At 39.0% G+C, this 72,089-nt stretch overlaps 1 long non-coding RNA gene across 1 annotated transcript; it reads right to left on the bottom strand.

Annotated features, from left to right (window-relative positions):
- Positions 1-16,277: 16,277 nt before the first annotated feature.
- Positions 16,278-61,447, bottom strand: LOC149121812 (uncharacterized). Its single transcript, XR_016222699.1, has 3 exons — positions 60,980-61,447; positions 18,426-18,486; positions 16,278-16,408 (listed from the first exon to the last, which is right to left on the bottom strand). It is a non-coding gene; the product is annotated as an uncharacterized LOC149121812 (long non-coding RNA).
- Positions 61,448-72,089: the final 10,642 nt, after the last annotated feature.

Below are 72,089 nucleotides of genomic sequence, written 5' to 3'. Positions count from 1 at the left end.
CCTCTCAGTAGACTCAAAAGTATTGAGCAACAACAAGCTAAGATTAAATTCTGACAAAGACTTATAGTGCATTCACTCTAAATGTTCATTTAAGTGTCAAGTTAAGTTTTAACAATTAGTCAACGTGGGGCTAGACGTGGCTTCTTAGGGCAATCAGAGCATTTAACATTTGAAGAGATAAACCAAGCATCATATCCATATCCAGAAATATCTTAAGAAGTGTGGATAAATAGGTGGATAGACAGATAAATGGATAGATATATAGAACTCTGCTCCAAAAGAAAGGTCAATCTAATTTTAACCTGGAGAGTAATTTAGGTAGCTACCTGAATCTACTTCTCAACCAATCACTTTAATGTTTTGTTCAAGTAAAACACCAATAGCTTCAAGAAAAACACTTCCTATTAAACACCCAATAAGTTTATTTTAAAATACCTAAATATAAAATTAATACTTATAAAACAATTTTATAATTATTATTTGTAAAATACTTAGAATGCTTGTCATTGAGGACAACTTTGGTTTTAAAGTTAAATCTACAAGCCTTCTCTTCCAGGATTAGATAGCAGAACTTGGTTAAGGTCATTTCAAAGAATACAATGCTAAAATCCTATCACCTTTATTATGAGAAAATGCCAGTCTAACTTTTCGTTTTTGAAAATGAGAATGGTTCTAGGTCATTTGAACATGGAATGAGACTGTTATTAAACAGATGGGACAGGGAACCAAAATGCATATCATTTTTCATAGTTTTGATAAATATTGTCTAAAGCATCAAGAAACCATTTTGTTCACATTTTCTTGGCACAAATCCAACCTAATATTATACAAAAAGTAAAACATATCAAGTGCCTTAGAACAAAAGACCATGCAAATAAGAAATATTTTATATTATAACTGGAATTTTATATAAAACAGTATAAATTTACTTATGGAACTATTAAGTCTAATTTCATGGGATATTCTTCATCAACCACTGAACTATGTAAAACTTTTAAACTATCAAACATAAAAGTAGCATGTTTTAATAGAAGAACCTGAACATCAATGTTCTTATAATTTAAAGAAAATGAAGGATTGCTTTGGGCCCAATGAGGCAGCATAACACCCATAAAACTGGTAAAGGTAAATAAATTAACAAGGTTAGAACTCAGCATTTTTAGTGGTCTTTAAATACGCATAAAGCAGGAAGTCTTTTCCTTGGTGGCATTTAGCTATTGATGATACACTTCACCATCATGCTGCTTATTTCTAAACATATTAATTTCAGCTTGACATTTGCTTTATGAACATTTGATTCTCAGAGTTAAGAAAACAGCTTAAGTAGGAGAACAGATATGCAAAACTAAAGGTTATTTATATAATCACTAGCAGTGATGTTTAAGACTCTTCAAACTGCTGTAAAACTTTAAGGTTATATATCATGCCATATGCTTTGAAAAATTAATTTGAATTAGTTTGGAAATGAGCACTTTTATAATCACTGGAAATTTCACTAATACTAGAAACATGGGATTATACTCAAAGAAATGGTAGAACACTAGAAAAATATCTACAGAGGTTAAAATTGCATCTGTTTATCTCTTCATTAAAGATCTAAAAGCAATAATGAGCAGATTATTCAAATTTACAAATATTAAAAATACTAATAAAGCCATTAGAAAATATAGATACTTAAAGTAAATATCAAAATTAGTTTTAAAAGGCAAAAATCTGGAAAATAGATACTAAAAAATGAAGAGGATAAATGAATTAGAAAGTGATAGTGGGAATAAATCAATCTACTATGTGAAAAATCTCAATATTATCTGAAAAGTTGCTGTGTTACAGCAGCAAAATTTGGTGCTTGCAACATCTAAGAAGGCCTCAGCTCTCTTAAATTCTAGACATTGCCCCTTATAATCACTGATGATTGTTTCATAATTATAGATGCAGATAGTATAAGGCAACTACAAACCACACATTTCTTCTTTGATTCTATGGTATAAAAACTAGTGCACATGATTTTTTAAGTCAGGTAAAATAAGAACCCAATCTAGCAAATAGGAGTCAACACTCCTGGACAAATTACAGGTAATGAACCTCCTATTCCATATGTTACACACAACCTATGATTAATTCTGATTACAGTCACCCATGTGTGTATTCGCAAGGTCTCTATGGAAAACCAGACTATAATATTTTCTCTTCCTCATCTTCCAGCTAATAATAGTAGCTAAATCAGAGCTCAAGCCACAGAACCCTAACACATTCCCTCAAAATGGCATACAGTATGTTTGTTTACAGTATCAGCCAGAGTCAACATATATGCCAGAGACAAAAGAAAACACGGCAAACTCTGGTTCTGAACTAAATATAACTCCGTAACATTGGCCACCACAGTTCCAGAGCCTGTTCTTAGCAGAGTATTGTAGTACCTAAAGCTATAATCGCTTATCACAGTGTTGAACTTACCAAAACTGTCTAGAATGGCACAAAAATCCACACATGTAATATGATTTCTCTTAAAAGATTCTTAAAAGACGTAAGATTTCTCTTAAAAGACTCTGAAGAAATGTCTCTGGAATAGCATTTTTAAAATTAAAAAGTGATGGTAAATTTCAAAATATGTTAATGAATGGTCTTTTCTTTGAAACTAAATAGAAGCAATTAAGCAATGATGCATCTATCAGCGGGGCTGGCGACTTTCTGATCTTTTGTACCCAAGAGACAGAAAGAGGAGCACCAGCAACCTCAGCCTACAGACGCCCATCTGAAAGATAATCAGACCCTGTCTCAACCATTAATATAGGTAAGAGTCAAGGGTGATAAGGGCAAAAGAGCAATACTGCAATTCTGCTGAATAAACCCACTTCCAGCTCTTCCAAATATCAGGGACAGACAGTCTAAAAAGGTTAATGCTAACGACACTGACCATTGAAAAACGAGTTTAGATGCTCTCTCTGCCCACGCTCTTTCCTTTGGTATAATTATAATAAATAGCTTGTCCCTGTTGTTAAGTAATTGGAAATTAATAAAAGAATCTGCACTAATCAGATATTTATAATATAGAAACTCAAAAAAATGAACTGACATTTCAAAGGCATCCTACAGGATGAATCTTGCAGTTTTCAAGTTGAAAGGTGTTTTGGCACAACAAACTAGAACTGCAAAGACAATCCAATCCAAGGTGCCATCTTTCTTCAAAAGTCATCTCTGGGTAAAACTTCCTACTTTTAAAATTTTCATTAACACATTTTTAGATTAATATTTTAATATGTAATATTTCCAAGTGTTAGTGCTAAGTGAGTCATCAATTAGATACTCTTCAATAAAATACCAGGAAAATAAGGCTGCAAATAGTAATCTTTCAAAGATCTACATAAAAGTTGAGATGCTTCTATTATCACTCAGGAAATTGTTTTTCTAGGACTTTATGTAACATCCATATTCTGTTTCTCTGTATACTTTTCCTTTCATTGTTGTCTCTTCTAGCCGATTGTTGTAATTTCTTTGTAATAGGTTTTCTTGCATTCTCAGTTCTGTTAGATTACCAGGAATACTGCAGATTCTAAAAAATGTTTTCTAAATCAAAAACTGGAACAGCCTTGCACAATGGACCAGATCTCTCCCATTCTCTCTAGGACTTTCACTTCTATTTTCATCCTCTTCTCTTTCTGGATTTTTCAATTTATTTGTCTTCATTGGATTGAATTTTCAATGTTTCCAAATTTTCCAAATCCTTTCTTGACCCCACGTATCATTCCAGCCATTGTCCCACATCTCTACTTTTTGTTACATCAAAACATTTCAAAGAAAATTTATTACCAGTTCCTGTCAACACTTCAACACTTCCCATTTATCTTTCCATCTACTCCAATCTGACTTTCTACCCCTCCTTGACAAAGACAATCATCAAGGGTTTTTTGTTGTTGTTGTTAAAGGTTTATTTATTTATTTGAAAGTCATAGTTACAGGAAAAGGAGAGATAGATTTTTCCATCCACTAGTTCACTTCCCAAATGGCCTAACATCTGGGGCCGGGCCAAGTCCAAACCAGGAACTAGGAGTTTCATCCAGGTCTCCCACATGGATGACATAGGCCCAAGTACTTGGGCCATCTGCTGCTGCTTTTCCAAGGCTATTAGCAGGGAGCTGGATCAGAAATGGACATAAACTGGCACCGCTATGGGATACCAGAATTGCAGGGGGCAGCTTTACCTGCCACACCACAATGCTGGTCCCTCACCATTAGTTTCTAGTGATTTCTATATTGTAAACCCAATGTTAATACTATTTATTTTGTTTTTACTCAAATTTTCATATGAATTTTAGACAATCATTCTCCCTTTCTTGAATCATATTTCTCTTTCAGAATTCATCCCTCAATAGTATCTTTTTATCTATACTATATCTTTCCCTAAATAATGTCATTTATTTCCAAGGCTTAAAATACTATACACATGCTGATAACATTCAAATTTCTGTTTCCAGTCCTGTGCTCTTTCTGAGCTCCTTAATCACATAGCCAAGGGTTTACACATCTATACTTGGAGAAATACATTTGATGTATTCATAAGTAGCCCTTGATTCCTTCAACCCGGTTTCCCAGACAATCATTTCCATTTCAGTAAATGATACCACTATTCACTCAATAGCTCAAGCCGAAAACCATAGAAATTAACTTCCATTCATTCTTTTCCCCAATCTACCACCCGTAAAATCCATACACAAATTGTCAGTTCTACTAGCAAATTAAACCCAAATCTTGTCACTTCACTCTGTCTCCACTGTCATCCCCCTAGCCCAAATCACCATTGGTGAAATGATTTTCTACAATGGTTTCCTAAATTCAGTGATTGCCCTACTTCTGTTGTTTTTTTCTATACCCAATTATTCTCTATCAATCAGCCAATATGATCTTTTAAAGTTAAGTCAAAGTATATTATTTCCCTACCTAAAAGTCTCAAAGCTTCCTCCAAAGTAGCTTGAAAAAAAAATCCATTTCAAGGTTTAGAAGGTCCAGCCATGATGTGGCCCTTGTCTGCCTTCCAATTTCACCTTCTACTCTCCAACCTCCAAAGCCTACTTTCTTTCCTTGAAAACAGTGATATCTTTCCAAGCAAAGAGCTGTTGAATTTGTTCCTGTTGCACGATGTGTTCTTCCTAGGACTTTCTGTGACTAGCTTCTTCTAATCCTTGAAGATTTACTACACACAGCAGCTCCTCCAAGAGCTTCTTCCTAAGAACCCTATCTGTAGCAGTACTACCCAACCTCCAAACCAGCTATTCTGTTTATTCATGCATCCAGATCATTTCCTGTAGACATTTACTGCAATACGGAATAATTTTGTTTGGTTATAGTCTGTTCCAACTAAAATATTGATTCTACTCAAATGCTGTATTTTTAAAGCACAGAATACTGTCTGGCATACAATAAATATCTAATTCAAGTGTTAAAGAAATAATTAGAATGAATTTATGGATACATGAGAGGTGGAGCACTTTAAGAGTCAGATGCCCTTAAAAACCTCACTGCTACATGAAACCCTAATCACTGTAGAAAGATTCCTTTCTTCAACAGGAGCTAACGAGAAAAGCATAAAGTACATAAATTAGTTCATCAAACACTTTTGACTGGAAGTTTTTTTTTTTTTATTGTAGAGAATTGCGCTATTGTTCTAGCCCACCTGTCTCATAGCTGCAACTTTAAGGCAGATCTAACACATCTATCAGTCAAAAATCTTCTCATTGTGTTCAGCTCTGATTCCGTCTCCATCTACCCCAAATATCTCTCTTCAGAATGAACGAGCTATGGACTGACACTTAGACTGTCTTCAGATATCATTGAATTTCACTTTTTCCATTCGCTCCTTTCTTTCCAAACCATCTTAGGCAGAATGCCTCAAGTTATGACATGTAACTCCACTTTAAGTAGGGTGTGCCATGATAAAGATCAGCCCAATGTTCCTTCTGTTATATGCAACAGGATGGTAGAGAGAGAGAAGGAGGGAGGGAGAGACAGAGAGACATTGAGTGATTCTATCCACTGCTTTATGCTGCAAAGGCCGGGGCTGGGCCAGGCCAACGCCAGGAGTTTCTTCAAGGTCTCCCATGTGAGTGTCAAGTCCCAAGCACTTAGGCTATCCTCTGTTGCTTTCCAGGTACAGTAGCAGGGAGCTGGATAAGAAATGGGCCTGTTCTTTCTGCTACACAGGACTTCATAAGAAAGGATGTATCTGGCCAGCGCTGCAGCTCACTAGGCTAATCCTTCGCCTGTGGCGCCGGCACACCGGGTTCTAGTCCCGGTTGGGGCGCTGGATTCTGTCCCGGTTGCTCCTCTTCCAGTCCAGCTCTCTGCTGTGGCCCGGGAGGGCAGTGGAGGATGGCCCAAGTGCTTGGCCCCTGCACCCACATGAGAGACCAGCAGGAAGCACCTGGCTCCTGGCTTTGGATCTGCGCAGCACGCCAGCCATAGCGGCCATTTGGGGGGTGAACCAACAGAAAAAGGAAGACCTTTCTCTCTCTCTCTCTCTCTCTCACTGTCTAACTCTGCCTGTCAAAAAAATTAAATTAAAAAATTTTTTTAAAAATTAAAGAAAAAAAGAAACGATGTATCTGAAACTGTTAGCCACCTTGACTTCCTGAAGGTAAGCACCACAGTATGGAACCCCTTCCAACAACAAGGGCTGATGCCTCTGGTGAGGCTGGCAGGGTCCTGTTTGTATCCCTCAGTCCTCAATGCTTCCAGCTTTCCCTCAGCTCTCCCCGTCTGCCTCTCCCATTCATACCCTTCTGCAGGTCTCTGAAACTGGCCAGGCCTTGAAGGTCAAGCCAAGTAGAAGGCTATTTGACGTCGCTGGCTCTCTCCGCCAGTAGATTTTTTGATCCTGAAGGATTCCATCCTCAGTATTCAGCAGCAGAAGTGAGAGGACCTATTCTGAGGACGAGTCCATATTTATGCAGTTCCATTTCAAAGTCTAGTTATCACCAAGTCTTCATTCAATCAACCCCATGGAGGTTACATAAAAGTCTTACTGAAAACCAAGAATTCATCAGTGCTCAGACCAAGCCTGGGGCCATTTGAAGATACAAGATTAAATTATGACTTGTTATTAAAATGTAGTTTCTCTACTTTTTCTGCATGTTTAATATCTGAAATTACCCCAGTTAATTGCTAAATTGTAGATGCCTTACTGTGTCGCTCCCCGTCTTCATGGGGGAACGACACAGAACCATGCATAGAATAAGTCTTAATTCCAGTAACTCAGTCTAGTCCGGTTGCTCCCCACAGATCCCCCTTTCTTTTTATTTTTTGGCGTTGATACGCGCCTGTCTTCGGTGTCCCGCGGCACACACTCTGCTCTACTTGCTAGAGTTGCCACAGGCTCTTACAAGTCCTATCAATCAGGCAAACCGAATCCGGGTCCTCTCTTCGCCATGTTGTGAGGAGGTTTTTAGGCGCTGATGCGTGCCTGTGTTCGGTGCCCTGCAGCGCATGCTCTGGTCGAGCCTGCAGGGGCTTACAAGCCCTATCAGGCAAACCGAATCCAAGCCTTCTCATTGCCTTTTTGTGGGGAGGCCTTACTGATGTTAATTCATGCCTGTCTTCAGTGACCTGCGGCGCATAAGCTGCTAGCCGCCGCAGGTGCTCATCGTGCTCATCGCCTCACTTAATCAGGCAGACCGAATCCAAGCTCTCACATTGCAGTGTTGTAGGGAGGCCTTTCTATTTCTCTATTTCTCTATCTCCGGGCATTCCCATTTCTCCCATTTTACTTCTATCTTCCAGCATTCCTATTTCTCTTTTACTTCTAAACTTCTGTTTCTCTTATCCCCGCAGCTTCCCGCTGCCAGCCCCGAGGCTGCTTCTCGGCGGCTTCCCGGCTGAGCCGCTTCAGCCCGCGCCTCTCTCATCTGCGCAGCTTCCCGGCTTTGCGCGGCTTGGCTTCGCGCGCTCCGCGGTCTCCACGCCCTTCGCGTCTGCACCACGGCCTCACGCCAGCCCCGTTCCCTATCTATTCACGCCCCGTGCTCTCTCTGCACGCGGCGGCTTCTGCGAGTCACACAGCGTAGCTTACGTGTCCGCCACTAGCATTCAATCTAAGTTCCCCGGGCTAGCCTGGCGAATTCAACCCAGCTCACGTTTCCGCCCCACGGTTTGGCTTCCCATCCTTTGCTCCCCGGGCTCATCAGACGGATCCCAATCTGGCTTACGTTTCCGCTTCTGGTTTCAACTTTTCGCCCCCTATTCCCGGGCTAACTTGAGAATCCCAAAGTGGCTTTTGTGTCCGCCTTGGCCTGCCCCCCACGGCTTCAATTTCCCTAACATTTTTCTCTACCCGGTATGTTTCCCCAAGCTTTCCTCCAACAATATTCCTCCCTCATTTCTCCTGGCCTCTCCCCACAGTCCGTATCCGAGTCTGTTTGTTCTAGCTTTCACTTTCGCTTTCGACCTTAGAGATTTCTCCCAGCTTCCCCCCGTAGTCCGTATCTGAGTCTATGCCTAGGCTTTCAATAGCTTCTTCCGGCACCTTTTTCGTCCGGCTTTTCCCTAGGCTGTTTGCTAGTCTCTCTCTCCGGTAATTTTCCCATTTCTTCCCGTTTCTTCCCTCCTGAGTTTCATATCCGTCCTAAGTTTCCTATCCGTTCTAGGTTTCCTATCCGTCCTGGGTTTCCTATCCGAGTCACGGCACCATTATGTCGCTCCCCGTCTTCATGGGGGAACGACACAGAACCATGCATAGAATAAGTCTTAATTCCAGTAACTCAGTCTAGTCCGGTTGCTCCCCACATTACTGGAAAAAAAAGGTAAAAAAGTAATTAAACACCAATTGTGTTCATTCGCTCAGTAAAAATTTGAGTTCAGTAACGATTATAGTTTGGATACTGCACAAGGCCATTAGCAATATTATTAAAAAGGATATAAGTTGTTAATGACCTAATGGTTAATCTATTAGTTATGTATAAATGGTACTTTCCAAGTATTTGATATCTCTAGAAAATATTATAATCTATTTAAATCACTCGGTGTTCAAACACCAGCAATCAGGGAAATATTTTTTCTTTAGATGAACAGGTAACAGTCTTCAAGTTGTTTATTAATTGATGAGAGACGGAAGCATTAAAAAATCACAGTGAACCTGGGAGGGGTATGGAGAACCATGTATCATGGAGTATAAACTTTGTCAAGGTTTTGTTAAGTGTAGGATCTAGTCAAAGATTCACATAGTATACAAATACATTGGGTCCAGCATTGTGGCACAGCAGGTTAAACTCCCACTGTGATGTTGGAATCCTATATCAGAGCACCAGTTCTAGTCCCAGCCCCAGCCATTGCACCCATTTGAGGAATGAGTCAGCTAATTTAAGATCTTTCTGTGTCTGTCTTTCCCATTTCACTCTGTCAAATACATACATGCATATTTACATACATAAATCTTGAAAAAAGCAATCTATATTTTTCACTTCCCTTATTGCACTGCACAGAATTTTGCACAAAATTTTCAATAAGGAGATCATTTATTCCTCACTATTGAGGATTCACATGTGAACTAGATGATGAAGTCCATGTCTTCCAATAACTTCCATTCAGTGCTTCTGTGCTGTCCTCCATGGTACCCGACAGAGGCTGTGTGTTTATTCAAGTATATAATGGAGTGCAACTCACCAAAATGATACAGTGTTCTTTCCCAGTATAATGAAGTGATTCCCATAAAATGGTAGGATCAGTAAATGTTTCTTGGATAAATTACATAATTGAAGCATCAAAACAGCCATGATACTTAGGTTTTCTATTTAAAATTAATATTCAAAAATACAACTCAAAAATGAAGTCTCAGATGCTTAAACTCTCGACCATGATTACACATTTGCTGTAGAATTTATCTTACCATTTTGTGGAATGGATAACAAAAGATACTGAGAGTTCAAGTGCTCTATAAACGATAGAGCTAATAGGGCAACCCAGTAAGCACTCACAGGAAACACCAACAGCAGCTTTCAGCGCTCATAGCTGTCATCTGCTTATCCAAATAAACCCTGCAAGATGTTAACGTCGATGTCTATCATACTGAATTCATCTGAGGCATTTGAATTATGTGTGACTTGGGGGCCAGCGCTGTGGCATAGTAGGTAAAGCTGCTGCCATCGCATATGGGTGCCAGTTCAAGTCCTGGCTGCTCTACTTCCAATCCAGCTCTCTGCTATAGCCTGGGAAAGCAGTAGAAGATGGCCCAAGTCTTCGGGCCCCTGCACCCATGTGGGAGATCTGGAGGAAGCTCCTGGATCCTGGCTTTGGATCGGCGCAGCTCTGGCTAATGCTGCCATCTGGGGAGTGAACCAGCAGATGGAAGACTCTGTCTGCCTCTCTGTCTGCCTTTCCAATACATAAATAAATCTTAAAATCATATGTGACTTACAGGAATTATCTTTCAAATAATGACTAATTTTTAAGTATACACAAATCTTAAGGCTCAGAGTAACAGCTGAACTCCTGAAGTAAATATTGATTTTACATAAAAATTTCTAAGCCCATGAGGAAATCTGAAGAAGCATTATATGTTTAACTAATAATGCCACTGACCAAGATGTCCTTAATATTCTCCCTAGCTGCACTGAACTTTAGACAGGCTGCTTTCTAACTGTACGTACTGACCCCCTTTATATTGCAGTGTTTCCTTTAGAAAACTTGAAATTTTAAGTTCTTTATCAGCTCCTTTGAGATATGAATCTTTCATAAAGCTTCGACAGTTTTACAACCAGGAATGTCTTTTCTTAAGGACTATGAGTATTATGTCTTACAAAAGTCATCACCAAATAAGAAGGCACCCCTGTGTCCCAGCTTCTGTGGGAGGGTAGGCGCCTACTTTCAATGGATGCCTGATTCCAACTTACAGAGCTACCTTCCCTTCTAAGAAAGGAGAATTTGAGTTTTCCTTCGGATGTATTCAATTAGAAGATACCAACAGCCCAAGACTCCCACCCATTGCCCTCCAGAACTTTCCCAGCAGCCACATCTCACCTTAAATTTTGACTTTCACTGCATGGAATGAAGTTTATACATAGTTCTGGACTTTCTCTTGTATTGTAATAGCCTTGAATAATGTTTGCCTTGGCCAGTTAACTTTGAGGCAATTTTTGCTTTGATATCATATTTATAAGAAATACTTCCATGGAGTTGGGATATGCCTTGCATATAAACACACAAACTAGAGAGCAATCCATTTACAAAAAAAAAAAAAAACAATCATGGGGGAACATATAGATTGGGCAAAGGGAAATTTATAAATTATTTGAGATCAACATTTCTAAGAAAAATAAATTTTGTTCCATTTAAATTCATAGACAAAAAAAGACATGCAAACTACCTGTATAAAAGCTATTAGTTTCAGGGCCAGCACTGTGGTGTAGTGGGTAAAGCCACCACCTGCAGTGCTGGCATCCCATACAGGTGCAGGCTCGAGTCCTAGCTGCTCCACTTCTGATCCAGCTCTCTGCTATGGCCTTGGAAAGCCATGGAAATGGCCCAAGTCCTTGGGTCTCTGCACACATGTGAGAGACCTGGAAGAAACTCCTGGCTCCTGGCTTCGGATCAGCACAGCTCCAGCCATTGTGTCCAACTGGGGAGTAAACCAGCAGATTGAAGACCTCCCTCTCTGCCTCTCCTTCTCTGTGTTACTCTGACTTTCAAATAAATAAATAAATCTTTAAAAAAAAAGAAATAAAATATAGCACTTGAATTTTGAAGCATAACCATTATTGCTTTTAAGTAAGCAATTCCACAATAGGAATCTATACCAGGGAGTTCGGAGTGATCAAGAGCAGAACCTCACAGTACCTACAATACATGTGACACCCTCTTCCTTGTTCACCCTCACAATTAAAAGAACAAAAGAAGTCAAACTACTTGTTACAAGAAAATGTAAATGAGAAAATAACCAAGAAGACTGAATGCGTAGGCAACAGAGCATTCAGAAGATAAAGTAAAAGGAGTAGAAGTCAACCTGAATGTCTAAAACCAATATTCAAATAAGCAGCACCAGGATGGACAAATAGCCCCTTAAATTGATACAATTTGAATCCAGAGATGAATTCAAACACAAACTAAAGGTATTTGTAGCAAATACACCTGGTTCTTATAGCTTGGACAAAATAAGAGCTAAACTTAACTGATACTTTTTCAATATGAAAGTTCCAAAGAAGACACAATAACAAATTTAAACAGAATCAAATTTCTCATTAATTTGTAAGCTGGTAGAAGATTAAGATCTCACTTCTCCTAGGGAATAATAATAATGTTGAAGAGTGGGTATAAAAGACACAAGAAGACAGAACACATTCTAAGCTGCTTTCTATTTAATTCTGAGATTCTTTCCCTAGGAACATAGTATTTTTTTAAAAGATACATTTATTCATTTGAAAAGGTAGTGGAGAGAGAGAGAGAAACAGAGACAGAAAGAGACCTTACAAATGCTAATTCACTCCCAAATGGTCACAACCCCCTGAGCTGGGCCATTCCAAAGCCAGGAGTTTCATCTGGGTCTCTGATGTGGGTGCAGGGACCATCCAGGAATTGGGCCATCTTGGAACATTAGCATGAAGCTGGATTGGAAGTGGAGCAGACAATACTCGAATCAGTACCCATACGGGATGCTAGTATCACAGGGAGTGTTTTAACCCACTATACTACAATTCCTGCTTCCAAGGAATACAGCCTTAATTCTTGGCCAAAACAGACTATAATCTGCTATAATAAAAGTAGCTCATATTCACTACACATTTGAAAACTCGGGAAATTACTTAACAAAAAAACCACACTGTCACAATTTCGATTTTTTGTTTGTTTGTTTGTTTTTGACAGGCAGAGTGGACAGTGATAGAGAGACAGACAGGCAGAAAGGTCTTCCTTTGCCATTGGTTCACCCTCCAATGACCGCCGCAGCTGATCCAAAGGCAGGAGCCAGGTACTTCTCCTGGTCTTCCATGGGGTGCAGGGCCCAAGCACTTGGGCCATCCTCCACTGCACTCCCGGGCCACAGCAGAGAGCTGGCCTGGAAGAGGGGCAACCGGGACAGAATCCGGCGCCCCAACCGGGACTAGAACCTGGTGTGCTGGCGCCGCTAGGCGGAGGATTAGCCTAGTGAGCCGCGGTGGCGCCGGCCTCAATTTGGTTTTGAAAACCTTATTAGGCCTTAGAAAAATATCAGGAGGGTGGGCAGCTGGCACAACATCACTTGGGATGACTGCATCCCATGGTGAAGTGCCACATTCTACTGCTAGGTCCTCCATTTCTGATCGAACTTCCGAATAACATGCTCTCTGGGAGTCAACAGATGATGCCTCAAGTACTTGGGATCCCTGACATTCATATGGTAGACCCTGATTGAGTTCCAGGCTCTGTTTCAACCTAGCCCAGAACTGTCTCTTATGGGCAATTGGGGAGTGAACCAGAATATTCAATATATCTCTCCACCTCCTCCTCTCTCCCCTTCTCCCTGTTTCTCACCATCCCCCTCTCTCCCTTTGAATCAAATGAAAATATGCATTTTAAAAAAAGTACATTTCTAAGTGATATTTAATAGCTATAAATTAGAATTACCTAATATAATGCCACTACTATTTAAATTATTTTTACTATAGAAGGTTTTTTTTTTGTTAAGAAACAGAAACAAGAACTGTGAAATAGGAAACATAGCCCATCAATTTACTTATATGTTATTTGTACCATGCAAAGCCAAGTTAAATATAATGAAATTCAATTACAGTTAATTCAGCTCTGTTTATTTTCAAATAACATAAAACTAAAAATACAAAATCTGTTAACAATTTTTAAATCAGAATACTTAATCAACAGGTGTTAGATTGGATCTTTATCTAAAACTATTTACCATGTCAAACTAGTATAAGGAATGTATAACACAGAAATTGTAAAATGAACTTCTCTCTTCTCAGTATCAAGAGAACATTCTCAAAGATTTGCTAATTCAATAATTAAATAGAATCAAACAAAGCAAGATTGCAAGCATTCAGGTAACTATCATAAATCCTCTGCCACAACACGATTTAAAGCCAATGCTAGCCCACCGGATTATCAAGCCCCTTCTGTCCGTTTCTATCTGCCTCTCAGAGAACTTATGTGTGGTTAGACAGCACTTTTCTTCGATCTCTAATAATGACTCTGTCTTTTGCTCTAGACCCTATGTAGCCCACTCGGGGCCTCATTCCTTTGTAATCATAGCCTCTACTCTTACATCAATGGCTCTACTCCTGAACTGTGTGTGTCGATGGTCCTCTCCTCCACTTAATGTTGTATGATCTCTACAGACAAACCCCTCTACCGGCAAAAGATGAGTGGCTTTTCTCCCGGTCTTGGCTGGGATCAACTTTAAACTACGTCCATCGGTCTTCACAAGGGTCCAGAGACCCCCCCCCCATTTCCTCTCCTCTATGAAATCCTCTCATTACTTGGTTAATGCTACTACTAGGTTGCTATTCTCATCCTGTCTTTCATACTAGCATGTCTGTTTAAGTGTGTACAGGAGTTGATAATGGAACGAACCAAGGCCTTCAACAGCCAGGTGGTCAGCCAAATGCTGCTACAGGGATGTACTCGGCTCCTCACCCAGAAGACAGTGGCTTGAGACTGGTACTCTTGCCAGCAAAGAGTACCTCATCGCCCCATATCAACAGGAATAGCTCTAAAGACAGATCATCATCCTTCTACCCCTCCTGGACTTTTGGGGCTAATATATTCCCATACAACTCCTGCTTTATAAAAACAAAAGGGGGAAATGTAAGTAAAATGGTGCAGTCTTATCTATGGCACGTTCTATACCCTGACACCATCCTAGACTAGCCCACTGCCATTGCTGGAAGCCAGGTGGTCACATGGTCCAAATACCAGTGTCAGCTCCACCCCCATCATAATGGGATTCGCTGCTACTTCTCTGCCCCTCCCCAGGGCAGAGTTTTAAAATGACCTGTTTCCTTCTCTAGCTGTGAAGTGTGCCACAAATCACCACATTGATATTTATAGCTCTATGTGTTCATCAAGTACCCTTTCTTCTAAAGATTTGCTACAACGCTTACAAGAAGAGTTTCTGTTACAAACTTCTAATTCTTGACCATAGCTAGCCAAAGAATATTATAATTGTTCCCTTAAGAATATTTTTCCCAAAATGAAATTCAGTCTTGCAGGTAACAGAAAATAGATTCAATGATTTAGTTACATTTTTATTGCCACCCAGTTCTAGTAAAATTAAAAACTGATTTGACTGAAGTCAACATGTCATAGCAAAATTAATCAGTACCTGTAGTCTCTCTCTTTTTTTTTTTTTTTTTTTTTTTTTTTGGACAGGTAGAGTTATAGACAATGAGAGAGAGAGAGACACAGAAAGGTCTTCCTTCTGTTGGTTCACTGCCCTAATGGCCGATACGGCCAGCGCTGCGCCAATCCAAAGCCAGGAGCCAGGTGCTTCTTCCTGGTCTCCCATGCGGGTGCAGACACCCAAGCACTTGGGCCATCCTCCACTGCCCTCCCGGACCACAGCAGAGAGCTGGACTGGAAGAGGAACAACCGGGACTAGAACCCAGCGCCCATATGGGATGCTGGCACCACAGGCGGAGGATTAACCAAGTGAGCCATGGTGCCGGCCCAAGTACCTGTAATCTCACTAAAACTTCCGATTATTAATGATTTTTTATAAAGTGCTGACCCAAATCATGCCATACTTTATTTTTATCAATTATGATTTTCTTTAAAGTTTATGTATAACTTCATTGATTTTTAAGATGAAAAAACCTGAATTGTTTTGTCTTAAAGTTTTAACTTCTAGTACCTAGCAACTATGCTTTTGTTCAAAACATAAATATATATGAGTAAAATTATAGTAAGGTATCAATTCTTATGCTGTGTTTTGTCTAAAATATAGTTTTAAATTTTGTACTGAGATTTTAATAATCCTACATAAAAACACAGAAGTCATGTTACACAAACTCTATAACTACAGTAAAGGATTCTTCCTCCAAGAGATTCTAAGATATCTTTTGTATTATTATTTCTTAAAACTTTTGTTTGAGAAATTTCACTCCATCATAATAAATTCAAGTTTTCAAATGAACAGGGCTGTTGACCACAGAACTCCTCTTTTTATTTACTAAAAATTATATGTTTCTGTTTAACATTCACCAGCCTTTATCTGGGCAATCCTTTAACTACTTGAAAGCATGCTTGATGAACGCCTTCATCATTCTCTCTCTTCCAAACAGCAATTTAGCAGATGTAGTTTTTAAAAATTACTATATAGCTTCACATTAGTCTTTTATCTCAAACATAAAACAGTAAACACTCTTAACAGGTCATTAATGGGGCAGACCTACGTCAAATTAGAAGTCACTTGAGGTCACATTACAGGACGCAAGATAGAGACCTGTATTTGTTCAAAAAAGAAATATATTCAGTCAAAAGCTATCCCCCTATACTGCTTAATTTAAATCATAGGAATTACATATATGTATATATGTGTGTGTGTGTATATATATATATATATCAGTTCATACCCCCATGTTAAAAGCATCAAAACCCAGATACAAATATTTCCAATTATAGTTGCCAAAAATTATGTATATTTCTATACACACACATGTATCTCAGAGGTCCTGGTACAGACAGGGCCTGATTCTACAAGAGAATATTTATTCTACATATACTGCTTTATGTGCAGGTAGGTGTCTGTGTGTGTGTGTGTGTCTGTATGTGTGACTTTATGTGTATGTTAATCTTATTTATCCAAACTTCTCAAAATTAGTTCTAGAAAAGATTGATTTTTAGTATTACTATAGATGTAACAGATTTGAAGGGAATCACACACAGCATTTTCTATTAGACAGTTGTCTATTGACCAACAGAAATGTCTATTGGAATTGGTCAGTTGAATCAGGTAGCTAAAGGTAAAGAAGGAAGAGGCATGAAATGGAACATAAACTTTTAGCCAAAAGCATATATGGAGCCCAGTCACAAGTAGGAAAGCACAACTTAAATATCTCAACATGATTTTTCTATTAGGTCAAAATACTTTAGATATGGATTATAGAAAGGTGATGATTACTTGGGTACATATACTCCCTTGTATGATTTCTATCACTTTCAGAGATTTTATGAAAATTAGTAGCAGGAAAAAGCCCAGGATGCTTTGAGATCCAAAGAAGAAAGGACTAAAATATTAATATTGCTATGCATTAAGCATGTCAGATTACTTCAGAATGGACACTTATGGGTATTAGGACTGACAATATATTAAATGTACTTAAAGAAAGATCTAAGAATCATTGTCCCTCGGGATTTTATCTTTCATTAATTAAATTCTTACATATGAGTATTAAAGCAGCATCCCATGCATATCAACAAACTCAGAGTTCCCAGATAACAAATGAAGAAACTAAATTTGCCCTCAGGCACATGTAGATTTGTCCTCACATGTAATACTCTACAACAGAACATAAAGGACTGAAGCTCTTAGACCTCCCATCCGACTCCTTAGGTAGTCCTTACAGACAGCAACAAAATAATTAGAAATTAGATAATACTGCCTGAAATCCCATCCACATTTTGTAGTATACAACTTTTTAATAAGAGCTCCTTGAGGGCCGGCGGCGCAGCTCACTAGGCTAATCCTCCACCTGCGGCGCCGGCACACTGGGTTCTAGTCCCAGTTGAGGCACCGGATACTGTCCCGGTTGCCCCTCTTCCAGGCCAGCTCTCTGCTGTGGCCCAGGAGTGCAGTGGAGGATGGCCCAAGTGCTTGGGCCCTGCACCCACATAGGAGACCAGGAGAAGCACCTGGCTCCTGCCATCAGATCAGCGCGGTGCACCGTCCGCAGCGTGCCGGCCGCGGCGGCCATTGGAGGGTGAACCAACAGTAAAGGAAGACCTTTCTCTCTGTCTCTCTCTCTTACTGCCCACTCTGCCTGTCAAAAAAAAAAAAAAAAAAGAGCCTCTTGAGGTCTCAAAAACCATATGCTGGCAAACCCAGGAATCTAAACTTTAGCAAAATGAAAAAGAAAGTTCCAAATGTTTTGGTTATACTCTCAGTGCTAGACACTTTTCCATACTCATCAGGGACACAAACATTATGTAAAAGGACTATATATTAATTTCAGTGAGCCATTTTTGTACCACAAAGAACAAGTATGAATCAGGATTCAAATATGTTTGCCTAATCAAGGCATCCAAAAAGACCAGTCAATTCAAATGCAGCTGTAAATTCAAATCTCAGAATTATTGTGCATATTGGACATAGCTAGATGATTATATGCCAATAAAAATTTAAATTTGTTATAGAGACTTCTAAGTTATTACACATCACTTGTGAATGTGTTTGTGAATGTTATAGCTCATGTAAGACTACAAATAAACAAAAATAAGAAATGTACTGCCAAAAGACTCACCTTGCAAGAAATATTAAAGGAAGTTCTCAGGTTGAATGTGACAGCATACAATGATTTAAATCTGAAAGATCAAATAAAAATATGGATAAAGATAACTATATAATTATAACAAATACAAATTATGAATGCATGCTTCTTTCATTTCATAGCTGATTTTAAAAGCAATTGTATAAAATATGTACATTCAATAATGTTGAGATGGTAGCATAAAGAAATGCAATTTACATATATTACCACCAACATCAGCTCAAAGGATGTATATGAAAGAAAAGCTGATTTGAGAAGAGGTTACATTTAGTAAAGTAATAATTTTAACAATGTTTTGTTGAGTTTGAAATATTAATTGGTATAACATGTAGAACAGTAATGTATAAAAAGGAAGAAAAGTGAGTATACATGGATACACATATTCAATTAAACACTATATATATATATATATATATATACACACTATATTCAATTCCATTAGGAAGAGCTAACAATTCTAAGCATTTATAGACCAAACAACAAGAGTACCAAAAATGCATGAAGCAAAAACTGATAGAAAAAAGAAAAGCAACAGGAAATCTAACAACAATAGTTGAAGACTTCACAACCCCACTTTCAATAATGGACAGGATAACCAGAGAGAAAAATCAACAAAGAAACGGAAGACTCAACACTAGAAATGAACTAGGGCTCACAAGCTACTAAAGAACATCTCATCCAACATGATATGTGCATTCCTCTAAAAGCACATGGAACATTCTCCTATATACATCATACATTAATCCATGAAACAAACCTCAACAAACATGAAGAGATAGAAGTAACCCAAAACTATGTTCCCTGGACACCAAATAATACAATTAGAAAACAATTGCAGAAAATAAATGGACATGTGTGGAAAATGAACAACATGCTCCCAAATAATCAGTAGCTAAAAGAGGAAACAAAATAGTAGTCAGAAAACACTGAGATAAATAAAAATGCAGTTAAATCCATCTTAAGAGAGAAATCAAAGCTGTTAAGTGCCTAGAATAAGAAAAAAAAAATCTCAAATCAATAACCCAACATAGCAACTTAAGATACCAGAAAAAATGAATCTAACTCAAGCAGAGAAAAGAAATAATGAACATTAGAGTAGAAATAAATGAAATGGAGAATAGAAAAATAGAAAAAAATTCAAGAGAATAAAAAGCTAGACTTTTGAAAAGATCAAGAAAATTGACAAAGCATTACCTGAATTGACCAAGAAAAAAGCCAGAGGACCACTTCAGAAAACAGTCCATTAGGCAGGCAATGTGGCACATAGGGTCAGGCTGCCTCCTATGCTGCCACCTGCATCCTGATTACTCCACTTCCTACCCTGCTCCCTGCTAACATGCATGGGAAAGTAGCAGAAAATGGCCCAAGTGCTTGGGCTGCTGCCACGCAGATGGGATGCATGGATAAAGTTTCAGGCTCCTGGCTTTAACCTGGCTCAGTTCTGGCCAATGCAGCCACCTGGGGAGTGAACCAGCAGATGGAAAATCCCGCTCTGTCTCTCCCTCACTCTAACTCTGCCTCTCAAATAAATGTAGGAAGGAAGGAAGGAAGGAAGGAAGGGAGGGAAACAGTTTGTTAGTCTCAAACAATTAAGCACATGACCCAGAAGTTCTACTCTAGGCATATATTCAAGAGAAATAAAATTGCATGCCCACACAAAAAATTGTGCGTGAATATTTATAGCAGCTTTATTCATAAAAACAAAAAGATGGAAATTATCCAGATCCCAAAGACAAATTTATGAATAAAATTTAGTATAATCACATAATATACTTCTATTAGTCAGCTATTTTTTAAAAAACAAAGTCCCGGTCAGGGCACCGGATTCTGTCCCGGTTGCCCCTCTTCCAGGCCAGCTCTCTGCTGTGGCCCGGGAGTGCAGTGGAGGATGACCCAAGTACTTGGGCCCTGCACCTGCATGGGAGACCAGGAGAAGTACCTGGCTCCTGCCATCGGATCAGCGCAGTGCGCTGGCCACAGCGCACCAACCGCGGCAGCCACTGGAGGGTGAACCAATGGCAAAAAGGAAGACCTTTCTCTCTGTCTCTCTCTTTCACTGTCCACTCTGCCTGTCAAAAAAAAAAAAAAATACATGCTATAACACAAATGGACTTTAAAAAATTAATATAAAGGGAACAGAGTTTATCTATTTCATAGGTATAATTCTAAGATACCCATACTTCCCTCCCTCCCACCTTCTCTCCCTGGATCCCCCTCCTTCCTTTTTTTTTTTTTTTTTTTTTTACTGCATGAAAACCTTGAGCCCAGTGAAAGAAGTCAGTCACAAAATGCCACATATTCTGTGATTCCACTTCAGTGAAATTTCATACTGTGGAAATCTAAAGAGACAGAAAGTATATTAATGGCTGCTTACAACTAGGGATTGTGATAGGTGTGGAGTAATAGGAGGTGATAGCTCAAAGATGAGGGCTTCTGAGGTGACGAAAGTGCTCCACAGTTGACTGTGGAGAGGATTGCCTGTGTTTGTGAATAGTCTAGAAACCACTGAACTACACATTTTAAAGGGTAAATTTTACTGTAAGTGAATTACATCTGAATAAGGCTATTTTTGAAAAGACTTCAAAATACAGGAAGGATTTGGACCTACTTGTGACAAAGCAAAAGCTGTATGGTATTTGCAGTTTGTAATACGATTCTATTCCAGAATCACTCTCCAGAATTACTCCTTCATAAACATTCTACATTAGTACAACGTTAGACAAATATTTATTCCACTTTTTATCAAGTGTCAGTTGTTAATCTACGCCTTAGAAAAACAGCCCTGAATAGACAGACAGGATCACTGCCCTCATAATGTTTATATTCTAGGGGAGGAAGGCAGGTAAAACACTGTAAACATACAAACTAGCTAATTTCTGACTGTCACACGTACTATGAAAGAAATAACAAGGGCCAATTAGTAAAAAGTAATTAAGCAGGGGAAGACTACTTTAATGGGTGGTCAAGGAAAGATTATTTTAGGAGAGATTTCATAGGCAACAGCCATACAATGGACTTTAGCTCAGTAGGTTTAGGAAAAAACAGTACAAAAGCGTCGAGACAAAAACAAATTAAGAAATGAAGCTCTATGCACCCAAGGTGCAAGGTGGAGGCCAGAATAAGAACAGCAGGAGGAAGTGAGATCAAGGGATAGGAACAAGACCAGATCTATGGGGCTACAGGCCTTATGGACAGAAGTTGGGTATTCCTTCTAAGACTTCTGAGAAACCCTTGAGAGGTTGTAGGTAGTGGAGTAAATCTAGTTAATTTATATTTCTACGGCAGATGAGTGATGGAGGTAAGAGAGCGTTGGAAACAGTGCTTCCATGAAGCCCCTATGAAACTTTATGGCTTCACAGAAGAGCCGAGTCATTTAAGGTGGTCTACCACTGGCCATATAAGTCATGTATTCCTATTTTAGTCTTCAACAAACCCATCAAGTTGGTGGCACTGAGCTGCCCAGATCCACAGCTAGCATCATTTTGTTCACTAAAAGTGAATGCACCATTACAGATATAATCAAACACTTTTGTTTTTCATCAAGCTTTGCAAACAAACAGCTTTCAGAGATGAATTCTCAAATACATCCATATTTTGGGGATTCAGATTCCCAATATCACTTATTAGGTACAAGATCTCCCCTAGACTTGCAATAAAATAGAAAAGTTCTCTTTGAATTCTTAAATGCGTTGATATAAATTAGTATGTACAGATACAGCAGTCCTTCAACTCCTTAGCCCAAGTCAGGGACACCCTTTCAAGGGACTGAACACACAACTGCACTCCATACAACTGCTCAGACACACTTAGAAACACACTGTCCAGGAAACCTCTCGTCATCTCTTCCACTTCCCACAAACTAATTTCTTTAATGTTCACTCATTCTCATTTTTCTTCTCCCCTTTAACTCTCAAGTTTCAGTAGAATAGAACTGGAAGATGCATTTACTTCCAATGTTTGCCTGCATTCTCATCTGAGAACTGGCCACAACAAAGTTCAGCCCTAGACTTCTACTCCTTCTTTGCCTTTGCAGTTATTCATGTAGAGTTTCTTAGAGGCAAAGCTACAGAGCTTTATGTTATAGCCAACAGCTACAATTTTCACCTTTATCAGTATCACACCTATAGGAAGAACCCTGTGAATACATCCTCTTTCTGTAAGAATATATCAAGCTAATGACACTTTTGGAAAAATCAAAGGAATGGAGAGCATTTGAAATTCCTGTCTCACATGAAGCAGAAGCTAATAAGTGAATTGGTAGCTTGGCTTTGTTTGGATAAATGGTTCTACTACGGATGCTGCTTTAATTACGTTGTTGGCTTTTCCTGTACCTCCGTAGATGGTAGCTGAGTCTCACAATATACAAAAGTAACAAAGAAGAATATTTTATATGGAGTTCCTTTGTGATGTTCATGTTGAGACCAAGATTATCATCATTCCATAGATAAACTGTATAACCAAAGAAAGATTTGTTTTCTGTGCCTAAAACTTTACTTATAATATTACAGATAATAATGGTCACTGCCATGAAATTACATTTTTAAATTCTAGGAAAAAATGTCATCAAATGTTAAAGCATAGGTGTGGGTAACAGGTTACATGCATAAAAACAGGCAAGAATTTCACTTCTCATGACATCAGTTTGTAAAAAATTATTGGTTTTGTACATTCATTTTATAGGTTCAATGTACTTATGCATATCATTATATTTGATCCTCACAGTATCAACTACAATCTAGAATAAAGCAAAAGAAAGTATCTCTCTATAAATAATATTTTCATTTTTGTGGTAAAACATGGCTAAAAGTCACTCAGTGTCATGCATTTTATGAAGAAAAATAATGATTTTTGTTCTGATTTCCAAAAGGGTCATCGAGATCATATGCTTAACATTTAGCTAGTATAGATTTATGTCTGACCTAGGCTATTATAAATGTATGAACTTTTTAAAAAAGCAATTTCTATTTGCAGTTAATCAAATGAGTTATTTCTTTAAGATAGTATCCTAGCAACTTCAGAAAGAAGAGGAGGTCCCTGCAGATGTTAGAAAGAGATTTGTTTTATCTCATATTCAGATCTAACTACTGAGTGTGCTTCAAAGTGTTACTTTGATCAAACAACTATCAAAACTTTTCTATTAGAGAACTAACAAGGTTGTAAGAATCCTCATTTCACAATTCACGATTTTGAGATGCTCAGAACACTGGTTGTCATTAAAATAAACAGGTTTCTTTGTGTAATATTTCTGAATCCCTCAGATAAAACCAAACAGGCTATCAATAATAAAATATTCAACTAAAACCTTTCAAGTCATAGGTTTAGTTGACAACTAAGTAATTATAAGTTCTCTAGCCAAAATAAAAACACACTTTAGCAGGCACATTATCCAGCTCTGTATCAGTCAGTGACAACCGCTGTCACCTTCAATACTATGGGAGTACTGGCCTACAGAGCCTACTGATTTGAAGCCAGAACTTAAAAACAAGACAATTAACTCCAACTAACAAGCAGTTAGTCTAGTTCATTGAAATATACCATGACTTCAAATCTGTTAAACTTCACTCAGGTAATATGAAAATAAGAGGAACCCCAAATCAGAGAGGTATCCTGAAACCTGTAACTTTTGAAGCTGAAATGCAAGGGCCCTATTTAGTGGTCAGATTAGGCCAGAGGAAAGAGCAGGAAATACAATAATCAAATCCCAATTTGAGTATTGATATCTTGGGAAATTTTCTAATCTAGAACATAAAAACAGCAATAGAAGACTGACTGATACAATTTTGAATCTGGCCTTAAGGAAAATATATCAATAAAATACAAATTCAGTTGAAGTTTATAATCCTACAGCATTACAAATTACAACATTTCTAAAATAAAGATATGCATTTCATATCTTGAATCTTAAATTCCTTAATTGACTCCTAACACCTAAAAGTACAAGTCTGTTGTTTTTAAAGTTTTACTCCTATAAATTTCTCTCCATGAAGTTAATAGTTACAATGAAAATCTTCTAACTATGCAATACTGCTTATTAGTTTTCTGCCTTACCCCTTAACACTCTCCATGAATCAGGCACTATTTAAAAAAGTAGGTTAGGAAGTAGCACTGTTGAACATCATAAATACTTGGAAAAATAATAAAAAGCAAGATATTTAATGTTAAATCAAGAAGGACAATGAATTATTTACCTTTAACCAACACCAAAAACAATGGTTGTAATGCATGCTATGTACTATATTAATTCTTTACATTACCTCATACAATTTATATAACAAATTGAAAAAGTAGAAATTATTATGCCTAATTTATATATGAGGAATAAGAGTCTTGAAGAAGTTATGACATTTTTCCAGGATTAACCAAAAACTGAAAACATTGGAATTCAACTCAGATCTCCATCTTCCCAAGCCTGTGGGTTTACACAAGACACAGCCCCAGCAGCAACTTTCCACCCAGAAGAGACGAGTATCTCCAGATAATGTTGCATGGCTGTTTCTAACAACCAGGAAATCCTGTAGGATCACATTTACAGTCAGAAGGAAAACTTTGACTTCTACATACCATTTTCTCACATTAGTAACTTTACTTCGTGGGTACATTACATAGGATATATAATAAGACAAATATTATAGAACACACAGAGAGCCAAAAACAATATTTTAAGAGAAATAAATGTATTCTCCCTGATGCTGAATAAGTTCAGATGCAAAGAATCTAAAGGTAATACAGCAATCCTGCAGGTACCAGTGATCCAGGCTTAGTGTCTTAATCCTTAGAACTGATTTCCATCCTCAACCTAGTCTCACCGGCTCAGAGGACTACAGAAGTTATTAGCTATCGAGTTTGAGATAGGAAAGCAGGAAGGGAGAGAAACAAAGGCTATCCCTCCCCAAAAGGATCCACGTGCTTTAAACAAATCCATGAAACAGAGCACCACATCCTGCGCTCACACCTCACTGGCCAGCTGTAATTCCATGGAAGGCTGAAAATGCAATCTTTCATCTGGCAGACTTCTATTAGTACAGTGGAAGGGGTAATAAATGCTGGACTAACACCTAGCAGTTTCTATCACTGAGTGCTAGACACACTTACCAGCAAGGCTTTTTAATACCTTCCTAAAAGTGTCTCTAAGCCAGTCACTAAATAAAACATGGCATCTTCATATCAGAAAGAACATTTGCTGATTCCCTAAGACACATGTCAAGGGACACAAATCTCATAACCAGGGTTCTACGGCCAGTTTAACAAATAAACATTCCTTTTAATCATTTATAATTTAAAGTGTTATTCCTATATGAAATATAAATTTGATACAAGTCATAGTGGACTAAGAAGAATAATTCTAAACTACTAGATATCACGTCTGTCTAATTTCTTCCATTTCTTTTGCCTGTTTCTTGGGAGTGATTCATGAACTTACTGCAAAACTCTGGTCTAATGACCGAGGCCCATAATTAACATTCTCATTCTCATCTGTGCATTTTGTTTGCTTCTTCATTAACATATCTTATCTCAGAAGCAGCACCCTCTCCTCCACTGCCATTAACCTAAATAGTCAAAAATTTATTCTCAGCAGGTATATTTAATCTAGCTTAGAATCAATATGCTTTCTTCTCTGGCAGCCTTTGAGAGAAAAATCACACAGTCTGCCTCTGCGTACTCTTCCAAAACCTTACCAGGATCTCTTCATTTCCTTTCAAGTAGCCACAGCCCTTTCCTCCTTTATACTGTCCTGAGTAATTGTCATGCATAATAAAATGTGCTAAAATAAACATTGATATGGGTTCACAGGACAGAATGAAACCTTATAGGTAGAAGTGATAGACAGGCAGACTTATTTATGACTTTTCTAACCTATTCAATTGCCCCATAATTGGAATGACCACATCAAGGGAATGGTAATCAACACCATAAGCATTCATGTAAAGGTTAAATGTCAACTAGCAGTGATGTTAAAAACTTTGTGTCTATATTGATGAAGGGTCTTTGTCAATGAAAATACACTTTGTCAATAAAATATTTTGTGGAAATTGAGTTGCACCACAACCATTTGAATAGCAGCTAATTAAAACTCATATTTTAGTGGACATTAGCCTAGCTGGTGAAATTACACTTTGCCCTCTTGAGGGAATATCTCTGTAAAATATTTAATAATTAGATAGTAAATTTTGGATGTAGGGAGAAGCAAAGACAATTATTAAACAGACAATAATGGCACTGATTTTTTCATTGTTTTAAAGAGAACTTAAGACTAAATTAACTCTTCAAGTGTCTCATTATTTACATTGATGACAAGCATTAAATAGAGAAAAAAATGTCAAGAACTCCAAGGAAATGCTAACTAAAAAAATTTATTATTGAGCCGGCGCCGTGGCTCAATAGGCTAATCCTCCACCTTGCGGCGCCGGCACACCGGGTTCTAGTCCCGGTCAGGGCGCCGGATTCTGTCCCGGTTGCCCCTCTTCCAGGCCAGCTCTCTGCTATGGCCAGGGAGTGCAGTGGAGGATGGCCCAGGTGCTTGGGCCCTGCACCCCATGGGAGACCAGGAAAAGCACCTGGATCCTGGCTCCTGCCATCGGATCAGCACGGTGCGCCGGCTGCAGCGGCGGCCATTGGAGGGTGAACCAGCGGCAAAAGGAAGACCTTTCTCTCTGTCTCTCTCTCTCACTGTCCACTCTGCCTGTCAAAAAAAAAAAAAAAAAAAAAAAAAAAAAAAAAAATTTATTATTAACTATGCTTAATTCAGCTAATACTAGAAAACAAGGTGAAAATATTTGAAAATATAATGAGCATAATTTTTATTATATCTGGATAAAATTCTATTTTTACATAAAATAGTTTCCAAGATAATCTAACTTTTAATGGTTTTAGTAATATCATTAAATAGATTCTGGTCATCCTATGACTGGGCTTGTCATTTGAAAATTTTAACATTTTTAGAACCCTAAGTACAAAGAAAGATTGATTCAAGCCATTTAGAGTTAATACCCAAAGTACAAAGCAGAATCTGAATGGAGAAAAGATTTGAAGTCAGGGTGTGTGCTCCATTATTCATTTCTCTTTTGATCCCCATCAATATTGTATCACTTTAATAAGAAATGAGGCATTTCCTCTTAAAATAACTTGCATTTTCATGGGACAAGATTTAGAAATTGATGCTAAATAAAATACAGTTATAGGGGCCGGCGCAGTGGCGTAGCAGGTAAGCTACTGCCTGCAGTGCCAGCATCCCATATGGGCACTGGTTCAAGTCCCAGCTGCTCCACTTCTGATCCAGCTCTCTACTATGGCCTGGGAAAGCAGTAGAAGCTAGCCCAAGTCCTTGGGCCCCTACACCCGCATGGGTGACCTGAAGAAGCTCCTGGCTTTGGATCAGCACAGCTTCCACCATTGTGGCCATTTGGGGAGTGAACCAGTGGATGGAAGACCTCTCTCTCTTTCTCTCTCTCTTCCTGCCTCTCCTCCTCTTTCTGTGTAACTTTGGCTTTCAAGTAAATAAATAAATATTTACAAAAAAGAAGAAGAAAATGCAGTTATGGCCTAGAACTCTTGAAACCACAGTAGAAACAAGTAGTAAGCAAAGAAATTTGCTAAATTCAATTTATGAAGAGAGCTAGAACATGAGGCATTGATTCAACTTCATTTTCAAACTGCAAAAATAGCAGTAGTATCATAGTCATTAAGAGAAAAATAGCTTGCTTGTATTATTGCAAAGCACTGATATGTCTATTAAAAATTTTATTTTTTACATTTTATATCAATTAATTTATAAAATTGTTTACCTTTACTGGATCTACTTGCTATAACAATCTCTGAACTCATGTTTTGAAAAAAGTGTGTCACAACTATATGCACAATAAACCAAACTAGCAAAAGTTAGTCATGATATGAGGACAGTGTTGAGTAGCAGAAAGAAAAATCAATCTTTTAACTAATATGTGATTGATGTAACCTGTTAGTATGTGAAATTGCCATGGTAATTCTAAAAACTTCAATAAACTGACATGGAAAATTAACTTCATAATAGTAATGCTGGCAATGTATCCCCTGACTCTTGCATCCAGCCATATACGTGGAGTACAGTAGATGCTCCATAATTGTCACGTGCCCCTCCTTCCTTTATTACCACATAAGATTTTGATATTCAGCGAACTTGAGACTATGAAGTGATGATTTTTGCCAATAGAAAATAAACATGGGGAAAACACCCAGTCAAGATGGCTATGAGGAAAACCACTTAATTTTCCCTTTCCAAGACATCACTAAATAATAGTTATTTTAATTATTTAAATGTATAACATATTTCTGATAGAAGAATACTGAGTGAAGAAGCAGAGTGAAGGAAGCCAGTCTGGGATTTATAAGGCAGGAAATGATGAATACATTGAGCAGAATTTCAGAAGACCTCTACCAGATGGTGTCCTAGGTTAGGAAACATCTGGCACATGACCCATCTAAGACTCATGAAATCGGATTTAGTCTGGCCTCACCAAGGCAACCACACATGGGATTCAAAATTCAATAAATCTATTAGCAGGCTAATTTTTAAGTCAACAATTCTGTATGGCCCATAAATGATGCTGTAAATATTCAAATGACCGTTAACAGGAAAAAGGTTCCCCACTCCAGGAAAAGACTCTTAAGCACAATTCAAGAGACAGGATTTGTTAAAGTTTTGTGAACTAAACCATGTATTACCCTTAAATCTTCCTGCTTAATCAGAGGATAAAGTACATTCATATATTAGGGGACAGGAAGTTTATTTTTAAAGGAATTCCATTAAGCACCTGAGGAGAATGAAGGTAAGCAATGTGAAATATTCAAGCTCCAGGGTAAATCCTTCCACAGACAGGCAATTAGGCCAGCCCCAGGAAAACATCAAACTCCTATCCCACTTACATTTGAGCTAAACCTGCCAGTTGGCAGACTCACAAAAATTCTGCCCCAATTTCTAGTGACTCCCTTTAAGATTTAAAAAGACAATAAACTGTCTGCATTGGCAAAAAGACATCTGGGAGCAAAATAACAATCTAAAGAACAAAAAGAGAATGAATGTGTTTTCTCAGGGAAATGTAAAACGATATTTCATCCATAAAACAAGAACCCACAGCTAAGAAAAAGGAACAGTTAGATAATAAGTTCTGGGATAAAATTTGAAACTAAAATATGATTAATGGCTAAGCTTCTTTCATCTTACCAATCAAAACATTTTATGATTAAGTTGTGTTATTAAGAAGATAGTGAGAACAAATGGAAGATCCAAAGATGGCTGAATAGGGAAATGGTGGGCTGCTCTAGGCTGGGGGAAAATAGTAGGAAAAAAATGGAAAAGTGCCTTCTATGGGAGAGTTGGAGGGAAAACTGCATTGGAGATTCTGCAGGAGAGATGCCATGGATCTGTGTAGAAGGACACACACACAATCCCAACAACCCAGAGCCAGAGAAAGCACCACTTTGGAGAGCAAGGCGAGATCAGACTGAAGCAGCCTGTGCCACTGGAGATACAGCCAGAAGGAGAGCCAAGCAGATTACATGGTCTTCGACTCCAGCCTGGAGCCCTGAAGAGAATAGTGTATCTGCTCACTCAGTGAAAAAAAAGGGGGCATGTTTCTCTCTCCCCATCCTCCCAACAGTTGCACAGCAATCAAAGTTGGGGCACCATTTTGGACATAAGTAGGTAGCAGCTGCAGTAGCTCTTGTGCAAAGGCCCAGCAACTGGTGGGGAAAGACACCATCTTAACAGCAGCAGGGGCAGCAGCTTGGGTGAGCATGCACCCAGCACCAGGCAGGGAGAAGCAGACATTCCAACATCAGTACCAGCTGCAGAGATTTGTATGCACCTGGAAACTGGTCAGAAGACATGGGAACAGAGTGGATCCTTTGAATCTCAGGACTTTGAGAACTGTGTGTGCTGAGACTATGGAAACTCTGACCACATGAGAGGGTGCAGGGTTTTTGCTGGGTCTCTGTGCAATCACTGTGTGCAGATCTACAGGCTCAGAGCTACCTGACTGCCTTGGGTGTTTGACTGTAGCAGGATCTATACTCACACTGAGGACTGCACAGATCCATTTTACAATTCATGTGGAAGTGAGTTTGAGTATCGCACCCACTGAAGGCTAACATCCAGGCATTGATCACCCTGGAGGACAGGATGTGAAGCTGTGACTGTGCCAACAGATCTGAACATACCCTCTTTTCTGTTACCAAGAGATCTACCATGCCCAATTTCAGTGTCACCCTGTATACTTGCCCTACCCTGGAACACAGACTAGAGCCCCAAGGCCACACTCAGCGCAAGCTTCTGACTATTCACTAATGGGGCAGACACTCCACTAAGCCACAGAGGTATGGTCAAAAGATAAAAGCCATCAAATGAAAAAAAAAATATCTCCACAAATTCCTAAAAATAAATGCAGAAATTCAAAAAATAAGAGACATCATGACCACCCCCTCCAAAGTAACAGAAGAACACTTCAATATTAGAATGTGAAGATGAAGAGATTGATGAAATGCCAAAATGGAATTCAAAATTAATCATAGGGTTACTCAGAAGCAATGAGAAGCAAATTCATGAATTAAGTCCATACCTGACATGAATGAGAAATTTTCCCATGAAATTGAGATTTTGAGGAAAAATCAAAATGAAATGTTAGAAACAGAGAATTCAATATGTCAAATAAAAAATACAGTGGAAAGCCTCAACAACAGACTTGCTGAAGCACAATAAAGAACATCCAATCTAGAAGACCAATCCTTGGAAATTTTTCCATTAGAACAAAAAGAAAAAAATCATAACAATTAAAAACAATGTTGGAGATTTATGGAATACTATCAAATGACCCAACATATGGGTCTTAAGAGTTCCTGAAGGTATGGAAAGAGAATCGATTACAAGGTCTATTCAGTGAAATAATTATAGAAAACTATCCTAATATGGATAAAGTGATATCCAAGTATATAATGCCCATAGAACTCTATAGACATGACCAGAAAAGATCTTCACCATTACACAATGTAGTCAGACCTTCAACATTAAAACATAAGATTCTAAAATCTTATCTAAATCTTTAAAAAATGTGAATGAGAGAAATGCCAGATTACTTTTAGAGGATCTCCAATTAGACTCACAGCTGACTTCTCATCCTAGAAGCTTGGAGGAACTGAAAAGATATAGTCCAAGTCTTCAAAGAAAAAAAATTGTCAACCCGGTATACCCAGCAAAGCTCTCATTTATGAATGAAGGTGAAATAAAGACCTACCATAACAAACAGAAATTGAAAGAACTTGTCACCAGTAGTCCAGGCTTACAAAAGATGCTTAAGGGTGTGCTGCACACAGAAACAGTCATCATTCTCAAAGAATGTGGGTGCAGAAAATCTTGCAGTAAAAATACAAAGGAAATCCAAAGTAAACAATAGGAATATTTATGGAAAATGGCCTGGTCAAGTCATTACTGATCAATAGTAACCTTGAGTGTAAATGGCCTAAATTTCCAAATTTAAAGACAGAGACTGAATAGATTAAAAAACAAGATCCATCTATTTACTGACTACAAGAAACACACCTCATCAACAAAGATATGTGCAGATTGAAAGGCAAAGAATGGAAAAGGATATTCCATGTTAATGGAAAGCAAAAAAGCAAGTGTAGCCATCCTAGTATCAGACAAAATAGACTTTTAACACAGAAACTGTTAAGAGACAAAGGGCACTATGTAATGATTAAGGGATCAATTCAACAGAAAGACACTATACAATAAATGTATATGTGTCCAATGCCAGGGAATTCAGCTATTTAATAGAAATGTTAATGGATCTAAAGGGAGACATAGACTCCAATACAATAGTAATTGGAGACTTCCATACCCCACTTTCATCAATGGACAGATCAACTAGACAGAAAATCAACAACAGAGCTGATCAACACTATGGACCAAATGTACCAGTATCTAGAGAACTTTTTATCTCATGGTTGCAGAATACACATTCTTTTCATTAGTGCATGGAAGTTTCTCTAGGCTAGACCATATTGCAAGACCATAAAGCAAGTCTCTGCAAATTAAAAAAAAAAAGAATAAACACACATTTCTCTGACCACAAGGGAATGAAGCTGGAAATTAAAAACTCAAGAATCTATAGAATATATGCAAACACATGGAGACTGAACAATATGCTCCTGAATGAACAGTCACCTCTTACAACATGACCTCAACTTTCAAAACTCTTCTCATCCACTGCTCCCGGTTTTTAAAAATGTTAAGAATTGTATTACCTCTGTGAGACTGGGTACTGCCACAGTCGTCACCATGATGTTAGGCAAGGGATTAAGCCATGTTATTAAAAACACAAAAGAAATATTAATAAGCTGACAACAACTAGTGCTGACTTACACAAGCATTTTTGATGTAAAAATACCATTGACAATTGGAGATTACAAACCATGCCACTAAAAAGGCAGGTCTTTATAAAAGAGAAATTTTAGTATTTTCTGATTCATAATGTTTAGGTTGATATTTTACCAAGAGATTCCTGCTCAGTAGAAATGTTAATTATTAAATATAAATGCAAATGTCTGTAATATACCAGCCCAAGTATAATTTTTCAGAAATGTGTGAAATAAGAGAAAATATCAATTATTTTGAAATTTTTTTGAAATAGGAAAAATCTTTCATTAGAACTTTTAAAGAGCAATTAAATAGCCCTTGGCTAACTGAATAAAAAAGACATTCACAGATTTTTAAATCTGCCTTCACATTAATATAGAAATTATATGGATATGAATATGCCCTTTATAAATAGATCATTGTTAACCATGTCTGTATTAATATTTTTTATCATTAATGAACTCAAAAAGTTTTTGAAAAAATACAATTTAAAACATGTTAGAAAAAAAGCATTTTCTATTTCATAATAAATTGCTTTATCACTCTTTCATTAAAATTTGGCAAAATGTTACTGAAATTCTTTTAGAAGTCATAAAGGCAAGGAGAACCTGCTGTATAATTTATATAAGCTGTTTCTATTTAAGTTACTTATTGTTTTTAAAAGAATTTCTTCCTCAATATAAAAAAATCAATACATTAAAACATAGCCAGTACTGATCATTTTAGCACACACAAATTTACTATTACATTAACAGAACCATAGTACTACTGAGGGAAAATATTCTGTTTGAGTAAAAGCTCCTGACTTGATCTCATCCGAAATCCCATTTGAATACTGTAGAGTATGGGAGAGGCCACTGTGCATGGGAAAATCTGGACCAAGTGTAAGCAGCTGACTCACTGAGGACAGACACACAGTATCATTCTCATTGCTCTGGATGTTGTAAGTGGCACTGCTTTCCAAATTACCTGCTTACAAAATCTGTTTCAACATAATTATATAATATATAATTAATAATTAATCAATCCAAATTGGTAATGGAATTATTTCATATTGTCTATTTGAATTTTAAAGATGTCTAACCTTGAATATTGAAATACTTAGGTTTAACATTTTCGACTGATACTGACTTGTTCATTGCTGCAATAATTAGAGGGAACATGTGCTCTTTTCATCCAACTTTCATCCATTAATGGCATCAGTATGAGAAGTTGATTATTCTCCTTACGTTCTATCTTGGTGGGATATTCATCCATGTCTTCTGGAATACAGCTTCAAGATATCAGGATGTCTATAAAATTAGGTGGCCTAAGACAATTACTAATCAATTGGGAGTAAAATCTGGTGAATCAAAAAAATAAAATTCCTCCCCACTGAATGACAGTGCTTAATCTAAAAGCAGGCTCCACCAACTTATGTTAAACATACACAGTTAGTTTCATAGCTGACTTCTGCCAAAATCCAATTAGGAGAAAGAACATTATACATAAGTTTTGTGAACACTCCCAACGTTGTGCCTCATTTTCCCCATCCACAGACCAGAAGTCTGACTTCTCATAAAAGGATAGTGTAAAATAACAGTTAATAAAATGCCTGCAATGGCCAGGGTTGGGGCAAGATGAGGTTGGAATCTGAGAACTCAATCCGGGTCTCCCACACAGTGCAGGAACCCAATCACTTCAGCCATCACCTGCTACCTCCCAAGGTGTGCACTGATAGTCAGAAGCTCGAGCCAGGCATGGAATCCAGGGGTTCTGATATGGGACACAGGTATCTTAAGTGGCATACTACCTACTAGGCTAAATGTCTGCTCCAGCACCAAAAATCTGAGATCTGTGCATAGGTTTTTTTTTTTTTTTAAAGATTTCTTTTATTTGAAAATCAGAGTCACATAGAGAGAAGAGAGGAGAGGCTGAGACAGAGAAAGAGGTCTTCCATCCGATGGTTCACTCCCCAATTGGCCTCAATGGCAAGAGCTGTGCCAATCCAAAGCCAGGATCCAGGAGCTCCTTCCAGGTTCCCACTTGGGTGCAGGGGGCTCAAGGACTTGGGCCATCTTCCACTGGGCCATAGTAGAGAGCTGGATCGGGAGGGGAGCAGCTGGGACTTGAACCGGCGGCCATATGGGAAGCCAGCACTTCAGGCCAAAGCATTAACCTGCTGTACCACAGCACTGGCCCATGCATAGGTTTTTAAAAATATATATTTTCCACAAACTTTTTGAAATTTCCTCATGTATTTACTTATATGGGTAAGTTTCCTTGAACATCAAATATTTGTATGCAATTATTAATACTGTGTGCACTATACCAATTCAGGTATATTTCTGCACCATAATCTTTAGAGGGAAACATTGAATCTACTACATAAATGTGTCTTGTTAAACTTGGTACTTGTAATTTAATTGCAAAAAATTTTAATCAAAAATGTAGATATTTTAAAATAAATGTTAAGAGCAGTAGTATTAATACAGATACTCTACTTTCAACTTAATTTCCAAGATCTTCACTTTGGCTCTATGAATTGAATGTGGGGACAATGATGATTATTGGAGTTGACCAATTTTCTATTAAAGCATCAGAAGATACTGATCTAAAAATGACACCATTTAAGTATATCTGAAGTTTCACCAACAGAACCAAAATATTTACAGTTTTTACTTTGGTGTTTACATATACACAAGAAAACTTGGATTTGAAAATAAAGTCAATTTAGAAGACCTCTTCCAATCGAAGTCAAGCCATGCCTCAAAGAGTAACGCATAAACATGCTTTCTGCTGCCACTTGGGTTAAATCTCCACTTTTGGCATCACCTTCTAGAAAAAAGCACCAACTTTGCAAGTCAGTGCTTATGTGGTCACAACAGGTATTAGGCTCTGGTTTCATGAGATCAGTGATGCCAGATGGTAAATGTTCACAAACATCTGGTAGAAGTTAAATTCATTATAATAGAAATTCTGTATTAAATTTATCCTAAAATATGCATTCACTTTTTAAGCCCATTGCTAAAAAAATTGCAAAATAAAAATGCAGCACAGAAAAATAAACAGTTTTAGATTCACACTGTAAAGTAAATGATAAACTCATCCTTTCAAGGGTGTTCCATAGGGACAGGATTACAGTGAGGTAAATGAGGCATCCTTTCAAGGCATGAAATTGAAAATGATGGGGTCGGCGCTCTGGCCCAGCGATAAAGCAGCTGCCAGCAGCACTGACATCCCATATGGGTGCCTGTTCGAATCCCAGCTGCCTCTCTTCCGATCCAGCTGTATGCTATGGTCTGGGAAAGCAGTAGAAGATGGCCCAAGTGCTTGTGCCTCTGCACCTTCATGGGACACCCGGAAGAAGCTCCTGACTTCCCGCTTTGCATCGGCCCAGCCCCTAACATTGCAACCATTTGGGAAGTGAACTAGTGGATGGGAGACCTCTCTCTCTCTCTGTAACTCTTCCTCTCAAATAAATAAATATTTAAGAACATGCCCAAAGTGGCAGGAATAATATTTAAATGCAATAGTTATTTGAAAACCAAATTAGTACCAAAAATCCGTGATGAATAAAATAAACCTTTTAATAATTATTTTTTGACACAGAGAGTGCTCTCATCAACTGGTTCACTCTCCCAATGCCTGCAATAGCCAGGGCTGGGCCAAGCGGAAGCCAGTATCAAAGAATACAATCCAAGTCTCCCATATGGATGGCAGGAAACCAATTGAGTCATCACCTGCTGCCCTCCCACAGTAGATATTAGCTCAAGCTTAGAATCAGGAATGGCACAGGACCCAAACTCAGGCACTATGGGATGTGGACACCTGGACATGAGTCATAAATAGTAGGCCAAATGCCCACTCCCAAACTCAAATGTTAAAGGAAGGTTTTCTTTGTTGTTTGTTTATGATGCTGCATCGCTATTCAGTGTTTAACAGTTGTTTTCAATTTGCCCATGACAGATTGTTGACTTCCCTGCCTGCTCCATGTGGCTATGGCACTCCCTGGTAAGCGAGTTTATGAGGGTGAGCATTAGAAGGCCAGCAGATTGGGCAACATGGGAATTTAGCTGTAGTCTTTTTAAATAAAATTATAGAGCTTATGTTACCTATGTACTCAAGTCCCTGTTTTCAGAAATTATAACATGCAATATCTACAGCATGCCATACTAGTAGGTTTCTAGTCCAAATTAATTTGTCCTACTAAAAAGAAATCATTTTTGAAGTAGTAGATGCATATAAATTATTGAATGAGTATGAAAATATTTATGCTATGGATAAAAATAAAGATCCCCATGCCAATGTTATTAAGGAATGTAGAAAAGAACAATTATGGGCATTGAAATTCTTCCTTTTGGTAATAAAATGGAGTACTATTTTTCAATGAATATTTCTTATAGCAAAACTGTATTTATGAAGCAGTGCCCACAAAACTGCTATTTAATTATATCTGAAATTTAACCAGGTCAGTTATTAAAGGAAAGAGACTGAAGGATTCCATTAAACACTAAACCAAGAAACAATTGAATTCTGGAGCTTATTTATTTCTCTATCTGTATAGGAAGTTATCTAGAAATATTACTTCAATTAGAGTTCTTTGTATTAACTTTTCCCATCCTTTCAATCTTAAATATTGTTTTTATCTTAATTTTTAAAAAATTTCCCTAAGGCTGAATAGCTGCTTTTTTCCCTATGGGTCTTTTTTTCTTGGGCTAAAAATTGTTAGGTTAATCCTGAGTAAAATATCAATAAAGAGATAAGAGCTAGCATAAAGCCATCATGTTCCACAGACTGCACAGATTAGATGCAAATTGACCCAGAGAGAGAAAAAGAAATGAGTCTCCCAATCTTCACATGTTATCTCCCTTCCACCACACCTCCAAAACCCTTACTGAATAACTTCAAATAATCAATAAGTTTGGTTTTAGAAGGAAAGGGTTGCTTTTACCGGAGTCAATGAAACTCCTACTTTCATAATTGTAATTTCTCTTCTCCCACGATTACACCATGTGAAAAGAGCTCTTCAGACTTGTTTTAAACAGTATCCTTCAAATCTTGTCCCATCAGCTCTGTGGCAGTTCAATCAATACTAGATAGCATCAAAAATCTATTTCCTGTCCCTGACAAGAGAAGGAGGGACATAAGATTATCTGTTGTGAATGGCAATGCAAACTCCACGCTATCTCAAGGTGCCAACCACATTTTTAAAATGTTTTTTTCTTTACCTCCACACATTATCTGAACTATGGTCAAAGCCGGTTCTTTTAATTAAATAAAACTTTAATTTTTAATTGTGATTGATTGATAGTGAGAAGCTAAGTCACCAAATTACCTCAAAGTCATGGAAATTGTCATATTATTTTCTGTGGGGTATTTCATTCCATTAACTGGAAGCAACTACAGTCTTTTAAAATTAATTTCCTTCAAATGACCATCAAAACTGAAACAGGATTCCCATGAGATTTATTTCAAAAACTAAAATACAGACAATCATCACTGTCTTTTTCTAAATATCTTAGGCATAAATATGAAAAAACTGACATACTAAGTCATATCTGCTAGGAATCTATTTTATTCCTATAATTTTTATGAAAATAAAAATTATTGTGAAAAGTTTTAGGGAAAAATAGCAGCAGCTAGCTAACACTAACATTTATTCTGTGTCAGACTATGTCGTAAGTCTGCTAATCTGTGTCGTTCTTAAACAACGATTTTGAAGATGTTAAAATCTGATGCAATGTACAAGCTGTCATACGTAAGATTCAATCCTAGACAACTTGGCTCCAAAATCTATGCAGCATAACAAGAGAAATTTCAGGGAAAACATTTGGCACAGAGCTTAAGATGGCACTTGGGGAACCAGATTCCATATCAAAGTGCCTAGGTTTGAGTTCTAACTCCACTTCCAATTGCAGCTTCCTGCTGATGCACATCCAGAGAAGCAACGGGTGATGACTCAAGTAGTTGGTTCCCTGCCAACCCTGTGGGAGACCAGATGGAATCACAGACTGGTGGCTATTGCACACATCTGAGAAGTGAACCAGCAGTTTTAAGATTTCTATCTGTATTTTTCAGTCTCTCTAGGTCTCTTCTCTCCTTCCCTCCCAAATGTAAATTTTAAGAATTGTCTTAAAAAGTAAAGAGAAAGTTCAGTTACATTCTCATTCCTTAGAGAATAGACTTCATTCTCATTTATTCTTCCCAATAAATTTTCAAATTGATTTATTCTGGTTCAAAATAATACAAAAGGATTGGAGTAAATTTTACTGGGAAAAGTTATCAAAAACATTGAATATTTTCTCATTTCTTGAACTGATACAGTTATTATTATAGCTTATTTTATGTATAAAATATTGGGGTTTCACCCCAAACTCAAATACATAAAAATAAATTCATGGTCTATTGCTTTAGATGTTCCAAATCCTACTGAAAGTGGAAAAAAACTGTCAATTAAAAGTACACATTTTATTTAAAAGTACTCTCCTTTTTGTAAACATTAGCTCAATCCTAAATTCAAACTCAAGAGGATTTCTCTTTGCAGGCCCTTCTCAAATTGGCGATTTTGCAAGGAGAAGCTCCTGATTCCACAACCTCAAGAAATTGGAAGGGGAGCCCAGGGCCTAACACGATGTCCCCATGCCTTTCCTCACCCCCTACTCCCATCATTGATCTTTCAGCGATGCCATAAGAAACTGGAGTAACTTTAGTCTTGTCTCCAAGGTACTGTGCTGCTTCCTACGGAGCTCAGCCATCTCAAGAGATAAGGCCTCTGCTTAAGCAGTAATGGTCCCCGAAGAACTCCTGAATCCACCTGCCAGTCCCATCCTCTTTCCAAGTAGAGAGAACCACCTTTCTGATCTTCTACAGGTCTCTGTCCCCTCTCTGAAGCAACCTTTCCCACCCAAGCCTCTCAACCGGCTCTCCTGGATTCCTTCATGACTTCCAGAGTGGGTAGTGGTACTTTGGGCATGCTCTATGGATCCTACATAATCCATGAGGGGTTGAGCTGTATTAAATTATTCTCAACACTCATACACCTTTGTCTACCACCTTGTACGATGTTGTGTTCTCTGGGGTAAGTTTATTAATTCTCTAAGAATAAGTGATACATCTTCACTGAAGGGTTTTCTATCAAACTCATCTGGTGTTGCCATAAATCCTCAATCACCCACTGACACCGGAAAGTCACACCTTTTAACAGGATTAAAATATGCAAGTCACACACACACACACACACACACTCTCAGTCTCCACCACAGAATCACTTTCTAGGTCTTCCTCCTGCCTGGTATCCACATCAATGGTTCTCAAACTTCAAAGAATACTCCTAGAAGATCTATTAAAGCACAAACTTCTGGATCCCACTTCCAAAGTTTCTGATCCATTTTGTCTGGAGTGGACCCTGAGAATCTGCAAGTCTAACAAGTTTCCACAGTCACCCAGGTATAGCTGTTCTGAGGACCTAACTTAGAAAACCACTGCTCACATTCAAAGTATAGTTCATGGGATGGCCCGTGTAGCTTCATTGGGCAATACTTTAAAAATGCAGATCTGGAGAGCAACATCGACTAAAAAATTGAGGAAGGTCAGAAAAGAAAAGAAGTATCCTTAAGCAGGAGAAAACTATGTCCAAAGTATACATAAAAGGAACTGAAGTATTTCTGGTAATCTACCTTTTCTTATAAGGAGACTTTGGAGCAGCAGGTTAATGCCCTGGCTTGAAGTATCGGCATCCCATATGGGCACTAGTTTGAAACCTAACTGCTCCAGTTCTGATCCAGCTCTCTGCTATGACTTGGGAAAGCAGTAGAGGATGGCCCAAGTCCTTGGGCCCCTGCACCCACATGGGAGACCTGGAAGGAGCTCCTGACTCCGGGCTTTGGATCGGCACAGTTCCGGCTTTTGCATCCAATTGGGGAGTGAACCAGTGGATAGAAGCTCCCCCCCTCTCTGCCTCTCTTTCTCTGTGTAACTCTGACTTTCAGATAAAAAAATTAATCTGTGAAGAAAAAAAGAGAAAATGAATTAAGAACAAAAACACAAAATTGATTTCTATCTCTAAGGGAAAAAAGATCAGCTAGGAAATCAAGAAAGAATCACATGACTTGTGTATTTGGGAAGATTCTCAGGTTTAAATCTGAGTGCATGGAAGAGTGATGGAGAAATGAATGATGTCATCAAGGAGTACAGTGGCAACTGGAGGAGGGTTTTCTTTAGGTATATTTTTTAAAGGCTTATCTATTTATTTATTTATTTAAAGAGCAGATTTACAAAGGTAGAGATATTTCTAGCAGCTGGTTCATTCCCAAATGAATGAACCACAACTTCTGAAGCTGGGCCAGGCCAAAGCAAGGAGCCTGGAACTCCCTCTGGGTTTCTCATATGGGTGGCAGGGTCCCAAGTTCTGCTTTCCTAGGCACATCAGCAGGGAACTTGATTAGAAGCAGAGCAGCCAGCACTCAAACTGCTGCCCAAATGGGATGCCCATGTCAACGGCAGCGATTTAACCCACTGTGCCACAATTCTGGTCCCCAGGAGGAGAGGTGATGGATTTTACTTGAGTAATGGTAATGGCCTAAATGCTGCTTCCAAAATGCGATTTCTGTTTCCTAATCTCTGTGCCTATTGCCCGATTTGGAAAAGGGGTCTTTGCAGATGTAACCAAACTAAGGATCTTGAGATAAGAAAACCATCCTAGATTATCTAGGTGGGCCCTAAACACCACAAGAGTCTTTATGAGAAGAAAAGGCAGAGGGACATCAGACAACACCAAGAGGAGACTGTAGTACAAAACTGGAGGAGAGACAGGAGTGATTTCACCGAAAACCAAGGAACACCTCCTGCCACCAGAAGAGCTACCTAGCTTGCAGTAATTTGATAGAGGAGACTAAAGACAACAATACAATTTTGTATTCCTCCCTGTGACAATTCTCAAGGAATAAGGCAAAATCTGAAGACTTTTTAATTGTACTTTGGCTGTCAAATCATAGTTCTTTGAATATCATTTAAGGATGAGGTGATGCAAAGTGACTGAGCCAAGGTACAGAACGACAGCTGCCATTGCTTCTTCAAAGCAGACACTCTTTGGGGGCACTTTTCCAACATCGATTCTTTGCTCAAAAAAAGAAGAATCTGATGCTTGGAGAATCTGTCCAACTTAACTGATTACAGAGCCAGGGATCGGGAGCAGAGCTGGGATTAAAACCAAGGACTTCTAGAGTGAGCATTTGGCTTAGTTATTAAGATACCACTTGGGGTGCCCATATCCCCTGTTAGAGTGTGTGTGTTTTCAAGTCCCAACTCCACCACTGATTCTATCGTCAGGCTAATGTGCACCTAGGGAAGCAGCAGAGGATAATTCAAGTAGATGGGTTCTTATCACCCGCTTGAAGACCCAGATTGAGTTCTATCTAGGCTCTTGGCCTTAGCCTGGCCCCACTTTGGCTGGTTTAAGTATTTGGGTAGTTGTACCAATGGATTGGAAATATCTCCCTCCTCCCCTCCCCCATGTCCTCCCTCCCTCCTTCCCCAATAGACACACATTCTCCCTCTCTCCCCCATCTCTCTTCCCCTCTCTGCCTCTCAAATAAGATAAATAAATAAAACTAATATTCTGATTTTGAAACCCAATCTCTCAGAGGCTGCAGGGCACCAACTACATATTTTAATTTGCAGCTGAGGGAACTGTTAGATGCTTCAAATTTGTGCAATCATTTTTAAAGGAAAACTATTGTCTAAATCAGAAATTTTCTCAAACTAAAAGGAGATACTATTAATTAGTTATACAAAGATAAAAGGCTTAAACTAGACTGTCCTGGACAACTGGATGTACACAGGTATTTCAACAAGCTCATGGTAAGTGAAACTATAGGATTTTTATTTTGGTGCCACAATATTTGAAATGCTTGCATAATTTTCTTAAAATATACATTTTCTATGAACTTTTTGATGAGTACTTGTGTGGTAGCTCTAGTTACTTATTTAATGAGTTGACTGTTTCTACTCTGTCTTCCCTTAGGGAGAATAAGTGCTGGAGGACAGAAATTCACTATTGCTCTTCATTTTATCCCCATTTTCTGGAACAGCATCTGATATTCAATGAATACTGAATACATACTTGATAAGTGAGTAAAACAACCTTGTTAATGCAAGTTAAAGAATTTTTAGCATGACAATGAGAGGCATAACTGATATTCTTATAGTATTGGTAAAATTATTTAAGATTCCTAAGCAGCTATCCTTTAAAACTACTGTGATCATGAAAATAGTAATTGTTGAAAATAATTGACACAAAGGCATAATAAATACATGCAAACCAAATTAGCACCAATTCGGATGGGGCTGTTTTAGCACAGTAAGGCCAATTTTTCTTCGCTTGGGCACAGCACAGTCACAAACACTTGCCAAGGCAAGTCAGGATTTCATCTCAACCACAGGCTGAGTCACCTTTAGTTTGTAATCCAATTTATGACAGCCATAAACACAGAATCCCATAGTCCAGGATTCTGTAAAGCACCAAAACACGCTGAAATGTTTAGAAGGCCACGGAAATTCTCTCTCATCTATGATCCTGCTGAAAAAGCTAAAGCTATTGCAAGATTCTTAGTAATTGGTGCATGTTTTTAAGAACCTTGTTTGTACATGCCAGTACTACCATAGAACCCCTACTGCGTTGCCTTGTCATCTTCAGAAAGACTTATTCTGGACTTCTAAAATATGAACACATCATATCATAGCTTTAAAGAACAACTCTAAAGCACTTACTACTTCCCAAACTATCGCTCAGAAGCAGAAGTAGGTTGAACTGTGTCTTATTAGCTATCTTGCAAACTTCAGCCTTCTTTACTTGTCTGAGCTGCTTGGGAGCATAATGGGCACCACATAAATAGATGTAAAGATTGTCTTGACTGCAGGCGTGTAATTGGACCATTAAGAAGAACTAAGTGCCAGTGTGCACGTTTTCTGTGAAAATATGATAAGAGTGGCACAGAATATCTGGCATCCGTACAGTCCCATTATCAGCTCCAGAAGAAATCTGGGCTGAATTGAAGCAGAAAAACAATTTACCACATCATCAGCTAAAACAGGATGTTCCAGTTCACCCAAAGTCTACTTACTGTCCATTTCACTCCTCCAAGAGGCTTAGCCATAGTTCACGGTCAGATAACTAGTTATCCAGAGATAGACAAGCACAATGTAGGCAAGTTAGATGCTTGTACCGATTTAGCTCCAACCTATCATGGTTGGATTGCTCAACTTCTAAGGGAGTAGAAAGATAAGGAATAAGCCATATGGACCAGAAATTTAGTTTATACTTTGGAAGAGAGAAGGCTCAAGGCATGAAAAATCCTAATTAAATGAATACCACTCTTTATATATTTCATTCCCTCAAAATGTCTTTTCTCCTAAGACATAAATAAAATAGCTTTACTCCTAAAAAAAATCAACCAGTTGAAGTACCTATGGAATATACTCTTGCTTGTTATTCTTTAGAAATCTGTCCATGATTTTATGAATTTCAAAATAAGGTATAGCTGAGTTCGATGCCATACTTAATCCTTTTAGAAATGGGCAAACGTTACAGGTTGAATGTTGAAACAAAAGGAAGTAGAATCAAAACACTTGGTCTTTACTTGAAAGACTCTCTGAAGAAGCTGATCAATGGAAAGATATTCAAGTATGGAAATCAATCCAGCTGTCAGGAGAGTTTCACCTTTGTCCTTTAGAAAAGGTTAATAAGAATTTATTATTAATGAGACTGAACTTGTGGTTTCAAGTGAAATTTGAGTAATCGTAGTAAGGCAGGTACATCATTTGAAAAGTACAGTAATGGCATACAATTATTTCTCAGGTAGTAAATGACCATTACCTCATCCTAATACAAAATAGAAGTGGAAACACTTTCCTTACCAGATGTAAGACAAACTATTGTTTCTTAAAGACAGTCCTAAAGCATTCTTTATCTTGTCAGAGAGCATCTACAAACTTGGACCAGCCTGAGATTCCCATGGGCACTTGATGTGCCATGGCTAGATTGCAGGTCATATTCTACAGTCAGGTAATACTACGAATAATTCAGCTTATTTTTGCTCATGAGTTATATTTTTTATTTATTCTTTTTAAAAATATGGATTCATTGCATAAAACAGTACATTCTGCTGATACCTGTTCTTCTATAACTTTATTCCTTTACAAATCATGAATTTTAAAACCACATCATCCTCCTGTCATATATAAGACTCTGTACTACTTAAATTACATACCTGTTATATTGCAGTTCATCACTTTTTTGGGAAGTAATCAATATGGTGATTTCAGGCCAAGAATTTGCTGATGAATATGAATTTTGTCTTTCTTCTCTCACTACACTTTTGTAGTTATTCATCATCATTGAAACACAGGCTATAATATTCAAGGATTGAAACAGAGTCTGGAAGTTACAAATCAAATAATAGGCTCTTGCAAACTTTTAAGCACCTTCTATTTAGGAAGTTAGTATTGGCTAATATTGTTATGAACTTCCCAGGTGAGCTCCTTTACTACTAAGGGGAAGTCTTATTTAGAAAATAGCTCTCCTGAGGCCAGCGCCATGGCTCACTTGGTTAATCCTCCACCTGCAGCGCTAGCATCCCATATGGGCGCCAGTTCTAGTCCTGGTTACTCCTCTTCCAGTCCTGCTCTCTGCTGTGGCCTGGGAAGGCAGTGGAGGATGGCCCAGGTACTTGGGCTCTGCACCCGCATGGGAGACCAGGAGCAAGCACCTGGCTCCTGGCTTCAGATCAGTGCAGCGCACCGGTCATGGCAGCCATTTGGGGGGTGAACCAATGGAAGGAAGACCTCTCTCTCTGTCTCTCTCACTTTCTAACTCTGTCAAATAAATTTAAAAAATTTATAGAAAATAGCTCTTATTGAATTAAAAATAAATTTTTCTCCTTGGGACAGAAAACATGAGTGATTAAGCTATTTTAAGTTGCTTCTTCAGAAAGTCAGTAAAGGTTGAAAGTATTGACATAAAACTGGCTCTATAAAGCAGTACTGATCCTTTGCACTTACAACACATAGCAGTTTCTGAAAATAAATTTTAAAGTTTTAAAATATTTTGTCATACTGTACAGAATCACGTGGTAAGATTTTTTTTTTGTTTTATCAGTCAGAAAGGGAATGTAATTGTCTATCCATGTCTATGCTGGGTTCCAGAAATGTTGACTTCCTATGGGCTCTAAAGTAAGTGTCACTGCCTGCTACCATCTCCAAATAGGGACTCCAAAGTCTTAGATGCTAAGATAAAGCAGAGACTCTCCAGGCTGAACTGCTATTCTCTTCAGTTCTCGGCTGCCTCAAAGATTCTTCTCTGAATTTTACTGAGATAAAACTGACAAATAAAAATTGAGTATATTTGTGGCGTACGATATAATGCTTTAATGTGTATGCACACACATTGAAAAATGATTGTCAGTTAATTGATGTATTTTTTGCTCTGCTAAGAAGTTTTAAGATCTACTGTTTTAGAAAGTTTCAAGTATACAAAGCACACTAGTAACTATGGCCACTGTGCCATATAACAGAGCTCCAGGTCTCACCTATTTACTCTAACTACAACTTTGTACCCTGTGTCCCACATATCAACATCCCTCCTCTTGCCCCTGGCAACCACCATTCTACTCCCTGCTTCTATTAGTTTGTTTTTAGGTTTTCACATATGAGTAAGATCATGCAGTATAGGTCTTTCTGTCTCACTTATTTCACGTCTTCCAGGTTATCTGTGTTTTCACAAAACACAGGATTTCCTTCCTTTTTAAGCCTGAAAGATAGCTGTGTGTGTATGTGTGTGTTTATGGTGTGTCTGTGTGTACAGCTGATCCCGATCCATGGAATCCACATCTGTGCATTCAATCACCTGTGGATCAAAATATTAAAAAATCTTGCATCTCTACTGAAAATATATGGATTACTTTGTCTTGTCATTATTTCCTAAATAATAAAATGTAACCAATACAATGTAAATGTTATGTAAATAGTTATTATAAGTAAGGATTCAAAATACATGGCAGGATGTGTGTGGATCATATGCAGATGCAATCCCATTTTATAGAACAGGTCTGAGATTTACAGACTTTAGTTTCTGCAAGGGTTCTGTAACCAATCATCAGAAGACAACCAACGATGGGCTTCAAAGTTTATGGAAATTTTGCATTACCTTTTATTTCAATTTTCTGTGAACTTTTGATTATTATAATATACATACATTATCGCAAGTTGAACAGTTTGTTTTTTTTTAATTTTTTTTAACTTTTATTTAGTAAATATAAATTTCCAAAGTACAGTTATGGATTACAATGGCTCCCCCCCACTCGCACCCCTCCCATCTCCCGCTCCCTCTCCCATTCCATTCACATCAAGATTCATTTTTAATTATCTTTATATACAGAAGATCAATTCAGTATATATTAAGTAAAGGTTTGTACCCACACAGAAACACAAAGTGTAAAATACTGTTTCAGTACTAGTTATAGCATTACTTCACATTGGACAACACATTAAGGACAGATCCCACATGAGAAGTAAGTACACAGTGACTCCTGTTGTTGACTTAACAATTTGACACTCTTGTTTATGGCGTCAGAAATCTCCCAAGGCTCTAGTCATGAGTTGCCAAGGCTATGGAAGCCTTTTGAGTTCGCCAACTTCGATCTTATTCAGACAGGGTCATAGTAAAAGTGGAAGTTCTCTCCTCCTTTCAGAGAAATGTACCTCCTTCTTTGATGGCCCCGTTCTTTCCACTGGGATCTCACTCACAGAGATCTTTCATTTAGATCATCATCTTCTTTTTTTTTTTTTTTCCTCAGAGTGTCTTGGCTTTCCATGCCTAAAATACTCCCATGGGCTCTTCAGCCATATCCGAATGCCTTAAAGGCTGGTTCTGAGGCCAGAGTGCTGTTTAGGACATCTGCCATTCTACAAGTCTGCTGTGTATCCTGCTCCCCATGTTGGATCGTTCTCTCCCTTTTTGATTCTATCAGTTAGTATTAGCAGACACTAGTCTTGTTTGTGTGATCCCTTTGACTCTTAGACCTATCAGTGTGATCAACTGTGAACTGAAATGGATCACTTGGACTAGTGAGATGGCATTGGTACATGCCACCTTGATGGATTCTCAGGCTGCTAGAGTTGTCACTTGTAATCTCAATTTTACTCTTTTGTTTTTATTTTATTTTTGAACATTTATTCATTTAGGTGAAAGGTAGAGTTACAGACAGGGAGAGAGAGAGGCACAGAGAAAGGTCTTCTATCTGCTGGTTCACTCCCCAAATGGCCACAAGAGCCAGAGCTGCACTGATCTGAAGCCAGGAGCTTCTTCTAGGTTTCCTACGTGGGTTCAGAAGCTCAAGCATTTGGGCCATCCTCAGCAGCTTTCCCAGGCCACAGCAGAGAGCTGAATTGGAAGAAGAGCAGCAGGGGCAGGAATCAGTGCCCACATGGGATGCTGGCACTTCAGGTAGAGGCTTATCCCTCTATGGCACAGCACTGCCCTGAACATCTTTATTTAAAGCAGGGGTGGAGACTCTTTTTTCTACCAAAGGCCATTTGGATATTTATAACATCATTTGCAGGCCATACAAAATTATCAACTTAAAGAACTAACATTTGGCAAGGCACGTGATGTTAGTATTGATGGTTTTGCTACTTGCAACTGCTTTTCCAAATCTGCTTCAGTCGGTCTGGAGCGCAGTTGACTCTTTGCCATGGTAAGCTTTGAGAAGAACTGCTTGCAGCAGTAAATTGTTCCAAACACAGATGCATATTTCAATGCAAGTCTCCTCCAAGTGGGAAATGCATCATTGCTTATGTTAGAGTTGTAGAACTCAAGCAGTGGGAGGTCCTTGTACCTGGCTCTCAGCTCCTCACTTTGCAGCTAGATATTTCATGTTGTAGGTTATGAGGCACGTCAGATGGTTCCACACTGAATGTTACAGCAAAGGTGCTCAAGTCCATTTGCTTATTTTTCAAATCTTTGAATGTTGCATTAAATGCCTCAGTTTCCCACATGCATCAGTAAATCCCAGTATCATATCAAGTTTTGTTTTTCTGGAGGGTGGCAATGCACCATGTTATTACTTTCGAGTTGCATTTTCCACAGCCCTAATTTAGCTTCAGATGATTTCATATCTGAGACCATGGAGCTGAGAAGCTGGTTGGGATCCTGCAGCTTAACACCAGTTCTGAGAGGTACTTGGTAATGTCCACCACAAACACTAGATCATACAGCCACTTGCTATCATCGAGTTCCCAGACAGGTTTTCCTTCATCTCCATGAACTGCTTGACTTCACCCCACAGTTCACAAAAACTCATGAAAATGTTCCTGCAACTCAGCCACCACACTTCACAGTGATCAACAAAACCGCTATACTCATAATCAAGATCAGCAACTCCTTGAACTGGCCGCGGATAAACTCTCTGCTTTTGACAAAATTTATGCATAGAAGTACTGCTGACATCACACGGTCAAGCCACAACTGTGCAGAGATCTTTAGATGGCAAAGCCATAAAATCAAGTCACTGGATCAAGGCTGAGATGATTCCGTTCCTTGACAAATCCAACTGGGCTGGAGCTCCGCCTGTGACAAGGCTACTTCATTTTTCAAATGCTAGCTCAAGTGTTTCCATTGATAAAATAAGTCTATCGAGCAAGTGTTCACCTCCTGTAGTGCCACTCACGGTTTCCAGTGACAGCAGTTCCTCTTGCATACCCAACTCTGAAGTTATCCCACAAATAAAGATGGCAGCTGGACAGTATTTGTTCTGTCTGTTGCCTGGTCACAAGCAAAATGGAAATCTCCTGTAGGATCCTTGTTTTTTTTCAATATCTTGGGCTAAGTCAGTAATTTGATTTGAGTTGGTTCCCTGTGACAAACTACCACCTGAAACTGTGCTGTGTCTGGTGTTAACTCTGAAGCAGCCACCACATGGTCTTCCACAAACTCTCTACATACAGCCTCAGCTCACTACAGAACTCATCTAAATATTACTGGCTTTATCACAGCAAGGTCTAGTTAAAGCAGCTCATTGTGATTCCAAACGGTTAAAGAACATGAATTTTATCCGGAAGTATTTGGCTTCCCAATTTATCGAGGTTACCATGTTTTGAGCTGTGATGACACTCCAGGTGGGGTTTTTCCATTACTACTAATGCATCACCACTAACTAGGAACACTGGTTTGCCTGACTTCCAGAACTGGAATCATCTGTCTACTTCTGCAAAGATGGACACTCCATCAACTTTTTGTTTGTAGTCACCATTTGTAGGCTCTTTCTCGATAGTCACCATAGTAATGGATGGGCACAACCTGAACCCCCACAACTCCCTCCGCTGGTCCTAGTAGCATCCACCAGTAGAAAAGCAATGCATGCCCAGGATACCAACAGAACGGTCCAGAAGTGGGAGAGGCATTCATGGCACTTTTCCTGTCACTCATAGTCCTAGGCTGTGCTCTGGAGGAATGCCCTGGCACACCAAAGTGTCACAGGGGAGAACACTGTGGAGCCAACCCCAGGCTGCCCATGGGAAAACCTTTATGAACTTTTTCAAGCCCACTTACATATGGAGGTCTTCAAAAAGTTTGTGGCAAATGTATACTAAGTAAACAACTGGGGTTGGGCTGCGGCATAGATTAAGGCCACGAGTGCAGCTGCCATCCCATAAGGACACCCACTGGTGTCCCGATTGCTCCATTTCTGATTGAACTTCCTGCTAATAACCTGGATAAGTAGTGGAAAATGGTCCAAGAGCTTGGGCCCTTTCACTCATGTAGGAGACCAGGAAGAAGCTCCTGGCTCCAGATTGCCCCAGATCTGGCCATTTAGGGAATGAACCCACAGATAGAAACCTCTCTCTCTCACTCTCACTCACTCTCCCTCCCTCACACTCACTCGCTCACTCTCTCTCACTCGCTCACTCACACTCGCTCACTCACACTCGCTCACTCTCACTCGCTCACTCTCACTCTCTCACACTCTCACACACCCACTCACACTCACTCATTCATTCACTCACACTCTCACTCACTCACACTCACACTCAGTCACTCTCACTCACACTCAGTCACTCAGTCACTCTCCCTCACTCACACTCACTCTCCCCCACTCACACCCACTCACCCTCTGTCACTCAGTCACTCTCAGTCACACTCACTCATTCACTCACACTCACTCACTCACACTCACTCACTCACACTCACACACTCACACTCACACACTCACACACTCACTCTCCCTCACTCACTCACCCTCACTCTCCCCCACTCACACCCACTCACAGCCACTCACTCACCCTCACTCACCCTCACTCACCCTCACTCACTCACTCACACTCTCACTCACTCATTCACTCACTCACACTCTCACTCACTCACACACTCACTCACTCTCACTCACACTCAGTCACTCTCACTCACACTCAGTCACTCTCCCTAACTCACTCACACCCACTCTCCCCCACTCACACCCACTCACACCCACTCATACCCACTCACAGCCACTCACTCACCCTCATTCACTCACTCACACTCTCACTCACTCATTCACTCACTCACAGTCACACACACTCACTCACACTCACTCTCAGGCACTCAAACTCACTCATTCTCACACTCACCCACACTCACAGACTCTCACACTCAGTCACTCTCTCACTCAGACTCATTCACTCACTCATTCACTCACTCACTCTCACACTCACTCATTCACACTCACTCATTCACACTCACTCTCCCCCACTCACACCCACTCACACCCACTCTCCCCCACTCACACCCACTCACTCTCCCCCACTCACACCCACTTACAGCCACTCACTCACACTCACTCACCCTCACTCTCCCCCACTCACACCCACTCTCCCCCACTCACACCCACTCACACCCACTCACTCACCCTCACTGTCACTCATTCACTCACACTCTCACTCACTCATTCACTCCATCGCACTCACACTCACTCACACTCACTCTCAGGCACTCACTCAAACTCAGTCACTCTCTCACTCAGACTCATTCACTCCCTCACTCTCAAACTCCCTCACTCTCAAACTCCCTCACTCCCTCACTCCCTCACTCTCTCTCTCACTCTCTCTCTCACTCTCTCACTCTCTCTCTCACTCTCTCACTCACTCTCTCACTCTCTCACTCACTCTCTCACTCTCTCACTCACTCTCTCACTCACTCTCTCACTCTCTCACTCTCTCACTCTCTCACTCTCTCACTCTCTCACTCTCTCTCTCACTCTCTCACTCTCTCTCTCACTCTCTCACTCTCTCACTCTCTCACTCTCTCTCTCACTCTCTCACTCTCTCACTCTCTCACTCTCTCACTCTCTCACTCTCTCTCTCACTCTCTCACTCTCTCACTCTCTCACTCTCTCTCTCACTCCCTCACTCTCTCACTCCCTCACTCCCTCATTCCCTCTCTCTCTCTCATTCCCTCTCTCTCACACTCTCTCACACTCTCTCTCACTCTCTCTCTCTCTCTCACACTCTCACACTCTCACTCTCTCACACTCCCTCACACTCCCTCACACTCCCTCACACTCCCTCACACTCGCTCTCTCTCACTCGCTCTCTCTCACTCGCTCTCTCTCACTCGCTCTCTCTCACTCGCTCTCTCTCTCGCTCTCTCTCTCGCTCTCTCTCTCGCTCTCTCTGTAACTGGATTTCTAAATTTTTGCAAACTTACTTTTTAATTTCCTTTCATACAAGCTTTTTGAAATACTCTCGTATACTTGTGTGTGCATGTATGTATGCACACACATGTACACAAGTATATTTCAAAGGAAATGAAATAAAAAGTATCTTCACTTTTATATTCATGTCATGATTGTTCACAGTAGCCAAAATATGAATTTTTTGTGACAAGAACACAAAAATGAATATATTATCATGATATACTGATTTCATTTCCTTGTGACATTTATCCCAAAATGAGAATTGCTGAATCATATGGTAGCTTTATCTTTAATTTAAAAAAAAAATCTCCATACTATTTTCCTTAATGGCTGTACCAATCTACTCTCCCACCAATAGTATAGAAAGTTCCTTGCCTAAAAGACAAATGCTATAAGGATATAATTAAAATGATTGCCCACCTTTTTCAAAAAGATCTCTCAAAGCTTAGGTCTTCCAAGTCTTACTTCCACATTTGTTTCTGTCATGACAAACTCCAACGAAACCCTCCAGCTCACCTAAAGATCTGTATAGCCTATAGACTCACCCAATTTCTTCCCTTTTCCATCCTTCAGGCTCTACCACTGGGCTACAATGTATTCTCAACCTCTCCTCTAAGCTTCCCTTCACTCTCATAACTGAAACCTGACTGTCCACACAGAAAATCTATTAGCCCTTCAGCCCCCAGAGTGTAACTCTACTCCCTCCACATCCCACGCCAAACCCACTCAGAAGTGTCCTCCTGCAGTGTCCTCTTTGTTATTCTTCCTGGTACTTGGCATTTTGTTCTTTCTTAAGAGTTTCAACTTCCTTGATAAAAACATTCCTTCAGCTCCCCCCCACACACTCTCCAAACACAAGCACACCCCACACCTCTAGTTCCCCTTGCTGTGTTTCTGTAATGATCCCTGGTCAATAACCTTCAGTTTTGAAAATTCTAGCAATGAAAGTCTATTTTATGCTGCTTTCCATAATCCGGACTTCCAGCAAACACTCTATCCCAATAAGCTCACCACCAGCAAGTTGTGATTTTGACCAAATTTCCTATATTTCTTATTTACTTACTTTAGGACCCACGAACCCTTGCTTGGATTCATTTCCTACTGCTACTGTAATAAGTTACCAAAACATTACTAGCTTAAAACACCACCCATTTCCTACCTTACTGTTTCTATAAACCAAAATCCCAAGCACAGTGTGGTACAACTAGTTCACTGCTTAGGGTTTCACAAGATCCAAGTCAAGATGTTTTCCCTTCTGAAGGCTTCCAAGCTCATTCAAATTGCTGAGGAAAAAATCGGTTCTGTGCAATTCTAAAACCAGGGTCCCCATTTCCTTGCTGTCCGTCAGCAGAGACGGTCCCCAGCTTGGAGAACATACCCACATTCACAGGCACACGTTCTACTTTCTCCATCTTCAAGGCCTGTAACGGCAGGTCAAGCTTCTCTGATGCTTTAAATGCCTCCGACCCCCTTTCCCTCGGTGTGTCCTCTGCCTCCAAAGTTCTCTACTTTTAACAGTTTGTGAAATTACATTGGAGCCTTCCAAATACAAGAAACGTCACCCGCTCTAGGTCTGTAGCTGTAATCACACCTGCAAAGTCCCTTTTGTCATATAACATATCTGCTGCTTCTCAAGGTAAAGACTAAATGCTTTGCGAGGTCACTATTAGGCTTCACACTACATTTTACTGCCAGTAATCCATGCATCTCTTTTCTTTCTCTTTGTACCCAGTTGAAATGTCATGAAACACCATTTTAGCTCATACTTTGAAAAATTCTTTCATCACTTTATCCGCTTCCTGGTATGTTACTTGCCCCCAGAATGTTAATTTGGCTAGGAACAACTGTATTCAAATCCTATATCTAACAACATCATGGCTGAAGAAAAACTCACCAGGATTAATAGCAGAAATCTCATTTTAGTGCAAGTCTGTCACCAACTCTATGTATTTGCTGTAAATTCAGTTTACCTCTTCATGACAGTTATGCACGTGCTCCAGTCTACTCAAACATCCATCATTCTACCCAATTTCTTCACAATAACCCATTTCTAACACTACTGAAGAAACAGAGGCAATCAAAAGCAAACTATGATCCTATCCCCACCACCTTGTTTAATCTACAGCCTACATACTCTACTCTAGTTGATGAATTTTCTGAAGAAATTTCCTTTCTCTTAGCTAAAGATGATCCCTCCACTACTTTACTGAATCAAATACCCAGTTACTTTTCCAGGAAGATAGTTTCACAATTATCAATCTCTTTCCCACACTTCAAATTTCCCCATCCAGACACATCATATTCATCATCATTATCTCCCAACTTACTTAAAGGAAATGTCCTTTAATCATTCCATATTTTTATGCTCATTGTTATAAAAATTCTATAGTATTCCCTGTTCCTGATACCTATTCTTTCTAAATTCACTGAAGTCATGCAGTTGTCCCCTTTCAGTGAAATTATTTTATTGATCACCAGTGAAACCTCCAATTTGTCGAATTCAATGATCAATTCTGTTTTCTCCATACCTAATCTGGATATCATACTTTATGGACAACATGAAGATTTAACCAGTCATGTTAGCTTTTTCCACTAATAACTTCAAATACTACAGATAGCTGCACATATATTCATATGTATTTATCATACATGTCTCTTGTTTGTTTTGGCCGAGCTCTTTTTATATCATTCATTCCCACAGTTACTTAAACTTCTTATACGACTATTTTTAAAGATAAGCTAAAACACCACTGAAATATGACTGAAATGTATGCAGATACAAATCTAGTGTCTAGATTGGATTAACGTGACTCACAAAGTACTCAGGAAGTGGGCACACAGATTCTGGCTGATGATCTATTTTTATATCCTTTTATATTCATCTCTGTTTTAAGTGTTTTTTGGGGTTAACTAACTATACCATTGTGACAGAGGCTTGCTATCAGTACAGGCATTTCAAAAATCCGATCACCTCTGAACTTTTCAGGTCATCAGCCATTTTCTCATATAGAAAAGCAAACAAGGCATACCAGATCCTCTCATAAGTAAAGGCTGAAATTATTTGGAACAGGAAAGAATTCACTGGATCAAAACTGGTATAAACAGAGAAACCTGGAGAGGCACGTGAGCGATCAGCTGGGAGGATGTGACTGACACTGTCCTGTTGTTGGTTGGATAAAAACACATCATTTGAAAGAAACCACATAAGACATGTCAGAATTCTGTTTCCTCTTTATGAAATTATTGATGTGAACATTTTCCATTTTGAAAGGTGATTATAAAACACTATTGGAGTAAGAAACATGAGTGAATTAAAGTACTACTTGGGTCTTTTTTTTTCCTCTCAAATCTAATGTTATCAAGAAAAGAACTGTCATCTATCATTCTTTTTCTTTGATCTTTGTATCATCTAGCCACGATTTTCACACATTTCAAAGATTGTGTATTAGTATTTTCACACCTCTCAGATATTAGAAAGTCAAGCATGAGGTTCACATTTTGTACACACAATGCTAGCTGATATGAGAGAGCAGTACAACCATGACCTCATTCATATGGTAATCTTTACATGACACAGACACTTCCCAGGGCAGCTCAAAATAATTATGCAATGAAACTACATCTTGAGGTACATAATTTACTTCAAAACAGAAATCAGAATCTCTGCAGGAATTTAATGCCTTGGATTGGTAATTTAAAAAGGTTAACTGTTTGTGTGAAATGTCTCTGTGCTTGTAATAAACAACACTCCAGATCATGGAGTGGTTTCATAGTACATCATCTTAGTTAAGCTGAACTGCACTTCCCGAATTTCCTGTCTTGTACATTTCCTGTGAAAGTGACTCACAGTGAGATTCTTTGAGAGATTTGGATGAGGGAAGCAAAAGCAGTCAATCTGAGTGTCGCCTGTGTTACTGTTAGCATGCTGACCCACTTGGCTAGGCCTCAAGGTTCTCAGCCCTTCCCTGGAGCACCCTTTTGCTTCTTCAAATCCTGGAAGAGATACGCATCTTCAACCCCTTAACGAAAGGCCCAGCTTCTGCAGGACCCTCAGAGACAGTAAGAACTGGCCATGCTTCCATATGTATTCATGAACTCTAGTTCTTGTGTGCAAATTTCAATTTGCTCTTGATCACCCCTGCTTTATATTCATTTAGCTCAAAACTGTCTCCCCTCATGGCAAGTTCCCTGTGAATTTCAAATTCCCAAGTTAGACAGGTAGACAAAAACCTTATAGAAATTTCTTAACCAGATCTAACAATAGCATAGGGCCAAATACCTACAACAAACCAAACATCTCTTAATGTGTTTGTGTGTACACACACACACACACACACACACATCCTGGTGGTTCTACTTCTTTAATTGGGTTCTGACTGGTAAGTTATCATTTCCACCATGTATCTGTACCTACATCCACATCACATAACACTATGGCTCTCATCTCAGTCCACCATATATGTGTCAACTAGCCTAATAAATAGGAATAATCATCTTTTCAAAGATAAACCACAATGGCAACTATTTATGGTTCTGAAATATAATATATTCATTTTCTCCTTTTAAGTCTCCTGTACCTCATTCCAGTCACATAGTTTGGTGGCAAATTCCCATAAACGCCCTGCATCCCTTTGAACTGTAAACTTTTCCACAATTTTGTATTCTCTTTTCTACTACCATGGCCCCACTGAGATTTCACCAGGTCAGCTCCACTGTTCCTTCAGATAATGAAGAGGAATTTATACAGAGTTTTCATACAAAAGCAAACTTCACATTTTGGATGTGTGTAGATCAAGCTCTACACTTAAGATTTGTCCACTGTAAGGTATATCTCAACTTTTTCAAGAAAAATGTTTTATGTTCTAATTGCCACAATCCACATTTTATCAGAATGCTCTGCAGTAGGATTAAAACAAAAGATTGAGATCATAGGTTTGCATAAATTAGGTGTATCATCAAAATATATGAAGAAAATAACCATATTAGTATTTCTCCAAGAATATCAGAGTTTTGACTTTTTATATAATCAGTATGTGCTTCTTGTACAAAGAATAAAGTCAGGGAATTGAAGGAAGTATTTTAAAGGAGGATATGTCAATACACAGTAATCATTACCAACTTGGGAAAGTTTATCCTGAATCTCACTCAGCTCACACACTCAGAGAGAAAAAACTAACTAACTTGATAGTGAGGCAGACAAAACAGTACATAACAGGATGCTTCCGCTGCTCTATAGAGAGCACCAGCTTCGCGTTTTCAATCACCGCACTCTCAAGAAAGCTGAGCAAGTTAACCCACCCTGTGTCTCCGTTTTTTTAAAGATTTAAGTAGAACCCTTTTCTACTTTTGTTGTTTCAATTCTCAAATTGTTAGATGTTAAACACTCAATAGATGGTTATTATTTTGTAGATAAAGGTGTATCATTCCATCAGGATTTTGTAGAGGAAAAAAACTGAAGAAACAGATGCCCCACATTTCTTTCGTTTACCTAAAAAGACTGCTGTAACAAGAAGACTGTTTAAGATAGTGAGTTATTTTTGGATATGTTTTGGACAGTACTATTGATAGCTTGATAAAAATGGGCACATATATAAGTATTGATATTATACACATTTTTAACATTTTTCTTTGAGGAAATTTTAAGGATTTTCCTTTACCAATAGTTTAAGTTATATGTGATCCATATTTGAAGGACTCCAGTGTTATGACTTGTCATTCTGCTATTTCTACATTCCTGACTTCTTTATTTATATTCATCTCATAATGAGTTGTATTTCAATTTATTTATTCTTTTTTTTTTTTTTTGAAAGGCAGAGTGGACAGTGAGAGAGAGAGACAGAGAGAAAGGTCTTCCTTTGCCATTGGTTCACCCTCCAATGGCCGCTGCGGCCAGCGTGCTGCGCTGATCCAATGACAGGAGCCAGGTACTTATCCTGGTCTCCCATGGGGTGCAGGGCCCAAGGACTTGGGCACTCTCTGGCCACAGCAGAGAGCTGGCCTGGAAGAGGGGCAACCAGGACAGAATCCGGCGCCCTGACCGGGACTAGAACCCGGTGTGCCGGCGCTGCAAGGCGGAGGATTAGCCTAGTTAGCCATGGTGCCGGCCTCAATTTATTTATTCTAAAATAATTTTGAATTTTCTATACTCTGAATTCTTCCATATGAGAATGCCTTTCTGTTGCCTTAATTTGAAAACACTTAACTGAATACAAATAACATCCTTCAATCACAATTCCCTTACAGCAATCTTCAGATATTCTTCCATTGTTCTTGACATTGACTGAAAAAGAATTAAAGCAGTTATCCTATCATGAATTTTTCCTTTATAACTGTAACTGTCTTGTCTTGTTCATTTGCTGACATCTCCATGTTGAAATACCAATTATTCTTATATTTTATCTCATTTTCTGTCCTTTATAATTATTTCTAACCCTCATTTTCTATTTGCTTTTTTTGCTTTTCTGAGTAAATACTTGTAATTATATGTATATATATATAAAATTGCTCAAGTAATTTATTTTTCTGTTTGTTAGATTTTAATGGCTTTTTTTATTATCTTTGTCTTTCAATCTCACTTTGCTTCTCATTTTATTAGTTAACACTGAGTTCTTATTTCATGGAGTCAATATTTGAATTCTGAGGAATTTTTTGTTGTTGAGTTTTCTTATATAGTGGGTTATTTGCCCTTTGAGATAGCTTCCCCCGTTTTTTTTTTGTTGTTGTTGTTTTTTGTTTTTTTACTGTTGGGGATAGTGTATTTGCATGATCTCCCTATAACAATGCTCCAATCAATCTGATTTTGTAGATCCTCCAGAGATGGAATCCATTTCCTGTCCCTTAAGTCAAGCTTCATGGATTTTTTAAGCCAAAGTAACATCATGCATTTGTTCAAATATTAGGCCTCAAGAAACCTCCCAGAGATTCAACACATGGACCCAACTGTGGATCCCTGAGAGCCCTGTGACCTAGCTGTGGCCCTTCTCTACCACAAGTCCACAGTCTACCACGTGTCTGCACAGGGATGTAACAGGAGACACCTCCATTGTTGCCCCCACCCCACAGGTCTCTCCTCAGTCTCAGCTGCTGCAGATCCTGGAGTGACCCTTGACCTGGCTCGCCCCAGAACTTTACAACCACCTGTGCCCCTGGTAGCGGCTCCACCTCCCCCACTTCCGGCTGTGGATCCTTTGTCAGTCTGTAGACCCTGAAGTGTCCCTAAGCCTCAGAGACAGCCACATGATGCATTAACATGACAGCAGTTCAGCCTGCCTGGAGAACCCACGGGAAATAGGTCTGTCTGAGCACCAAGCTCCAGGGCTGCTGCTTTTAGTCCTGTCAACTCTGGAGCAGCCTCGTGACCCGACTCCAGCCCTACCCTTCAGTGGTCACAGAGGCAGTCCTGTCCACCCACCCACACCCCCAGTCTGCTCACTTCATCCGCAACTGCAATCACCAACCAACACGGAAACACCACTCATCAGCATGGAAAAGCAAACCACAATGAGACAAACTTCACACTTGTTAGGATTTCTATTATTAAAAAGACAAGTGATAAAAAGTTAGGATGTAGAGAAAGTGAACCTTTATATATTGTGGGAGAAATTTTAGTACAGTCATTATAGATACAAATATGGACATTCCTCAAAAGAATCAAACAAAGGAAATACAATCACTAAGAGGAAGAGAGATGCATTCTTGTGTTTGTTGTAGTATTATTCACAATGAATAAGATACATGGTTTTTCTACTTACTAATTGCTGAATTCTTTATTTGGTGCAGGGTTAATTAAATTTGTGTTTATAAAGTAAATTGAAAGTATGTTATTGTAAAAGTTAAAAGAAAAAATAAGAAAGGAAGGGGTGGTGGTGGATGTGTGGATGGAAGGTGGGATACAGTGGGAAGTATCATTATCCTCTTAAACCTGTCTATATGAAACACATGAAATTTATTCATCTTATGTAAACAAAAAATATTTTAAAATATACAGAAGTAGTATAAGCGTATATTGGTAAGTGGATAAAATCTCTGTTTTAACTCTGACTTTCAAATAAATAAGTCAATCTTTAAAAAAAAAAAAAGGCTTATATTTTATACACGGAATTTAAAAAAAACTCATGAAGACAGGGAGTCTAAGATGTTCCCAAGGCCCGAAGTGCACTGGAGAGGGGGAGAAGTTGCTCAAAGAGTAAAAACTTTGTTATAAGAATATGTGCTGGAGACCTAAGGTACAGCATGGGGACTGTAGGTAATGTATTCTACACCATAAATTTTCTGAGTAGATTTGAAATATACGTGTACACACACACACACGAAGCAGCAACTATGTCAGGCAATTGATATATTACTTAATTTGGTTATGGTAATCATTTAAAAATGTATATCAAAACATCGCATCGTATGCCGTAAGTACAATACATAATTGCATGTATCACTCGTACCTCATAGCAGCTTTCCGAAAAGGAAATCTTGCACACGACTGCTTCCCCTCTTGATCTGGCAGCCTGTAGGGCGAAGAGCCACCAGGGGCCTGGAGGTGAGCAGCCCGAACGCGCAAGCCCACCACTGTGGCCTTTACATAAAGCGCAGCTGACCACAAGCTGGTGACCAAGTCCAGCTGAAACCACAATTGCTCAGCGTGCTAGGGCCAGTTAGCAAAAGTGCGGGATGCTGACTTAAATGAGTGCTCCTGATTTTCAACAACAAAGTTATGGTAGTTTGTGAAGGAACAAAAGACAGCTAATACGGTGTCGCGCCTTTACTTGTCTTGATGCCCATGCTGCCATCGTTGTCTTTATTCAGAGCTGCTGCTTTCTTCTGGTGCCACAGAGGGGAATTCTCTCGTGTCCTTTCTTCTTAATCTGGGATAATCGGTTCCTCCTGTTCCCCATCGGGCCGCCTCCACGCACTTGAGTAGGCGTGCTGCCAACTACTTCCTGTATATTTCGGTGAAGCTTGAGGGCATTCAGATGCGCGGGCCGGCGTTCAGCCCCGGCTGGGTTTCCGGTCTTGTACTGTTCTTGGGCGATGCTGTGTAAGTTCACATCCAGACCTCTTACATGGTGAGGGTGGACTCACTCTCATGGCTTCAGCTCTTTCTCCGAGGACCTTTAGGCCCTGCTAACTCCAATGTTTCAGTAGACAAGGATGGCTACTTTCAAGCGTGCTTTTGGCTGTGGTTTTGTGCTTTCAAATGTTTTCCCTTGCTTTTGACCAGGCTGGCTGCTCACCTCAGAAGACTTCTTCCCTCCAAACTGGGTCTTTAGATTTCTCAGAATTCTATTACATATGGTATTGCTGCCAAATTAAAAACAGGTACTAGGGGCATGGCAATGCCTCACCAGTATTTTCTTTCTCCTTCTTCACCTCCCACTTCTGTTTTTTTAAAGTTGGGGCTCTACATTAATGCTTCCTTTCCTTCCTTTTTTGGCTACTTGTAATTTCGGGACTATTTTTCCTTACCAATTTTTATTTTTTCGGTATAAGGGAGAAATGAATTTTATCTTATGCATTAGATGGTCACATACATGTCACATTATAAAAGGATATGCACAATAACATCACATTTCTCTTTTATTCTCCAAAGAAGTAAAACCCAGAAGTATAAAAACACTTCATAGGCCTGAAAAGGTGAATGTATCATTTCACTTCTGCAGTTACTCCTGCCCTAAATATTCCACTTCCAAAATATTTGAAAAGCCTTGTGATCCCTAATGAAGTGAGTGATCACACTTAAAGCCAGAAATCACCGTTGGAGAAGACCACAAAGCTCCTGGAGTGAGGGTGACCTGCTCTGGGAAGCAACCTTGAGGTGTGAAGAATTCTTCCACCTGCCCGGGTCTTTTCCTTTGTTCTCACGGAGACATTCCTGATGGCGAACATTCTCTGAGGCCTAATTGTCCGGTGCTGCCTTTCTTCTGCTGCTGGAAGGGCTTTTGTCTTGGAGAATCCTGCACATCCTGCCTTTTATTCTTCATTTTCTCAAAGCAGTGCTTCCTAAGCTTTCAGCCAACCGGGTTTTGAATTTGCAGCATATTTTGTGGCTTAGGCTATAACAAATTAACGACCTACTTTACCTACCCTCTGTAGAAGTGTATTTAATTTAGCATTCTGATTTGAAGCTGGTTTGAATTAGCAGAGGGAAGAGAGGGGTTAGAGAGTCCTTCTGAGCTCCCACAAGTGAGGGTCTACCAGTGGAATTTCAGGAATCACAGAGCCAGAATTCAAATGGAACCCTGTAGGGAAACATAGGAGTCCTCCTCTTCATGCCTCTCCTTCAGTGAGGGTTGACCGTTATAAGTTTCTATGACAAAGGGATTCAGTTGGGAAGGATCATGCTTACTAATGTTTTTCTGCATGTCTGTCCCCCCACACCCCACATCTTCACCCATGCCCTGGCAGCCAGTAGCTTAAACAGGCCCCACCTGCTGGTCTGGCCACCTGAAGCCTTACTTCAGCCCCTTGCCAGCTGTCCATGTGGGCTAAAATCCTACTTCACTATGCTGTCCTTTCTAAGAGTAAATATCTTTTCTGCCCTGACCTCTCAAATCCATGCCTTCTTGGGACCAATATCTTAAACCTAACACTGGCATGGGATGGATCTGCCCAGAGGATGCTTTTAAAAACTGCATGCAGGTACCATCAACTTTTTAAGACTGACAGCTAATCTGCCAACAGGGACTGTCTCTAATTTTCACAAAAAAGTCACATGGGTAGTGGCCCTTACTGTCCACTTTCTTCCTATCATGATCAATCATTTTTTCCTTTATACTTCGAAGACCCTACATCCCTCACTTGCAAGATCTACCTTATGACCACTTCTCTTCTGAATATGTAATATGACAATCTTTTCTATTATTCACAAGAAGAGGACTTGAAAATGTTTGTGGAAAATGGAATTAAAAGATGTTTATTTTGGTCAAAAATTATTTTGAAATCCATGCATAGTTTTTTCCTAATATGCATTTTCTATTAACTTTTTGAAGACTTCTTATATTTGAGACTTAGTTATTAAGCACTTCTATGTGTTCCATCATCCATAGAAAATGTTGATTCACCTGAGAAAGAAAGTATTACGAATCATAATATCTGGGGCAGATGTTATGGCACATCAAGTTAGATCACCACTTCGCACACCACCAACATCCCATATCAGAGTGCTTGACATCAAGTCCCACCTCCGCTTCCAATCCAGCATCTTGCTCATGCACACTCCAGGAGGCGGCTGATGAGGACACAAATACCTGGGTCCCTGCCACCCACATGGAAGACATGTTAGATTAAGTCCCTAGTTCCTGGTTCCAGGTTTTGGCCTGGTCCAGCTCTGGCTGTTGCAGGCATTTGGAGAGTGAACCAGAGGCTGGCGCCGCGGCTCACTAGGCTAATCCTCTGCCTAGCGGCGCCGGCACACCAGGTTCTAGTCCCGGTCGGGGTGCCGGATTCTGTCCCGGTTGCCCCTCTTCCAGGCCAACTCTCTGCTGTGGCCCGGGAGTGCAGTGGAGGATGGCCCAAGTGCTTGGGCCCTGCACCCCATGGGAGACCAGGAGAAGTACCTGGCTCCTGCCTTCGGATCAGCGCGGTGCGCCGACCGCAGTGCGCTGGCCGCGGCAGCCATTGGAGGGTGAACCAACAGCAAAGGAAGACCTTTCTCTCTGTCTCTCTCTCTCTCTCACTGTCCACTCTGCCTGTCAAAAAAAAAAAAAAAAAAAAAAAGAGAGAGAGTGAACCAGCAAGTGGAAAGTAATCTCTCTCTCTCTCTCTGCCTTCCAAATAGATAAAAATAAATTATCCTTGGCCTGAAAAATATTCTTTATAAAGGAAAGATGTTTATTTATCAACATAGATATATATTGATATATATATATAGACAACATAGCATCGATATATTGTCTCTTTGTCCTCACCATAAGTGAAAAGATTAATTTTTAAAAATGAGGTATTGATTTACTTGTCTAAAAAACATTAAACTTTTTCACTGAATTCAGAGAGTTCTTAAAACAAATAGTATGTATTAAAGCTAAATTTTCCTTCTAAATGCTTTGGCATTATTTCAGGGTTCCAACATATTTAGCCAGTTGGCAACTGTGAGTTTGAATATAGTTTCCAAATGATGAGTTTCTCATACCAAATTCCTATGCAGCTGCACAATGAAAACTAACAGAAGATGCCCAACCATAATCCCTGTTTCCCACCCAGCCATGATCCAGGAGATGCAATTTTCTTAAATATTTCTGAGACTGATGGATATCAATGTCTGCTGGCATTTGATTTACATCACAGGCTGTATTCTTCACTTCTCCGTGGGAGCAGTCCTCCTTTTGTAGCTTAACATGACCAACTAAGACTTTCTTTCAGCCCAGTTTATTTGAGTGTAATTCATATTTTGTTAATCTCTCAGTATAAAATTTAAACATATTACACTGGTTTTAAAAGATGGCTGTCGCTTACTAAACAATCCAAAAAAGAAAACAAAAGAGCGAAGTTCCACACATAAAAGCACCCAATGGTGTTTGTTAGTTGAATGTATCAGCATGAAATGAGAAGTGTGAGCCTTTCAGTTTAATGGTAATTAAGTCTTGCACAGAGTTCACAGACATCTGACAAAAAGAAACACATCAGCCAAGAGAGTTGTGTTTACATAAAACATACAGGAGGTATAAGGGAAAAATAACTAAATTCATAGATTTAAGTCTTAGACTAGACATGCAGCTTTACGGAGCCCCATGGGGGAAGTCATTAAAACATTATGCTGAATGGGAAGAAGAATCGTGGTTATTAATAAACTGACATTCAAAAGCCATTGTGGAAATTGCTCCAAAAGAGCCATTGTCTCTGGAGCTCTGAGATAGTGAGCCCTGATTCAAGTTCATAAATTCCCATTGAGCTCTCACATAATGGAGCTTAATTCCTACCAGACACAAGTGGGAGAGGCTTTTGAGGAGTGATAAGATACATTTGTGATCAATGAGAGGGAAATGGAACGTATCTCACAAAATAACCCCTCGTTTGTGGTCCAAAACGTGCATTAGAGCATCTCTGCTGACGCTGGGTGAACACTATTCCTCAGGATCTGATAAACCCATGATCCTTACAGTCTTATTTTTTGTTTCATAAGCGCAATATAGTCATAAACCGAGCAACCTAAATGACTTGAAATTATGCTGGTTTGTCGTGGAGATGATATGTAGGCCTGTGTTAATTTGCTAACATAACATTTGAACTTCTGTGTTTCCAATGAAACTATGTATGATAATTGATTGAAGAATCTCTCATTCGGCTTAATTGCCACAGCAATCCCTCATAATTGCATTATTAGGAAATTTTTAAGGGAAAATGGAATATTTTTCTTCTAATTATTCTTGACCTATTTTTGTCACTAGGCATTAACGTTTCCTTCTAAAAACTGGCTTTTTCCTTACTTTCCATTTTAAATACAGTATCGCTGTGACCCAATCTTTTATATATAAACATAATTATCAAGACTTCAACTCGCCCCTTAAGGTATATAATTTCAAACATATGAACAAAACCAATGTCAATCAAATTAACAGCATCAGTTGAAAGAGCTACTGGACTAGTTATTGACCATCATAAAACCAATTACCCCAAAACTTAGCAGCTTAAGACAATAAGCATGCCTTGTCTCAAAGTTTCTGTGTATAGGAACGTGGAAGTGGCTTAGCTGGGTGCTTTTGTCTTGAGATCTCTCACTAGGCTACAATAAAGCTAAGGCTGTGTCAATTAAAGCTGTGATCTTATCTCAGCTGAGGAAGGGGATGTGTGCTTGCAAATTCACATATGTGCTTATTGGAATACCTCAGTCCCTTGTCACACACACAGGCTCTCCATGGCAGCAAGCTTTCTCCAAGATAATTAGTTAAGAGTTAAAGAGAACACACAAGATGGAAGCCTTCATTTTTTAATAATTGAATACCAGAAGTGGCATCCCACATTTTCTGCAGTATTTAATGCATTAGAAACAGTTTGGGGCCATCGTGACACCATGGATTGAGCCAGACCTGCAATGCTGGCTGCACATGAGCTCCTGCTGCTCCACTTCTGATCCAACTCTCTGCTAATGCCCCTAGGAAAGAAGCAGCAGGTGGCCCACGTGCTTGAGCCCCTGCCATCCAAATGGGAGGCCTGAATAGAGTTTCAGGCTCCTGGCTTCTCCCTCACCTAGCCCTGGCCACTGGGGCTAGTTGGGAAGTGAACCAGCAGCTGGAAGGTCTCTCTCTTTCTCTCTGCACCTCTCTCTCTCTCTCTCTCTCTCTCTCTAACTCTGCCTTCCAAATAACTAAAATAAAACTTAAAAATTAACTTTTGGCTGGTGCCGCGGCTCACTAGGCTAATCCTCCGCCTTGCGGCACCGGCACACCAGGTTCTAGTCTCGGTTGGGGCGCCGGATTCTGTCCCGGTTGCCCCTCTTCCAGGCCAGCTCTCTGCTGTGGCCCGGGAGTGCAGTGGAGGATGGCCCAAGTGCTTGGGCCCTGCACCCCATGGGAGACCAGGAGGAAGCACCTGGCTCCTGCCTTCGGATCAGCGCGGTGCACCAGCCGTCGCGGCGATTTGGGGGCTGAACCAACAGAAGGAAGACCTTTCTCTCTGTCTCTCTCACTGCCTAACTCTGCCTATCAAAAAAAAATCAACTTTTGAGAACTGTAACTTGTTGAAACTCAATTTTCTTCTATATCATACTTCAATATATCTTTCTCAATTCTATACCCACAATATTAATTCAAATCCATCATCTTTTGCTTAGCTTTATTTACTTTAAATCCATATCTCACCTGAGTAAGTTTCTTAAAGCACCATTTTATTAGGAATACTTATCATAATTTTTTGCTCCTCTAATTCCTACAAAACAGAGTCCAAGAATCTTAACCTGACCTCAACCTGCTTTTTTATGTATTTCTTATGACTTTTCTAATCAATCTTTTATTTCACCCAAATTAGTCCATGCACTATACCCCATGATAAGTTTTGCATGCTTCTAGTTTAATACCTATTGTCACATAATTCTCTACCTTGGATCACTTTTTTTTATCTTTTATTTAGCAAATATAAATTTCCAAAGTACAGCTTATGGATTACAATGGTTTTTTCCCCCCTCATAACTTCCCTCCCATCCACAACCCTCCTCTCTCCCACTCCCTCTCCCATTCCATTCACATCAAGATTCATTTTCAATTCTCTTTATATACAGAAGATCAATTTAGTATATATTGAGTAAAGATTTCAACAGTTTGCACCCACACAGAACATAAAGTGTAAAATGCTGTTTCAGTACTAGTTATAGCATTAATTCTCATTGAACAACACATTAAAGACAGAGATCCTACATGATGAGTAAGTGCACAGTGACTCCTGTTGTTGACTTAACAATTTGACACTCTTGTTTATGGCGTCAGTAATCTCCCTAGGTTCTTGTCATGAGTTGCCAAGGCTATGGAAGCCTTTTGAGTCCACCAGCTTCGATCTTATTTAGACAAGGATCACTTTTTAACAATTCCAAATCCTGGTATTTATCAAGATCCATTCAAATCCAATGCCCCCTTCATTCATTCCTTTATTCTCTTATTCATTCACTCATTCGTTGAAAAAGAAAAAACAGTGTTTGCTAGATACCAAGCTGTATATCTATGAGTGATAATTGCATTTCTATTGTTTAAGTTACTTAGTTCTGGCTTGGCAGTATCTTTGAACCAATGGTTAATTGATGCTAGATTCAAATAGATAAGTCTAGTATGCAATTATCAAGTAATCAAGAACCTGGGAGAGAAGTGTAGACTGTAAACTATCCTTTATCACTTCGGATGAAAGTGTTTTCCTTCCTTCAGATTCCTACACACCATGAACCTAGACAGTTTATGTGACATTTCATATTTAATTTGATATTGTTAATTATCTTTTTAGGTTCACAGACTCTGTGTCCCATCTAAATCATAGAAATTGTAACTGTCATCCTTTTGTGCTTTGCATGTGTAGGCACTTAAGAAAAATTTATTAGATTGATCGCTGGATAATCCAACAGAAATAAATTATTTTAGTTTAAATTACATCATTAATTAAAGCTTTGAAATTCCGACCAGACTGTGTTTCTTTTTAATGTAGTTCCCATTTATCATATCCAAGTAACTTCAGCAACAAATACTTGAGCACCTCTTTTCCCAAGAATAAATTGTGTGGTCCATTAGAAATAGCAAAATATCTGTCGGGTTTTATTCTTAAAACCTACATGTTTTTTACAAAACGTCATTTAGCACTTATTTTAGGAAACAGAAATTTAACTATCTCAATCCTGATCAAAGGATATCATCAAGCCCTTCTATACTTGCAGGCAAATAAATAATATCAAGAGATCAAAGTTTACCTATTCACAAGATTTTGGCAGACACTGTCTGCCTAACCAGCAAACATCTTCCCCACATTCTGCTTTCTAGCAAAAGTCTGAGTTTGTTCAATCTTGTTGCAAATTAATCACAGACTTAGAATTTATGAATAAAACTTAGCTGTTTTCAGAAAGATGGCGTGAAGAGTTCACCACGCGGACACTGAGAACCCTCACACCCAAGCTTGTTGACTTCTAAAATAGTTTTATGTTAAATAAATTAAACTTGTTTATATGATGAAACGTTCTCATAAATGTTTCAGTATTGCATGTGAACAGTATAACATAAAACAGAAGTCAAAATGTGTAACAATTACATATTTTAAAATAAAAGTAAAGTTGTCATGTAACACTTCTGCACCCATTCCTTAAAGTTATATAAAAATCACGTGACAGTTTGATTACCTTAAATTTTTAATCACCAAAACCTAGGCCTTCCCAGGGTTGGAAGGTACTTAACTACAAAGGTAATGGTAGTAGTTGTGTAATAAAAGGTGATTTTAAGGAAAAACTTATTTTTCAGTTGTAACTGCTTAGCAAACATCGATTTCAACTGGGTTATTACCTATGTTTTTTTATATAAGCCCTGATACAGGATTCTTGTCCTCTTTATAGCCTAAAAGTAGAATTTTAGGGGCTGGCTCTATGGCGTAGCAGGTAAAGCCGCTGTCCACAGTGCTGGCAATCCATAGGGCTGCTCCACTTCCAATCCAGCTCGTTGCTATGGCTGGGAAAGCAGCGGAGTACGGCCCAAGTCCTTGGGTCCCTGCACCTGCATGGGAAGGCCTGAGGAAGCTCCTGGCTCCTGGCTTTGGATCACAGCTCTGGCGTTGAGGCAGTTGGGGAGTGAACCAGCATTTGGAAGTCCTCTCTCACTTGCACGCTCTCCCTCTGCCTCTCTGTAACTCTGCCTTTCAAATAAATAAATAAACCTTTTTTTAAAAAGTAGAATTTTATAAATTTACAGTCTAAATAAGAGTATCAAAATTTTATAACAACTGTAAGAGAGTAGTTGATCTCAGTGACTTGGGGTCAGGAGAATCTATAGTTTATAATCACATTAATTAAATTATTATATCTTGCATCTTTAGTTCATAAGATACGAAAATATTTTCCCTTACATGAAAGACAGTAAATCTGAAGCAATTGGATTTTCTCTTCATAAGTTCCTTAAATTTTAGGACATTATTTCTATTAAATAAAATGAAGCCTGATGGAATCCTGGAGATGTCTGGAGGTTTTGTGCCCTGATTCAAGATTTCCCGCACAATTCCCTGACCTTCACTCGCAGCCTCTGTGAGGAAGACAGCAGGGGCCTCTGCAAAACTACAGAGAAATACGCAAGAGGAAAGTCATTATTCTTTAGCTGGATGTTTTCCTGTCTGAGCAGAGAGCTTAAAATCCTCTTTGCGACCCTGAAGAGGCATGCCTAACACCTGGCAAACATGCCACGCCTGATGGAGTCAAATCTGGGGCTCTCCTACCCCTAAGCTGCTTGTTACATAAGGTAATGTGTTTTTGTCCAGCCACTTTCAATGGATTTCAAAGATTGGCCATCAAAACTTCCACATAATCAATCTGCATAAACTCAGTAAATTAGAAACAGAAAACCATAGTGGCCAGTAATGGGGGTTTCACCAAAGACACAGCAGTGTATCCAATGCAGAGCGGGTCCCATGATGAAAGGTCCACAAGCAAGTACCCCGTGGTTGTGCAAGCATAATGAAAACAATATGATCAGATAGAAGCTACACAGCTTATATTAATAGTGTTCAAGCATAAATACAAAAGCCAATGGCTTGCTGGATTACTGTAAGTTCTGATTATCTATGACTGCAAACAAACCACCCAAAACAACAGCAGTTTTTTTACTTATGAAGTAGGCTCTTGCTAGCACTTGGCAGGAACTGCTAGTCTCTGCTCTGCTCTGCTGCAGCAGTCGGGGATACTGAAAGGGAGGAGGTTATAATCACTCAAAGGCTCAACATTCAGAGAGAACTCAAACACCTGGCCCACCAGAAGCTCCACAGCTATCTCCGTGAGTTCTCTCCAGGGTCTCTCAAGTATCATGGATTCAGGGTAGCTGGCTTCTCACAAATGAGATGGTCCAAGAAGAAGAGAGCCAACCAGAAGCAGTTGCATGGGATGACCTAGCCTTGGAAGTCATGTGCCCTCCTTCCACTCCATTCTCTGAAGACCCATGAAAGTCACAACGTCCCATCACAGTTCAAGGAGATGGAAATCATCTGTACTTCTTGAATCAGAATGACAAAAAGAACATGTAAAACCAGAAATATTAACACACTCGCTGTTGAGATAATCCACAACGTGGTGTCATCACAGATGTTTCTCTGTGACATCAGAAGTGACTGCTTGAAAGATTCAGATTTTTGGTCAAATCTTAAAGAATTTGAGAGACCAGTCACCCTAAGTCTGTTTTTTGAGATAATACATTTTTAAAGCAGTCATTTCTTAAGTATACTATTTATATCCAGAAGAAAAGAAATAGCCATTTCTACTTAGAAGTCCTCAATGGCTTTCCTATCTTAATTTACAAATACCCAAAACCCAATCCTACCTCCCTTATCTACAACTTCAAGAGAATCTTAAACAGAAACATTGTGGAAGCTTTTTGTGACATGGAATTTGACTAAATAAACACAAATCTTCAACCTTTAAACCTTTCCTCAATCTTTGATGAAAACTAAGCTATGAAATAAACTCCAGTGGATTCTAACCTAGAGCAAAAATCAGCCTTAACATTCTTACTTTGACATAAATTGCAAGCTCTTTTATGTCAGGGATTTCTGTCGCTTGTGTTCAGTACTCCAGTAGCCTCTCTGCCGGCTAGAGCACTGCTTTATAAGTAACAAAATGAATGCATAAATGAATAACTGTAGTATGTATTGGATGCCTTGCACTTTAAAACCCTTTTACATATTTTACCTAACAATAACTTGTGATTAAACATTATCATTGTTGGTCTCATTTAATAAAATAGAAAAGGTAAAAAATTAGTAAGGTAAGCTTCTCAGAGTGATATATATAGTGAACTGTAAGAAATAAGAGTTAAAATTAAATCCCTATCTTATGAAAGAATCCATACCCTTTCCTTTGACTATCAATAAAATTCACATGTTTTCATGGCTTTCACCGAATAT

The sequence above is a fragment of the Oryctolagus cuniculus genome, chromosome 16, assembly GCF_051225735.1.
Source record: "Oryctolagus cuniculus isolate XC-2025 breed Fujian yellow rabbit chromosome 16, ASM5122573v1, whole genome shotgun sequence".
Taxonomy (NCBI): domain Eukaryota; kingdom Metazoa; phylum Chordata; class Mammalia; order Lagomorpha; family Leporidae; genus Oryctolagus; species Oryctolagus cuniculus.
The sequence above is the reverse complement of the archived record's forward strand: the minus strand, read 5'-3'. Positions and strand labels throughout refer to the sequence as shown.